The 61,175-nt window shown below is 54.1% G+C and overlaps 2 protein-coding genes and 1 pseudogene across 7 annotated transcripts; 1 reads left to right on the top strand and 2 right to left on the bottom strand.

Annotated features, from left to right (window-relative positions):
• Positions 1-25,563: 25,563 nt before the first annotated feature.
• Positions 25,564-35,233, bottom strand: LOC127028523 (uncharacterized). 6 transcript variants are annotated; one of them, XM_050914284.1, is made up of 9 exons: positions 35,089-35,233; positions 30,587-30,658; positions 30,180-30,239; positions 29,650-29,721; positions 29,119-29,190; positions 28,837-28,917; positions 27,107-27,214; positions 26,151-26,298; positions 25,564-25,965 (listed from the first exon to the last, which is right to left on the bottom strand). In XM_050914284.1, the coding sequence occupies exons 1-9, from the start codon at positions 35,147-35,149 to the stop codon at positions 25,587-25,589; spliced, it is 1,053 nt and encodes a 350-aa protein (XP_050770241.1). In that variant the 5' UTR covers positions 35,150-35,233; the 3' UTR covers positions 25,564-25,586. The 6 variants fall into 6 exon arrangements, with proteins under 6 accessions (XP_050770241.1, XP_050770240.1, XP_050770245.1 ...); XM_050914283.1 differs by lacking the exon at positions 35,089-35,233 and adding an exon at positions 31,391-31,548; XM_050914288.1 differs by lacking the exon at positions 30,587-30,658.
• Positions 35,234-39,090: 3,857 nt separating this feature from the next.
• On the top strand, positions 39,091-43,566 carry LOC127028524 (ADP-ribosylhydrolase ARH1-like; annotated as a pseudogene).
• Positions 43,567-47,396: 3,830 nt separating this feature from the next.
• LOC127028525 (ADP-ribosylhydrolase ARH1-like) lies at positions 47,397-54,771 on the bottom strand. The gene is given in 8 exon segments (XM_050914290.1): positions 47,397-48,228; positions 48,980-49,163; positions 49,234-49,313; positions 50,254-50,359; positions 50,429-50,527; positions 51,565-51,711; positions 51,714-51,787; positions 54,731-54,771. Coding segments are annotated over 7 exon segments (1,032 nt in total). The 5' UTR covers positions 51,757-51,787; positions 54,731-54,771; the 3' UTR covers positions 47,397-47,855.
• Between the last annotated feature and the right edge of the window lie 6,404 nt (positions 54,772-61,175).

Below are 61,175 nucleotides of genomic sequence, written 5' to 3'. Positions count from 1 at the left end.
AATGCGGGGGTCAAAGCAGCCGCCACACAGAGCCATCTGCAGACCTGCATGGGCGAGCAGGAGCCATGCAGGGCCAGGGGACCATTCTGGGGCACCCACTGAGCCGACCCCGACTGCTGACGCCCTCCAACTATGCACCAGGCATGTCGGGAGCTTGTGGCTGGGGTGCTCCCCACGTGGTGAGCTGCTGTGCCGATGAGACAGGGTTTTAAACTGGGGAGAAAACTTGCTCATAGGAGGTGAAAGGGGAGAGACGGCCCCAAGTGATCAGGGAATTCACCCAGGCTTGCTAACCTCCTGTGCCAAAACTGCCGGGAGGATGGGGCTGCTGGGGATGCTGTGGTGCCAGGGTGCAAGGGGGTTTGGGGGTGCTGAAGGTGCCTGGGCGCTGGGTGTACCGGGTGCAGAGGGTGCTAGGAGAATGGGGGGAATGGGGTGCTAGCTTACCAGGTCAGTCAGGGTACCATACCTGCTGCGGGTACTCAGGGTGCCAGTGGTGCCACTGCTGCTGGGGGTGTCCAGGCTGTGGGGAAGAGGGTCTTAAACTCTGGCATCGAACGCAGGAATGTCCCACCTCCTCGCCGAGTCACCTCCTGTCTTTTTGGAGGCTGTTAGATGACATGTGACAAACGAAGTTGCACATCAAGCAAAACATTACTAAAAAAAGCTGTGGAAGAGTAACTTATTCAGTTCAGAAAAAAGGTTGGACAATGCCATGTACAAACCACCACCCTTACACACAGGGAAAGCTCGAGAAGTTAGATGTGGTACAAAATAACAACAAACAATGGCTCTTCACTTCAGTCTTCTATACGTTCAGGTTAGTTCTTTTAGTCAGACACAGAAATCAGAAGTGATTTCTTCCTCTTTTGCTGAAGTAGACTTTTAAGTAGGTATTGCTAAAGATTGCAAAAACAATGAAAAAAATTTTAAGCAGGTACTTTCATCCTCACAAGATATATATCATTGAAGTGTTTCTCATACTAAATTATCTTCTCAACTCTAAAGGGTCCCCTTTTCTCTGCTCCAAGGTAAACGTCCAAACTATTTATGGGTTTTCAGAGTAAGGAACACGTAATTCGGTACTCAGAGCTATGGAGAATGGAGAACATTTAAAAAACACTATAAAGGCAAATAAAATAAAGAGCAAACATTAACGGGAAAACCTGGGAGCAGAATGAGAAACACCACTGTCCTGGTTTCAGCTGGGATAGAGTTAATTTTCTTCTTAGCAGCTGGTACAGTGCTGTGTTTTGGATTTAGTGTGAGAGTAATACTTCTGGGGTGACAGGGGATCTCAACAGCTAACTTTATTGGAGGCTGAAATAAGCCCAACTGGGAATGAGTGGCAGAAACACCCCATTGTGACGGGCCCAGAGGCTCCATGCATCCTTGGCATAGATTATCTCAGGAGAGGGTATTTCAAGGACCCAAAAGGTACCAGTGGGCCTTTGGTATAGCTGCCTTGGAGATGGAGGGAATTGAACAGTTGTCCACCTTGCTTAGTCTCTTGGAGGACACTGTGGTTGTGGGGTTGCTGAGGGTTGAAGAACAACAGGTGCCAATCGCTACCAAACGGTGCACCAGTGGCAATATTGCACCAACCAAGACTCTCTTACTCCCAGCCATACGCTGATTCGTCGACTGGAGAGCTAAGGGGTGATCAGCAGGGCTCGCTCACCCTTTAACAGCCCCATATGGCCAGTGTGAAAGTCTAACGGAGAACAGAGACTAACAGTAGAATATCGTGGCCTGAATGAAGTCACGCCGCCGCTGAGTGCAGCCATACCAAACATGCTAGAACTTCAATACAAACTGGAGTCAAAGGCAGCCAAGTGGTACGCCACAATTGATACTGCTAATGCATTTTTCTCAATCCCTTTGGCAGCAAGAGTGCCAGCCACAGTTTGCTTTCACTTGGAGGGGCGTCCAGTACACCTGGAATCGACTGCCCCGGGGTGGAAACACAGCCCTGTTATAAGTTTGAGGTCCAATAAAATTGAAATGGAACCAGTCCGATTATTTAAAATCAATTTATTTGAGCAAGCAGCAGTAAGCAAAACAGCGCTGGGCAAGCCGGGGAGTTTTCCACTCTACCAACGGCCGCGCGCAAATGGAGAAGGGTTCCCTTACTTATACAGTCTCTAGTCCCTGCTTCCATGCTGGCTGGTAATCGTTTGCGTTGTGTGTGCGCCTGCCGCCGGCAGTTGCTAGGTGGTCGTAATCTGCCTCTCCTGGGGGTTGCTGGGATGAAGGCCAAGTCTTCCTCAGCTGCCTTCTAGGTGACTTAGGTCCCGCTCATGTTCTTGTGAAATCGCCTTTTCTTTTATCCGTTACTCAGTTGTTTCTTTCTACCGAATATTTGGCTGTCCCTACCCCACAATGTCTTTAAGATAACTAAGGAAATGTTTCAATACTTGCAAGCGGACCCCCACATGTCTTTGGATAACTAAGGAATGTTTCAACACTTGCAAGCGATTTTTCCCACAATGTTTGTGGGTATAAACTACATCAGCGAAAAAAAAAAAACCAACAAAACTTTCCACATGTCTTATACAAGCAAGATTTGAATTAACAAACTCAGGGTTTCTACTTATCACAGAGCTGAGGGACAGTGGGCACAGCACTGCTACAGAAACCTTCTGCTGGTGATTTGTGGGTTGAGGCCTGCACGTAAAGGAGGTACTGTCATCTCTGTGAGGAAGAAAATACCCTCCTGATCACTGCAACACTCTCAGTCACAGCCCACACTCCATTTGTTAGAGAGGCACAAAAGAAATCCATTCATTGCCCCTGACACTCAAACGGCTTAAACATGGACCCGACTGGAGTTTTCCCTCTCCTCTTGCAGAAGGGGATAAGGAGCCACCAACAACCACAGCAGATCCAGCGTCTGTGTCTCCAAACCCCACTGGAGAACACACTCTGCACTTGCTTCTTGCAGAGACGCCACTTGCTCAGCAGTGGGTGAACGGGTGTGAGCCAGGCAATACAGAAAACAGTAAAAGCAGGGGCAAGCCAGTGGTATTGGTCAATACCTGGTGCTCCTGCTGTCCCAGAGTCTAGAAAATGGAGCAGCCAGAGCATACAGGTGTATCTGAGTGTAAAGATGAAAAGTAAAAAGAAAAAAAGCTTGGGGAATCTAAAGGTCTAGTTAAAACAACAGCTCCTGTCTTAATCCACAAAGACCCTGACAATGTTTCCTTTGGTCCGACAAGGTGGAATAAAAAAGGGGAAAAAAAAAAAGGGAAAAAAAAAAGAAAAAAGAAGCCAAGAATATTATGCGGAACAGCTTCTATTCCAAGTTTTTGTAACTTGTAGACAAATGCAGATGCCACTGCAGATGCACATACCATTGCAACTACCATTGTAGATGTAGATACCATTTCAGATACCATTTCAGATGCAGGTATCATTACAGATTAAGATACCATGGCAGAGGCAGAGGCCACTGTAGATGAAGACACCGTTGGAGGTAGCGTTGCACACACCATTATGCCAAACTTTTTATATGCCAACATTTTTTGTAACTTGCAGCCAGGTTCTGTCCTCCCCAAAATCTTCTTCTCCGTCTTCTCCACCATCTCCTTCTGCCATCAGCCACAGAAGGAAGTCTGTCTCAATTACTTGAGTAATTTGACCGGAAGAAGGCAAGAAAATGAGTTCTTGTATGAAGGATGAAGGGCAGGAACTTGGGAGTCATTTTCATTTTGTTACAATCATTAGGGATGACCACCCTTGCTAATAGAGATCCCTTTGCAAGAACTAAATAACATCTCTTAGGAGAAGTTAGCTGGTTTAACTCTTGACAATTTTCTGACTTTCCCCAAGTTTATGGAGCTGGGCCAGAGCCCCCTCAACCTCAGGAATCGCTCTGGAGTTAAGCAACAATAACATCAAGTTTCTAATGTTGACCCATTTCTGCCTCGCTCTGGTAATCCTTAATAAAGATGCAGAAAGACTCTCAAATGTGACCTCTTTGTCTGACCAGCCAAAAGACATTTTTTACAATACGGATTCCTCCTCCATGCTCTACTTGTGCTAACCAGCCACTTCATTCACAGGAATGAAAGCAGCTCTTCTCAGGGAAAAAACCCAAAACACAACATAGCCCCTCAAAACCCCCAAACCCAAGAAAACTACAGATTACCAGAAATGTTAGTTTTCAAACTGGCACTGTTTGAAAACAAAAACACTCTGCCCAGCCACAAATGTAAAGGAATAGGTAAATTAAGTTTCCCTTTAGTACATACAACTAAGAAAACAAGACTGTCAATTGTGGTTTGTGGTTATTGTGCATGTGACATTGCTATGTTCACACACGAGAAGAGGACTAAAACCCTATGAAGCTCTCTTAACTGGGTCAGAGGAATAGTCAGTCTCACCAAGATTGTTCCAGACTGTCTCAACAAGATGGGCCGCAAAATGCTGAACAAATGCCCCAGCTGCAGTTTTCTCAGAGGTGCCCTCCTGTTTCTGCAGCACTTGCACCTGCTGGCGTTCGCAAGACAAGACAATGCTGTGTATAAAAACTCAGCCTCTTGCTGGTACATCTTTGTCCTGGATTTGGAAGAATGACCACAACATGCAACTCATCAATCCACATAAAATCAAGGACGTCAGTATTTGCATTATCCAGCCCCTCCAGTCTCTGTGTATGGGGGGAAAAAAAAAATTCCCCCAAACCATGTTCCTACGAGGAAGGGTTTGAAAGCAGTCTCGTATTCAACCTATAGAGTAGCAAAACTCCCACGGACTAGAGGGAAACGTCTTCCTTGGTGCAGCAGTTTTCTTTGTCGTAAGTCTGTAAAGCAAGCGTCTTATGACCGGCCCAACTAACCCTCTCCTGCTGCCTTAGCATGCACTAATCTAATGACACATTGCTGCGTTGGGCTTACAGATAAAGATGACGGTTAGCCTTGGGACAAGCTGACAGTTTTCCCGGATTTTCTGCACTTCTCAGCATTCGTGCTTTATATCCTGTTTGTTATAAGTAAAGATTGAAAAAAGAAATGGATTAGGTTGATGAATGGTGAATAATTATGATTATGAAAGTGGATAATTATTATTATAATGGTGACAATTTTTTAATTATAAATAAGATTATTCTACTCTAAATAAATACCATTATAAAGAAAAAGGCTTGCCTTTTCTCTTGACTGCTGATGGGGTGGATTCACAGTCTTGAGGGCTATGGTTCAGGTGAAGAGTAGAGTCAGGACCCTGAACTTTAGGAGAGAAAACTTTCAGTTGTTTAAGGAATTAGTGGATGGGACCCCCTGGGACACTGCCCTCAGGGACAAAGAAGAAACAGGAAGTAACAGGAGGCAATGGGAGACAACAGGAGGAAGAGGAGGAGGAGGCAATAGGGGGCAACCGGAGGAGGAGGAGGCAGCAGGAGGCAACAGGAGAAGGAAGCAACAAAAGACAACAACAGGAGTAGGAGGAAAAGGAGGAAGAAGCAGAGGAGGAAGAAGCAGAAGAAGAGGACAAGGAGGAAGAGGCAACAGGGGGCAACAAGAGGTGACAGAATTGTGAGGAGGAGGAGACAACAGGAGGCAACTGGAGGTGTAGGTGGAGGGGGCTAAAGAAGGCAACAGGAGGAGGAGGCAACAGCAGGCAAGAGGAAGGGGAGGAAGCATAGAGGGAGGAGACAGAGGAGGGGGAATTGGAATAGGAGGAGGAAGCAGAGGAAGAGTACAAGGCAACAAGAGGAGAGAGGAGGAGGAGGAGGCAACAGGAAGCAAAAAAAGGGGCAACAGAAAGGAACACAAGGCAAGAGGAATAGGAGGAGGAGGCAAAAGGAGGCAACAGGATTCAACAGGAGGCAACAGAAGGAGGAAGAGAAGGCAACAGGAAGCAACAGGAGGAAACACGGGGAGGAAGAAGAGCACAAAACAGGAGGCCACAGGAGGCAACAGGAGGAGGAGGCAAAAGGAGGCAAGAGGGGGCAGCAGGAGGAAGGAGGAGCAGGAGGAAGAAGAGGAAGAGAAGGAGGCAACTGGAAGAAACAGGAGACAACAGAAGGGGGCAAAGGAGGCAACAGAAGGCAATAGGAGGCAACAGGAGGAAGAGAAGGAGAAGGAGGAAAAAGAGGAGGAGGAGGCAACAGGAAGAAACAGGAGTGAACAGGAAGAAGCAATGTTGTGGTTTGAGCTGGCCGGCAACTAAGCACCACGCAGCCGCTCCCCCCTCCCCCCTCCCAGTGGGATGGGCAGGAGGATCGGGGAAAAAAAAGTAAAACTCATGGGTTGAGATAAGAACAGTTTAATAACTAAAGGAAAATAAAATATAATACTACCTAACAGTAATAAAAATATAATAACTGTAATGAAAAGGAATATGACAAAAAAAAAGGCGAAATAAAACCCAAGAAAAGACAAGTGATGCACAATTCAGTTGCTCACCACCCGCTGACCAATGCCCGAGCAGTGATCTGCCCCTCCTGGCCAACTCCCCCCGGTTTAAATACTGAGCATGACATTCTATGGTGTGGAATATCCCTTTGGCTAGTTCAGGTCAGCTGTCCTGGCCATGCTCCCTCCCAGCTTCTTGCACACCTGCTTGCTGGCAGAGCATGGGAAACTGAAAAGTCCTTGACTTAAGATAAGCGCTACTTAGCAACAACTAAAACATCAGTGTGGTATCAACATTATTCTCACACTAAATCCAAGACACAGCACTGTACCAGGTACTAAGAAGAAAATTAACTCTATCCCAGCTGAAACCAGGACAGGCAACAAAAGGCAACAGGAAGAGGAAGAGGAGGAGAAAGCAGAGGAGGTACAGGAAGAGGAGGAGGAGACAACAGGAGGGAACTGGAGGAGGAGGAGACAAGAGGAGGCAACTGAAGGAAACAGGAGTTGTATTATAGGAGGTAAAAGGTGGCAACAGGAGGAAGAGGGAACAGGAGGCAGGAGGAGGAGGAGGCAACAGGAAGAGGAGGAGGCAAAAGGAGGCCACAGGAGCAAAAATCCCTATTTATGACAGTCAACAGAAATGGGGTGACCTGCCCCTGGCCTGCTGACACGAAACGCCGGCCTCAAGCTGTCAGAACTCTTGCTGGTGACCCTTGGGGTAGCAGCAGGAATGCTTTGGCATTTGCACAGCTCACAGCCCAGGACAGCTGCGTCTGTGATCTCCACAAGGTTTTCATCCTGCTTTCGCAGACCAATCCAAGCTGTGATAGAAGAGCTTTGGTTCTCCCTGTCTCCCAAACCAAGCTAGAAATGGCGTTATCACCATCGAGCTCCTGTGGGATATAAAGAAAACCTGTGAGGCAGCAGTTGTGTCCCGCTGCGTAGGCTTTGAACTAGTCCCGGTGAAAAAGCTGACCAGCAGATTGTCACTGGAGGACACTCAGGGTTTCCCAGCATTCACTTACCTGGGGGGAAGTCTGCTTTGACGGCCTGTGCAACCAAACAGTGCCAACTCAGCTGATAAATACGCATTAAGCCTGCTTGTACAGGAGGTTCACATGTACAAATATTCAAAAGTGAATGGTAACAGGTGATATCATGGCCAAAGCCAATAGGTTATGTAGATTGTAAAAATGAAGATGTGAGTAGCCGAGAGGCACCTTTATGGCCAGCAATAAAAAGGGGTTTTTAGCTAGCATGAACTTCTGCTGCCTTTTTTCTAGTACCCACGCACAAACTAGAAGAGAAGAAAAATGCAAGCAAATCCCTTTCAGTAACAATTTGGCGACACAGATGGCACTCTGCGGGTTCCCGACCTGGTGAGCGTGGCTACTGCATATGACACAGCTGGCACTGGGTGAGCTCACCTGATTGTCCTTGCAGGATCTGCATTCACCGGGAAGGCACTAAAAGTGAGGGCAGCAGAAGTCATGGAGGGGCCTCAATAGGTAAGGTAAAACAGAGTTCGCCACCGGCAGAAATTCTGGGAAAGTGGAAGAAAATTGACAGTACTTCAGGACTCAGCAAAGCTCAAGCTATAGTTCTCTGTCAGGATGAGTGACCAGCTGGGACTCAAGAGGAGATGCGCTCTGAGCACTGGCCCCTGCAAGGTTCATTTGATACGAGCAAGCTGACCTTCCTGCGTCAACGCTTGGAAGATCGGAACCTTCAGCAAATGGACTACTGGTTTCTCTGGGATAACTGGGCTTTTAAACGACCAGGAGGATACAGGGATTCGGCTAAGACAAGACAGACGCTACTGCAGCAAATGCTGGCAGACTCGAGTCTAAACTCGACCCCTGCTCTGCTTCACCCTGTGCCTGTGCATGCTGCTCCTCAGACCCTACGCTGTACCCACCACTTCCTCCTGAAAATCACGCTCCTGCATTGCAAGCTCCTAGAATTGGGATGGTGATGGCTAATCCAGCTGCAGGAATGCCTGTGGCAGCAGGACAGTAACCATGCTCTCCAATATTACATCCCTGTATTTATTGGCCATGGGCTCCCAGAGATTTGACTCAATGGGCACACCAGATGCCCCAGGTTTGAGAGGACCCGGAAAAGGCTGCCCAACTATTCTCCACACTCTTAGAGGGACATCACCCCTGTTGGGGGGAATGTTCAAGTGCTGTTGCAGCAAATATTTTGGTCAGGAGATAGAGACCAGATATTGGAAAAAGACAGAGAATTAGCGAATCGTGATGGAAACAGCCAGCCTTGGCCAGGAGCAGACCCGAACTGGGATTAGAAGAATGCAAATGACCGAGCTGCCTGTGAAACAGCTTGCCATAATCTGGTCCTGGCAATAAAGACTGCAGGAAAAACTGGTGGTAACTGGGAAAGAGTTCAGGAAGTGAGGCAAAGATCAGATGAACGCCCAAGCGACTTTTGGAATCACTTGTGGCGAGCATTATTGCGCTATGGAGGAATGACTCACGATGATTTTAATGACAAAATGGCGGTGAGTGTATTCGCTCAACAGGCAGTCCCAGACATTCCTAAATTCTTTGTAGAGCATGCTCCAGGATGGGAGGGGGGAAATCTACAAACGATACTGTCTCTGGCAGCATATGTATATGATGGTAGGTCAGAGACAGAAAAGACAGAAATGAAGGAATGAAGAAAGAGAGAGGAAGTGAATATGTTGGCAGGAAGGAATAAGAGTGACGTCTCCCCTGAATCTCCTTTTCTCCAGGCTAAACAACCCCAATTCCCTCAGCCGCTCCTCATAGGACTTGTTCTCCAGACCCTTCACCAGCTTCATTGCTCTTCTTTGGACACACTCCAGCACCTCAATGTCTTTCTTGTAGTGGGGGCCCAAACTGAACACAGTATTTGAGGTGCGACCTCACCAGTGCTGACTACAGGGGGATGATCAGTTCCCTTGTCCTGCTGGCCACATTATTTCTGATACAAGCCAGGATGCTGTTGGCCGCCTTGGCCACCCGGGCACACTGCCAGCTCATATTCAGCTGGCTGTCAACCAACACCCCCAGGTCCTTTTCTGCTGGGCAGCTTTCCAGCCACTCTTCCCCAAGCCTGTAGCATTGCATGGCATTGTTGTGACCCAAGTGCAGGAACCGGTAGCCTTGACGTCATGCCTGGTGGAGTAGCTGAAAGAGCAGGCGCAGTCACCTGTCTTCTGCAAGTGCTTGTGAGGTCACTGCTGGTTGTGTAGCTCATACGGCAGGTGCGGGAAACCTGACTTGTGTAGGTGTTTAGGTCACTGCTTCCTTAGTTCCCGATAGGGCAGGTATGGGAACCTGGCTTGTGCAAATGCTTGAGATGTCACTGTTGGCTTAGTACCTGATTGGGCAGGAGTGAGAACCTAGCTAGTGCAAGTGCTTGTGACATCACTTGTGACACAATTCCTGATTGGGCAGGTGCAGGAACCTGGCTTCTGCAGGTGCTTGTGATGTCACTTATGACACAGTTCCTGACTGGTCAGGAGCAGGATCCTGGCTTGTGCAGGTGTTTAAGTCATTGCTGGCTTAGTACCTGATAGGGCAGGTGCAGAAAACTGGCTTCTGCAGGTGCTTGTGATGTCATTTATGGCACAGTTCCTGATAGGGCAGGCATGGGAACCTGGCTTGTGGAGGTGTTTATGTCACTGGTGGTGGGAATGTTGATCGGTCATTGAATGGAACCTGGTCGAGCCCTTGCTTCTGATGTCACAAATGGATGAGTATCTGATAAGGCAGGCACAGGAACCTGGCTTGTGTAGGTGCTTGTGATGTCACTTATGGCACAGCTCCTGATTGGGCAGGCATGTGAACCAGACTAAAGCTGGTGTTTTGATGTCACTGGTGGCTGTGTACCTCATATGGCAGGCTCTGGAACCAGGTTTCTGCTGGTGTTTATGTCACTTGTGGCGGGAACGTTGATTGGGCATTGAATGGAACCTGATCAAGAACTTGCTGGTGATGTCAGAAGTGGATGAGTAGCTGATATGGGAGGCACAGGAACCTGGCTTGTGCAGGTTCTTTTGATGTCACTTGTGGCACAGTTCCTCATAGGGCAGGCACAGAAACTTGCTTTGTGCACGTGCTTGTGAGGTCACTGGTGTCTGAGCAGCTGATTGGACAGGCACGGGAACCTGGCTTGTGCACGTTTATGTCACTGGTGGGGGGAACGCTGATAGGGCATTGAATGGAACCTGGTCGTGCAGTGGGTTATGATGTCATGCCTGGCAGAGTAGTTGATAGAGCATGCATTGGAACCAGGCTAATGCTGGTGCTTTGATGTCACTGGTGGCTGTGTAGCGCATATGGCAGGTGTGGGAACCTGGTGTGTGCAGGTTCACGTGATGTCACTTGTAACTTAATAGTTGCCAGCACAGGCGTGGGAACCTGGCTTGTGCAGATGCTTGTGATGTCACTTGTGGCACAGTTCCTTGGTAATAGGAGCCAACAGGGAAACACTGGAGAAGTAGCTCAAAGGAATTAAGGTGTGTTCCTCTAAAAAGGTGACACGGCCGACAGCCCAGCTGAAGTGCCTCTAGACCAATGCATGCAGCATGGGCAACAAACTGGAGGAGCTGGAAGCCACCGTGCTGCTAGAACACTATGACCTAGTTGCCATTACTGAAACTTGGTGGGATGAATCCCATGTCTGGAGTGTGGCTATCAATGGCTACAGGCTGTTCAGAAGGGACAGGCGAGGAAGGAGGGAGGAGGGGTTGTGCTCTATGTCAAGAAATGGATAGATTGTGAAGAGCTGTCTCTGAAGAACAGCCACGAGCAGCTTGAAAGCTTATGGGTAAGAATTAGAGACAGAGCCAACAAAGGGAACCTTTCTGTCCTTACCTGCAGTCTTGCCCCATTCTTACCCACTCAGAAAGCTCCGACAAGGATTGTCTCACTTACTGCCTCAATCACAACTAACAGTCTCCTTAACACGTACAGTTAATATGGCCTTTCATGACTTACCCTCTTTCCTCATGTTATTTCCCACCAAGTACCAAGATGACAGCTCTTAATTATATGTCCTGAGAGCAGCTTCCACTGACTGTCACCTGCTACACACCAACATGAACAGCACTGTCCTCTCCCCTGCCAGTCTCCATGCTCGGGAGGAGCTGTTCACACCCCTGGCAGCCAGCCTTGCTGCCTGCTGGGCTGCTCAAGACCATGAAAACTGTCACGCTACGGCTGTACCCACATCACTGTTCCTCATTCTGAGTGACACTGCCCGTTTCTGCGTATTCCCACCTGTCTGCAGCCCCTGTTGCCTTCTGTCTCATAAGCATTTTGGAAAAGCACCCTTTTTTTTTCTGAATACCTGCTTTGACCTCACTACAGGACAGGCCCAGAGTCCATGACTATGGCTAGTAAAGTCCGTAGCAATACAGCATTGTGCAGGGATGAAAAATACCAGTAGTTCAGCTTGTTTCAATCATTTAAGACAAGGCTTTTGGCTAGAACACAGTCGAGAAAATTTAAAACCAGAACTAACCTACACTCCCACCTTGATTGGCAGCTCTTTCTTCATCAGTTCTTTGAATTTCTTTCTTTCCTCAGGAGTACATAGCAAGACTTTCCTCATTAAAAGAAACAAGAAAGATCAGTCACAAATAGACAGAAAACCTGACATCCACATACTTGCTGCCTACGCAGCAACTTTATCAAGGCCCTGCCTATGCACAAAAGATTAATGTACTGTTTTCCTACACAGGAAGCAACTAAGGATCAACTGAATACAACCATCTGTGGCTACCTGTTTTCAGAAGAGGCACGTGCTGCTTCTGTTACCTATGAGAAAATGGATGCATGTTTTATTGTGAGAGGAAATCATTAATTGGAAAGTCAGTTCGCGGCCTAATTTGCCTCTCTATGCATGTATCTAGTGAATAGCCCAGGAAACGTTAAAGAGGTGATTAGCAAAGCAAACCCAGGACACCTCAATAGATCCTGTAACTACACGAGTCTGTCATCCTTTTCACCCCCAAGTTCCCAACGCACCAAGGCAGGAGCAGGCAGGGCAGTCGTGCGCTCAGGTCACACCATGGAGGAGAGAGCAGGAACAGCGTTCTGGCACCCAGGATTAGTAACAACAATTTCTGGTCTGAATTGGGGCTTGGTCAATGTGCAAGTACAGCACTGATCCAGATATGAAACTGAGGGTGCCACATACACTGTACCTTCTTCCATCGCCTCCTCTCGATGAATTGTTTTCCAGTCTCTTCCATCTCATTGCAGCTTAGATAGCTGCACTCTGGCTCAGGGCTGACTCGGGGAGCTTCTCAGTGCTTTAACTTTGCTTCGGGCTTGGTAGGAGCATGAGGCTTCATCTCTTTGGCTTGGCCGCCAGCAGAAGGTGGACAAGTGGCAGGTTCGCAAGTGGTTTGATGGAACTGAGCTTGTGCACCTCCCAGAGATTAAAATCAAACCAAAGAAAAAGCCCAGAGAAACTGTGTTAGAGAGTAGCAGAAAGAAACGTCAGGGCTGACCAATGTTTAAGACACAGAGTTTGGCATTTTGGAGACTGGAGCCCCCAACAGACTTGGGCTCTTTGAATGGAAACATTTTTTAGCTTTTGATCCTGACCTAAGTATTACAAACTGCCCCCATCTCTACTTTGCAGTTGCCCGAAGCGGTTTTTTTGTCCATGTCCAGTTCTCTTCCATGCTTGCAAAGTATGTTTAATCTGCAAAACAGTTAGTACTATAAACTGGCAACCAATGCCTCTTCTCTCAAAGACATGGAAACTGCAGTTAAAAACAACACAGATACCATGACAAGCTGTCGTGGTTTAACCCCAGCCGGCAACTAAGCACCATGCAGCCGCTCGCTCACTCCCCCCACCCAGTGGGATGGAGGAGAGAATCGAAAAAAAAAAAATAAACTTGTCGGTTGAGATAAAGACAGTTTAATACGACAGAAAGGAAAAAAAATAATAATAATGATAATGATAATAATAATAATAATAAAATGACAATAATAATACTAAAAGAATTAGAATATACAAAACAAGTGGTGCACAATGCAATTGCTCACCACTCGCTGACCGATGCCCAGTTAGTTCCCGAGCAGCGATCCGCCCCTCCCAGCCAACTCCCTCCAGTTTATATACTGGGTATGACATCATATGGTATGAAATATTCCTTTGGCCAGTTTGGGTCAGCTGTCCTGGCTGTGTCCCCTCCCAACTTCTTGTGTCTCTCCAGCCTTCTTGCTGGCTGGGCATGAGAAGCTGAAAAATCCTGGACTTTTAGTATAAAGACTACTTAGCAACAACTGAAAACATCAGTGTGTTATCAACATTATTCTTCTACTACATCCAAAACACAGCACTGTACCAGGTACTAGGAAGAAAATTAACTCTATCCCAGCTGAAACCAGGACAGTATCCACCCCTTATTCTATACCATCTATGCCATGTCCAGGTCCCACACTTTTTGATACATTTTCAATTAATCACCACCACTTTTCCTGTCTTTTGATACATATACACACACAGATATCATTCCCTTAGTCTATAGGCCTTCAAAATGTCCGTTTAAATGTCCCTTTAAAATGTTCGTTGAGTTCATTTAGTCCGTGACTTTGGGCTCCATCTGTCATAACAGTCTGTCTGGGCAGGAGGGATGGTGCAAAGTCTGCTCACTCTACTGGGCTTTCACTGCCTTCTGCAGAGCTTTCTGCTGTTAACATGCCAAACTTCCAAGCCCCTGGGTTTCCAGAAGGCTTATTTTGGCTTGGACTAGAGTATCTGTTTACTCCTTCACCATCAAACCGTCGGAGACCTGAGCGTGCTCCTCACAGCTCCGTAGCACTGTACCCTGTGGGAAGTGAGGCTCAGGGTGAGCAGTGCTGCACAGATATGTGCTGGAAGGCAGCACAAAGGGAATATATATATGAGACTGGTGGGGGAAAGGTTGAGTATCGACACCAGGAAACATGATGCCAGTTCCTGTCTGCAGCAGGATCCAGCCAGCCGCAGTACTGAGCAGTGACTGTCTTTGGAGACCATGAGGCAACAGGTACCCCTCACTCCAAGGACTCACTCTAGATGACATCCCACTTCTCACATCTTTCCCCTCCTTTTCCCCTCCAGCTTTCCACAGGCTCTGGGAGCTGTCTTCTGAGGGTAAGACAAGAAAAAGTACCCCTTGCTGAACCACCACTATTTCTTCCACCAAAACCACCCTGGGTTTGCATGTAAGGACATACAACTCTGTCAGCAGGTTACTCCTGTTCTGCTCCCTACATACCCCTTTGATGACTTGAATGAAGTCTGCTCTCGGGATCTTCCTTGTGCCCATACCAGCCTCCTTGAAGAAGGCCACCATTGGCCACTTCTGTTTGTGCAGGAGATTATGCAGCGTGACAAGAGCCTGGGATGCACGAGGAAGGGGGAGGGAGCTACCCTTCCTCCAGGGCTGGCAGCTCTCTGGTGGTGAGCACTGGAAAAGGTTAGAAAGCACCCTGAGAGCACCCTTACTCAGAGTCACCATGCCAGGAGGTGTGACACCAGTTGGGTAAGGCAGCATAACTCTCCTGATCTGTTCTTCTCTCTCTTGTCTTCCCCTTCTCCAAGCAAGGAGAGAGAAGAAAGGACTTGGCAAATTGCAGAACAGACAGAACTCAATTAAACAAAAAGTCATTTTCTCCTAGGACAGAAAGCAAAACACCCCAGAAGACAACAGCAACAGCAATAATAGGAAAGGGGGGGAGAGGAGCGCTTTCAAGGAAAATACCTTCTGTCTAGGGTCGCTCACTTTGGAGAGCAGCAGTCTATAGTTTCTACAATTCAAGGAGGCCAGACACTCTTCAGTGAGCCAGCAGAGGCTGCCATGCTCATGATCGCTAAGCCAGATCAGAGTCACCTGCAGGCAGTCTACCTTTGTTCCCTCCCACACCAAAGCACTGTCCAGAGCTCCTCCTCACTTCAGCTCACCACTGCATATGGGACACGGATTTTCACTTCTGGCCATAGGAGTATTTCAAGTCAGCAACTTCATAGCTAAGACTGTTGATCACCTCCAGGGCAGACAATAGCAGGAATAAAATTCACGTGTGAGCTAGTGCCTGCACTTCTCAAAGCTTTACAAAGATTCAAATAGAAGGAAAAAAGTGCTTACTTAGAAACAAATGCATTATTTTCCAAGTTCTAGATGATTTGGGTGTATTAGTTGTATAGGGAGAGGGGAAAGCTGTCTCTTGGCTGTGTTTCTAAATTAAGTCAAAAGATAACTGGTGCTCCAAGACATGGAAAAGCTTAACCCAGCATCTACTATGAAGACGTTGTTAGTAATAATCTTACTTGCTGCATTTATAGCCATTTCCGCCATCGGCTCAGGTTTGTGAAAGGCAAGATGCTAACTGCACGATGACTTGCTTAGAAGAATGAACACTACCTGAGACTATGAGCTTTTATCTCAGGGCTGATGTGACCCCAAGACCCAACCTAAGCCAGCTCTTGCCGGATGCCAAACACTGCACTGACACAAAACAACAGAAGACTTACCCTGCAGTGAAACCAGGCGTATAACCACGGCCAGAACCAACACCGACCAGAATCCAGCACAAACTCCCCACCGGCACAGGACATCAGTTTAGACCAATGAAGATGAACAAACCACTGACCCTATGTCTGCACCACCTGCACGGGACAAGCATGTACCGATCCTGCATGGGACAAGTACATACCGATTACGCAAGCAATCGTGACTGATTAGCCCGCTCCTTAAAATGAGTGATTTGATTGATCTACACAACTGTACTGTAACATACATAAACTCTGCTTTTCTCTCTACCAGGGTCCCCCATGCATTAGGCTGGGGCACCACTATGCACGTAGCTGAATTATAAAAGAATAAATCCCCTTGGTATTTCTATGCTAGGCATCCTTGCCTCCCTCCTTGGCCAGCAAAGAACTGACTTTTACAGTTGGCAGCCCAGATGGGACACCACTGACTCACCCAATTCACCATGTTGCTACGCTCCCCTGTGATTCAACATCCCGCTGCCGGCAAGAAGGTGAGTTCACCTGGGAACTTGAATACAGGGGGTAGCGAGTGGAAGAACCGTTTTGGGGCATTAAAAGAGGTGCATTAATGATGGGAGGAGGACTTAGTATAGTGAAGGGATCGTCCTTAGAAGACGTTCCAAAGGTGTGGCCAAAAATAGATGGAACTCACAGCCTCTTGACAAAAAGGGTGTTACAGTTATGCCAATTAAACTGGCCTGAAGTGACCTCCGTTGGAAATACAGACCAAGAGTAGCCCAAAATGGGTAGTCTGGATGAGGATAGACAGCAGGTTTTGCGTCTACAATTAGAGAACTGTTTCCCAGGACAGATGCATTATTTGTATATTTGGAATAATTATGCCTGGCAAAAGAAATCCCTCCCCTCCGCTCAACCGTCCAGGTTGGGCGAACGGGGACTTTTTACAAACTAAACCCCCTCAATTTTCCCCCAACCCTAAGGACCCTGAATCTCCTATTGCACTGGAGATTCAGGCTCCTTTAAATCAAGTCGTAGTAGGACCTGGGCAGGTTCCCAGACATCTGACTTCAGGAACTGTTCAGGTTCCTTTTAGCTCTAATGATTTAATCTTATGGCAACAGCAGATGCCCAGGCTCAGAGATGACCCAGAAAAGGTAGTCCACACTATTCAGGGTATCCTCAGAGCATATGATCACACTTGGGCAGACATCCAACAATTATTTGAATCAGAGTTTACCCCGGATGGATGTATACAAATCCAGGAGCATAATCAAAGATGGGCTGCAGAAGCCGCTGGAAGAAGACCATGGTTGATGGCCGACCCAGGGTGGGATCATACTACAGAAGCAGGGAGGAACACCTTCAGACAATGTAGAGATAGACTTTTAGAATCCCTGGAGCAAGCAGGACGAAAAACAACAAATTGGAGTAAAGCGAGGGAATGTCGGCACAGATCGGCAGAGCACCCATCTGATTGCTATGCTTGATTAGCTACACAAATGAGAATGTACAGAGGGGTGAACCGTGAAAATGCTGAAAATCAATCATTACTTGTTTCTCTTTTTGTCAACCAATCCGCTCCTGATATATGCAAATATTTTTCCAGACATGCTCCAGGATGGCAAGGGAAAGGAAGAGATGAAATTGCTAGTATAGTGACTTTTGTCTTTAATGGCAGGGAAGATAAACAGGAGAAATTGAGGGAAAAAACAATGGGAGGAGAAAGTTCCCTTGCTAGCTGCAGCCCTTAGGGGTCCAGGACCCTTCTTCCCTAGAGGGAGGGACCAAGGGCAAGGACGCGGTAAACCACGAGGACTTTTTTCCCCTGAAATTTCCTGAGCTGATTGCTGCAACTGTTGTAGGTGATTAGGACACTGGGAAGAAGATTGCCCCTATAAGCCCTGTTTTTCTCAGGCAGCACAAGCTATGCCCGGTTTAACCGTGACTTCCGAATTCAATTCCCCTGCCCCTGCACAAGAACATAATGGTACCCAAGACTGACAATTACTGGGAACCTGTTATGCAGCAACCACGAGTAACACCCACATGATTTTAAATACCGTAAACCCACAAGAGCTCCAACTGACCCTTCAGGTGTGTGGGGAGGGGAAGGTTACTTGTGCCCATTAGGTACAGGTGCTACACATTTGACTCTAAACAAACGACCACAAAACATGAACACAGTGGGACAAAATTGTGTTTTGTCATGGGAATTGAAGGAATATCATGGGAATTGAAGGAAGACCCCAAAACATACTCTTGTTAGAAGAGACGCCCCTTCAGGTAGGACCCCTATCAATTACACATCCTTTTATACTCTGCAAATTGCAGGCACATTTAAATTGTTCCCCCAGGACATGTGGCTCCAGATACCTTTCAAGAATTTATCTAAATTAGCTGTCCCATTACAGGAAAGCCCTAGAGACTTCACCCTACCAAAAGAGCTGCAAAAACTCTTGCCCCATATTTGGGGGTGGGATCCCACTGAAGTAGGACTCCTAAAATCCACAAAACCGGTTATCCTACGAACTAAAGAGGGTCCCCCACCTTCACTCAAATAATACTCATGATCTCATGAAGCCATTGAAGCGGTATCACTCCTAATCTAAAGCTTTTTATACCAAGCGATATTAGAAGAATGCCAATCACCCTGTAACACCCCTATTCTACCCATTAACAAAAACCTAAAACAGGCCTAGACCTGTCTACCGATTTGTACAGGATCTAAGAAACATCAATGAGTGGGCAGAAATACCCCACCTAATAGTGCCTGATCCATCAAGTATTAGCACCTTAATCCCCCTAAATTCTATATTTTATACTCTAATTGATTTATGCGCAACATTTTTTAAGCATCCCCATTCACCCAGATTCCCAATGTATTTTTGCCTTTACTTGGATTTCAGGGCAAGTTACTTGGACCCAATCACCTCAAGGATTTGCAGGATCGCCAACTATTTTTCTCAGATATTGCTCAAAGATTTATAAGAGATAACACTTCCAGGGCAATCTGTACTAGTACAATATGTTGATGACTTACTAATAGCTTGTCCCAACTCCCATACATGCAAAATCGATACTCTAGCATTATTGACTGCATTGGCTGATAAAGGTCACAAAATTTCTACTTATAAACTCCAATTTTGTAAATAAAAAATGGCATATTTAGGATATACCTTAGAAGAAGGAACTCAGTTTTTATCCCTAGATCGTGTCCAAGCAATCCAAAATATTTCCCAGCCACAAACTAAAAAGCAGATGCAAGTCTTTTGAGGAGCTGTAGGATTTTGTAGGCCATGGATGGCTGGTTTTGGAGAATTAGCAAAGCCAATCCTCAACAGTACACATCAAGATCAAGCAGAACCTTTGCAATGGAGTGTGGACCAGATGACTACCTCTGAAAAACTGAAACAAGCCTTATTGACAGCCCCTGCACTTGGCCTTCCAAATTATGATAAACCTTTTATCTTACACGTACACGAAAGAGAAGGAACCGTCTCTGGGGTACTGACACAAGAACTGGGGGGCAGCCAAGGCCTGTAGCATATTACTCTATGCAATTAGATCCAGTCATATCAGGATCTATTCCTGGCATGCGAGCCATGGCTGCTGCAGCTGCTTTAATACACGAAGTGAAAATTACAGTCCTAGGACACCCCCTAGAAGGGCAAATACCTCGTGAAATTGAAACAAGCGTGACAAATCACATAAATCAAGCTTTGTCATCTCAACACCCTCATAAATATGAAGCAACCCTCTTAACAGCTGACAACATTACACTGAAACGTTGCAACACTTTAAATTCAGCTTCCTTACTTCCACTACCCCACAAAGGTCTTCCGCATCACGATTGTATAGAAGTCATACAAGAATCTGGAAAAATAGGAGAAGACCTCCAAGATACCCCTCTTGCAAAGCCTAATTTGAATCTATACCTAAGTGGACATGGCATCACGGGCTTTGCAGCTACAACAGAAAGTAAAGTGTTAATAAGCGACTAAGTGTTAATTAGCCCAGACTAAGTGCACAGCAGCCAAATTAATTGCCATAACCGAAGCCTGTAAACTAGACACAGATAAATCAGTTAACATCTACACATACTTGCGATACCTCTTAGGAGTGTGCCATGCCACAGGAAAATTTGGAAACAAAGAGGTTTTATAACCTCAGCAAGAACACACATTTTGAACAAAGAACAAATAAAAGGACTCGTACAAGCCTATTAGCCAGGGATGAACAAGTAACACAATATATCCTAAATATTCAACAAACTATAAACCAAAATCAGAATCAGGCCCAACTGGCACAATCAGTACCACCAGAGGGATCATCACATATCTTTTCCCCAGCAGATAAAGTAGGGATACAGGTACTTAAACGGAGAAATATTTTGTCTCCAAAATGAAAAGAACCCTCTCTTGTATTACCAACCTCTTCTTCTGTAATAAAGGTGGAGGTTAGAGATTCCTGGATTCATCACTCCCACGTAAAAAAAGGACCGGACAGCACAAACTGATCCTATGACAGAAACACCTAATTCGTAAAAATATGCCTTCACAAATAGTTATTCAGAACCGATTGGCCTTAAATTACTTTTTAGCAGCACAAGGTGGAGTCTGTGCCCTAATTAATACTAGCTGCTACTTTTATGTCAATCAAAATCAAAGAATAAAGACAAATATTGAGCAAATTAAAACTCATTTGCAAGTCCTACATAAATTAGGACAAGAACCAACTTTTGATGCTTTAAAATTGGCTAACATCAAGGTTTCGTAAATTGCTCAATGGGCACAAAAACTTAGAATGATCTTAAAAATAATATTATTCACTTTTGTTGTCTTTTATCTGAGTATTAAATGTGATCTTTCTCTTTGTAATACTGTAATTCCCAATTATTATATTAAGTAAAGAGGTCCTGACAGACTACAGAAGAGGAGGGTCTGTGAAAGGCAAGATGCTAACTGCAATACGACCGGCTTAGAAGAATGAACACTACCTGAGACTATGAGCTTTTACCTCGGGGCTGATGTGACCCCAAGACCCAACCTAAGCCAGCTCTTGCCGGATGCGAAACACTGCACTGACACAAAACAACAGAAGACTTACCCTACAGTGAAACCAGGCGTATAACCACGGCCAGAACCAACACCGACCAGAATCCAGCACAAACTCCCCCACCGGCACAGGACATCAGTTTAGACCAATGAAGATGAACAAACCACTGACCCTATGTCTGCACCACCTGCACGGGACAAGCACGTACTGATCCTGCACGAGACGAGTACACACCGATTACGCGAGCAATCGTGACTGATTAGCCCACCCCTTAACACGAGTGATTCGACTGGCCTACACAACTGTATTGTCACCTATATAAACTCTGCTTTCCTCTGTATTGGGGTCCCCCATGCATTAGGCTGGGGCACCACTATGCATGTAGCTGAATTATAAAAGAATAAATCCCCTTGGTAATTCTATGCTAAGCGTCCTTTCCTCTCTCCTCAGATGGCAAAGAACTGACTTTTAGAGGTAAAATGAGGAGGAGAAGACAACAGGCGGCAACAGGAGGTGGAGGGAGGAGAGGAGGAAGACGCAACAGGAGGTAATAGGAAGAAACAGGAAGATGAGGAGGGAACGTTAGGCAAAAGGAGGAGGAGGCAACAGGAGGCAACAGTAGGCAACAAGACGAGGAGGTGGAGGAGGAGGAAGAGGCAATGGGAAGAAAAAGGAGGACGAGAATGAGGCAACAAGACTTAAGAGGAGCAGGAGGATGAGGGAGAAGAGGAGGAGCAGGATGGAGGAGGAGGGGTAAGAGGAGGAGGAAGCAACAGGAGGATCAGAAGGCAAAAGGAGAAAGAGGAAACGGCCGACAAAAAGAGGAAAGAGGGGAGGAGGCAACTGGAGGCAAGAGGAGGCAAAAGGATGCAGGAAGAGGTAAAAGGAAGTCAGAAAAGGTTACAGGAGGCAACAAGAGGCAACTGGAGGCATTAGGAGGGAACAGGAAGAAAGAGGAGGACGAGGAGAAGGCAACAGGAGGCAACAGTAGGAGAAGGAGTAAAAGGAAATGGGGAGCAGGAAGAGGAAGCAACAGGAAGAAATCAGGAGGAGTGGGAAACAGGACACAACAGGAGCAGGAGGAGGAGGCAACAAGAAAAAAATGGAGGAGGAGAAAACAGGAGGCAAAAGGAAGCAACGGGAGGAGGAGGCGGCAACAGGAGGTAAAAGAAGGAGGCGGGAACAAGAGGCAACAGGAGAGGGAGGAGGAAGAGGCAACAGGAGGCAAAAGAAGGAAAGAGGAAGACAAGAAGGAAGAGGAGGCAACAAGAGGCAACAGGAGGCAACAGATAGAGGAGGAACAATTCTGCATGTTAGTGGGTCCTGCGCACTACTGGTAATCTCACAGGAGGTCTGACATTGCCGGGAAATGTTCTTTCTCACTTTGTTAGCATCTCTGAACGAGTGAACATCCTGGGGCTGCAACATTTCCTTGGTTTCAGTAGAAACAAAGGAACCTCCCAAAGCCATTGCAAATCAATGCGCTCTGGGGCCTCTCTTTCTCCTCTCAGCTTTGCTTACGCTCTGGGATGGCCGTAATCCAGTTTTCCCAGTGTCATGGGTTTGCTCCCCCTTCTTGACCACTCTTCACATTTGCGCACAATTTCTTTTGCGCTTGCCCACCTTCACTCTCCGAGGCTTGCTAGTGCTGCTGCATGGAGGCTCTCTCTGACCCTTTGGGGGGCAAGTCGTCCCACTGAACAGAACTCATGGGGCCGGATGGAGAGCACGTGGGGGAGCGCAGCTGTTTGACCAATTGCTCCTTTGAGCAACACGGACAAAAACCATCCCTGCGTCAGGGAGCGCCGCCCCCAGCTCTCCCTCCCCAGCCCAGCACCCACACCCCGAGGGGACAGAGTCAGGCCCTCTCAGGAGACACCTGAACCTCGCTCTCCCCCTTTGCCTTGTCTCCAGCATGGGCACCGCTTGCATGCCTCCCCTTTTCAGGACTTGTCTCCCACTTATGCCCCCCTGCAAGACTGCTCAGTACCTGGACTCTTTTGAAAAAATTCATGTATTCTGGCGTGGTCGGCTTCCCCGGGGCTTGACAGCACTGCCAAGAAGCAGAGAAAGGTAAAGCCTCAGCGCGGCTCAGGCACAGAGGATGCAGAAGGACGGTGCAGGTTCCATCTAAGCCCGTGCCCGATCCGCCAGTGAATCCCTTTGGACCTCTGTCCCCCTCTGTTGTGCCTAGGGCCTCTAGGGACTCACGGTAAGCTCTGGGGTGCAGGTACTGAGGGAGGTACATCCTCCCGATCAAGAGTCACATTTCCCATCATCTACTAAGCGTGGTTCAGATGGCCTCGTTCCCAAAATGGCAGAGTTCTGAAATTCCTGTGGTGGGTGTGAGTGGGAGTGTGTGGTGGGAGGTGAGCGATATCTCACTGCATCCAGAGAGGGTTATGAGCGTCTCTCTGGCACGCTGATGGCAATAACCTCCACACGCTGGAAACGACATTCGTCCTCAGAGAGACGTTCCTGGCGTCTTCTACAACCCTTTCTCTGTACTGACAGTTTCAGGTTTGGCTGCTGACATCACGTGCAATAGCGGGCACCGGGGAAAGAGCCTGCAGGCTCACATACAGCACTGCGTATGGGAGTGCACAAGCACTCAGGTCAGCAGCCAGGCCGACTGGGTGATACGGGGTGCTCTGCACAGGAGGAGGAACGCTGGGACGAGCTGCTCGTAATGCCCAGCAAGGCAGCCTAGAACGATGTATAAAGCCTTTTCTGCCTGGCTCCTGCACCCTTCAGTCACAACTGCAGAGCAGAGTTGCGATAAGACTGGCTTTGTGGTCTGTCCTTTGTGTCATCTGATGTGCTCTGAAAAGACCCTCGCAAGTCAGACTCCACGTCGGCGTATTGCGTTTGCGTGGCAAGGTTTTGGTAGCAGGGGGGCTACAGGGGTGGCTTCTGTGAGAAGCTGCTAGGAGCTTCCCCTATGTCCGATAAACTTAATGCCAGCGGGTTCCAAGACGGACCCGCCGCTGGCCAAGGCTGAGCCAATCAGCAACAGTAGTAGCGCCTCTGGGATAACATATTTAAGAAAGGGAAAAGAAGTTACAGGGGAGTAGCAGTTGCAGCCAGAGAGAGAGGAGTGAGAATATGTGAGAGGAACAACTCCGCAGACACCAAGGTCAGTGAAGAAGGAGGGGAGGAGGTGCTCCTGGCACCGGAGCAGAGATTCCCCTGCAGCTCGTGGTGAAGACCACGGTGAGGCAGGCTGTCCCCCTGCAGCCCGTGGAGGTCCACGGTGGAGCAGATATCCACCTGCAGCCCGTGGAGGACCCCACGCCGGAGCAGGGGGATGCCCGAAGGACGCTGTGACCCCATGGGAAGCCCATGCTGGAGCAGGCTCCTTGGCAGGACCTGCGGACCCGTGGCCCCGTGGAGAGAGGAGCCCATGCTGAAGCAGGTTTGCTGGCAGGACTTGTGACCCCGCGGGGGACCCACGCTGGAGCAGTCTGTTCCTGAAGGACTGCACCCCGTGGATGGGACCCATGCTGGAGCAGTTCGTGAAGAACTGTAGCCCGTGGGAAGGACTCACGTTGGAGAAGTTCGTGGAGGACTGTCTCCCATGGGAGGGACCCCACGCTGGAGCAGGGGAAGAGTGTGAGGAGTCCTCCCCCTGAGGAGGAAGGAGCAGCAGAAACAGCGTGTGAAGAACTGACCCAAACCCCCATTCCCCGTCCCCCTGTGCCGCTCGGGGGGGAGGAGGTAGAGAAAAATCAAGAGTAAAGTTAAGCCTGGGAAGAAGGGAGGGGTGGGGGGAAGGTGTGTTTAAGATTTGGTTTTATTTCTCATTATCCTGCTCTGATTTGACTAGTAATAAATTAAACTAATTTTTCCCCAAGTCGAGTCTGTTTTGCCTGTGACGGTAATTGGTGAGTGATCTCCCTGTCCTTATCTCGACCCACGTTTTATTTCGTTTTATTTTCTCTCCCCTGTCCAGTTGAGGAGGGGAGTGATAGAGCGGCTTTGGTGGGCACCTGGCATCCAGCCAGGATCAACCCACCACAGTCGGCCTTAATGAGATCCACTGTATTTGGCCAGCACGACTTCAGATGTATTCCAAAGGTGTTCCTCCCCTTTGTTGACAGTCTGCAAAGCTTGACCTATTTCTTTTTACAGTATTATATTTCATTATACTCTGTTCCATTTTTAATGCAGGCCTGGTTACTAATATCACATTCCTTCCACTCCCTCTCCCACTCAGCCCCGCTCCAGCTTTCCGCTCATTTATCATCTCCAGGGTCTGCAGTGGGGAGCACTGCTCCAGCCCCACAGCCTCTGCCACCCCGCCGGCCCTCCTTGATGTGCTCAGCCACCGGATGGCCATCCTTCCCAGCACCTCCCTCCCTCCCTCTCTGTCCAGGCCATCCTGATTCAGGGCAGCATCCCAAGCAAGCTCAAGGACAATCCTTCGCACCTCAAGTCTCACCAGCACGTCCTCATTCTGGTGGATGAAAGCCTTGTTGACAGCCCCAGCTGGGAAACCAGGCTGATGCTGGGACAAAGGGGTCCCTCACTGGAGTGCAGGTCTCTGACAGCTTCTCTCACAGATCCAGCGCTGGTCCCAGCTCTGTGCATTATACCTCGACGGAAACGCCCAGAACAGCCAAGGACTCACTGCTTTTGGCCAAATTATATTTATTATTTATTCTAAAAAGACTCATCTTCTGAAGTACAGTATCCCTGTTGGTACTGGTAGCAGGGACACCAGAAGGGGTTAGGCTGAGGCGAGTCCAAAGAAATCCAGGTGTCCAGTGAAGAGACACTGTCGGTGAGAGAGCAGCTGGGACAAGCGGGCAGAGGTGAGGGGTCTGCGCTCACGTTCCTGTACAGCTGGGCGAGCTCTGCTGCAAAAGGCCACGGTGATGGGCTGGAGCCGTTGCTGAAAATCTCATTTGCTTGGGCAACCTCCCCTTTTCTTGTTCCTTCTCCTGACTCTGCTTTGCCTTTGTCTCTAGTTTGATCTTCACTTTTCCAGGCAGAGTCAGTATCAGCTTGTCCCAGTGCTTCTTGGTCTCTCTGGGTCCTTCTGTACAAATGGGTTTCAGAAAAGACTACTCACTGATAGGAATTAAGAGGCCAGTTAAAAAATCTTATAGCAGAAATCTCAGCACAGTACTGCCAGCAGCTGCCTTGGCACTCCAGGATACTCTAACTGCAAATACTTCATTGCCAACTGCAGCAATAAATAACTCTGGGGAAAAGCCAACTCACGGGTCTCTCTTCCTCAGCCGTGCAATGACTACGCAAGATACCACTATCCCAAGCAGCAGCACGCCCAAGGCTGATGCAGTCACTGGGATATAGTACTTGCGCAGCTCTTCACGACCAGCAGCCTCAGCCTTTTTCCCAGCATCTGCCCCTGGAGGAGAAGAGACAATGCCACACGTTATTGTGCTCTGCACCATGGATAATCTCACAGTGTGTTTCACATGCCCAAGAGGTTTTCTTTTTCAGTGGCTGGTGCCTCTGGCTCTGGTGTCTTAGCACCAGAGGACAAGACGGACTGCTTAAACTTCTCGGGGAGAAGAGCCCGCATGCCAGCGAGCAGCTGCACCGGCGCTACCCCTGTCTGTTCCTCCGGGCTGCAGGCCAGGGCTGCGTGCTGGAGACCTGCGGTTCATCCCAGGAGAGCACTGCAGGGATAGAGCAGAAACGCTCCTGTTTTCCCAAGCAGAAATCGCCTGAGCACTCCCCTCCAGGACATCCTCGGGGCTGAGAGATGGGATCCAGCCCATGGGCTACTGCCTGGCTCCTGCGGTGCCACTTGCTTGTCACCCCCGGCTCTGATGCACGCATTGGGGGAAGGCTGGCCCTGGGACAGCGTGGTGCAGGGCTGGGCTGTAGCCCTCAGATGGCCTCATTCCCAAAAGGGCAAAGTTCCTAAATTCCTGGGAACTGGGTGTGGCAGGAGGTGAGCAAGCTCTAACCGCATCCAGAGAGCTCTACGAGCGTCTCCCTGGCACGCTGCTGGCAATAACTGCCACACACCAGAGAGGACGGTTGTCCTCAGAGAGCTGCTCCTGCCTTCTTCGACAACACCTTCCCTGCACTAACACTTCCAGGTTTGGCTGCTGACAGGACGTGCAAGAGTGGGCTCTGGGGGAAGAGCCTGCGGGCACACAGTGATTCTGACTGGTGACACCGGGTGACCACGGGACAGCAATTACCTGGCGTGCCGGTTTCTTGCATTGCCTCTCTTTCTTCATCTGAGACTGGCACTCTGTGACTGCTTCCCTTCTGAAAGGCCTCCTTCTGCACAGTCTCACGGTTAGTCTCTTTAGAAAGCAAGCAGGACAATTAAATTACAAGTAACTGTTCCTTATCAGGAACACGACACCTTCAGGAGGCAATACTCTCCAAATACATTAATAAAGCTTAGAAACAAAGCCTGGGCTTTTGGGGGTGCACCTAGTCCAAACAATGTGTCATTCACAGAGCAAAAATTAAGCACAGGACACTCTTCACTTTACCAGTACAGGCAGCAAAACCTGACATGCTGGGAAACCAGGAAATTGCATGTGATCTTCTTGTTCACATTACATGCAGTGCATTTTTGGCAAACTGCAAGGCAATGCTAAATTGCTTCCTTCAAAGAGGATGGGAAAAAGTCACATCCAGTTCAGCTGGGGAAAGAGCTCCTCTGAGAAGCACGTCCCACCATGCCAGCTCCATCACATGGGAAAGGTAACAGACACACACGGTGGACTGAACCCCAAGCTCTTGCAACCATGTTCTGGGCACTTTCACAAGCGGCAGTGAAGAGCCCACTGTCCCCCAAAACAAGAGGAAAACCACAGCCAAGTTTTCTGAAATGCAACTAGAAATGGAGAGCTAAACCACCCAAGACTGAATTAACTCAATGATCCACTCAAGGCCGCCTTCACGTTAGGTGTCCGGCCTCAAGCTCAGTGTCCAGCTCCAACCCACCCCTGACCCCAAAGTGTCACCGAGAGTCCTCAGACATCAAGGAGAGCAACGGGGCTGGACCAGGCTCTGATCCCGGCCGGGGCATCGATCCTGCCTGCAGCCCAGGCAAAGCCTGCCAGTCCCAGCGACCAAAATCTGCCTGGGCATCGTCTCCGTCAGCCAAGGGCCCTCTCCCCTCCAGTGACTGGCAGGGTGCTGGCCCTCTCATGGCTCATGAGCAATTAGCTCCTCCGCAAGTCCCTCACGCACTCCGGGAGCACCACCAACAGTCACACTCGTCCCACCACAGTTATCAGTCTGCAGGCTGAAAGTCAATCGCAAACACAAATACCTGCAGAATCAGCACCTGCACCTGACTTCCAACATTAGGCAAGGGCAGCCAAGATTTCTTGGGACGTCATTCCTGCCTTGAACTTGCCCAGCTGCAAACTGGGCTGTGCATGAGCTGAACACAAATTCAGCACACGTCAGTTCCTGACATCTGGATACCAGCATCTGTACAAAGCAGCTCTGACGAGTAATGGTACAACTGGGGCAGTAGCTGCCCCTGGGACTCAGCTTGAACCACAACGGGCAGCAAACGCTGTGCTGGAGCATCTCGGTGGCTCATCAGCCTACACAAGGCGTGAAATCGAGTGTCACTGCAGCAAGGCTCTGACTGGTCCCTTCCTGCTGTGTAGGCTACAGCACGTCCATACACGAATCTAAAACCTCAGCTTCCCAAGTCGTATGGTTAACAGAGCGAAACACACTAACCAGGTGCTGCTTTCTCCAAGTCTTTCAGGATTTCCTTTGGAACCTCAGATACCTTTTGGGAATAGTTCCCTATTTTAGCTTTATCCTTTCCTCTTCGAGGACATTAACAGAAAGTATGAAGGTAAATGTCACGTGAATAAAATACTGAAAATGAGTGCTTATTCTGTGAAGTCAATACAGACTGACTACTCACCCTTGGGGACTGACTACTCACCCTTGGGATGCCTGCTGGGATCCAGCCCAGGATCCAGCCGAGGAGCTGGAAAAGCTGGAAAAGCCCTCCCTCTGGCCACATCTGCAACCAAACACCCATGAGAAGTTACCATCATGGGTTCTGATCTACCTCGTCATAACTGAAGAGCAGAACATGTAAGGGGGTCACGTAATGACATGGCACACACGTGCAGGTCTGTATTCTCACACCTGCAGAGGCACCTGGCTGACATTTGGACTTTGAGCTGGCAGCTCTCAAAGGAAGGAAAAAGCCATGACGTACCAATGCGACCTCCCTGCGGGTCAGCCCTGGAACCCAGCCAGGAAGCTGGATAACCATCGCCTGCAGCCACATCTGTAAATGAACACAGGACAGAGCAGCTCCCGTGAAATATTTCAATAGACTTCTTCAGATCTGAATGACAGCGAATGCAGTTCAAACACGGGATTACTCCAGAGCACTCCTCTCTCCCTCCCACTCAGGAGCGTCTTGCAAACATTTACCGGGTGCCTGCAGTGGCCACGAACCAGGCATGGAACTGTCGGAAAAAAGGACTCCCTGGAGCTCACACCAGCTCTAAGCTCAACCCCAACGTGCCTGCTGCCTTTGCAGCCCGCACTGGAAGCAGCACAGGCTCAGCAAGGCTGGCAAAGACAGCTTTGCAAGGCAGAGTGCCCCAGGGCACATCACTGAGCCACACCCATTCCCTCTCTGCTCTTCTGCATGCCCAAGCATCAGCCAAGAAAGGAGTAAGCTAAATTTCACATGAACAGAAAATTAAAATGGAAGTGCTCATTCGCTGAAGGGACTTACCTGTGGGATCGCCCTGAGGCTCACGGACACGCTCAAGTCGAGAACTCAAGCAGCCGCTGCCTACAGGGACGGCTGTAATCAAGCAGAGATGAAAAATGTTTCCATTGCATGTTGTGATCTACCTCTTCCTTCGTGACCTGCAGTGACTGGAAGCGGGGCAGGCAACAACACGGGACCCAGACACAGGCTGAGATGTTCAAAGCTGCGGAGGGGCCTGGTGACCTCTTGGCTGGGACCTGGCAGCTTTCAAACTACTGTCGCCAGGCCATGTGCAACACCCCTCAAGGACCAGATGGACAACCATCGGGCCTCTCAGGGCCTTCTTACCAGACCTCACACACACAAAAGGAAGCCCACACTAAAGTGGGAGCATGTAGCACCAGAGGAAAAAAACGATCATTCACGATTCTTGTAGAGAAGAGCCTGCTGGCCACTGGAAGGCTGAACTACCACAACAAAATATTAACAAATAACAAACCAAATATTAACAAATACAAAAGGCCAATAACAAATGAAGACTGCATACTTACCTCTGGGATGCCCCCCAGGCTCAGGAACAGGAATCCACCGAGCGTCTTGATCAACATGGACTGCAAGAACCAAACAGGTAACCAAACACAGGTGAGGAGAGTTTCCATTGCATGTTGTGATCTACTTCTTCCTTAGTCACCTGCAGTGACCGGAAGGGGGTGAGGTAATGACACAGGACACAACAAAGCTGTAGGTTCCCACAGCTAAAAAGGAATACGGGTGACCTGTTTGCCAAGACTTCGCAGCTCTTCAGGTAAAGAAACATTCATGACTTACCCGTGCAACATGCCCAAGGCACAAAAAGCTCTTGGAAGGCCTTAAGAGGATCTTAGGTAAAACTGCACATGAATAACCTATTCATCCATAAGTATTTATTCCCTCAAGCAGACAGACATTGACAACTGACCTCTGGGATGCCCCCAAGGCTTATAACCAGGATCCAGCCGAGAAGCTCGATAAGCACCGCCAATGCCATCGTCTGGAATCAAGCACAGATCAGAGAAGTCTCCACGCACACGGGGGAAGCCCACACCAAAGAACTGGGGGAAAAGGCGACTGTCCACGCTTCTCGTGGACAAGAGCCTGTGAAAGGCTGCACCAGCGCTACCCCTGCATGTTCCTGTGGGCTGGGGACCTGCGGTTCATCCAAGGGGAGCAGGGCTGCAGGACTAGAGCAGAAACGCTCCTCTTTTACCGAGCAGACGTTTCCTGAGCACGCCCCTCCGGGACATCCCCGAGGCTGAAAGCCAGGATCCAGCCAGGGAGCAGCAGAGTCGCAGCCCTGGGCACGGCTGCAACCAGCCTGGGGAGAAGCGCTCCCGTGGGCTGTCGCCTGGCTCCTGTGGCACCACTCACTCTCCACCCCTGGCCCAACGCGCATACTAGGGGCAGGCTGCCCCGGGGCAGGGCAGTGTGGCACGGGGCCGGGCGGCAGGGAGGGCCCCACGGGGACTCAGTGCTGGGTTTCTTACCCTGCGCTGCTGCTCCCAGCCCCGCTGCTTGCCCAGAAAATGCCCCTGAAGCAGCCGCAGCCCCTCTATGCCTCCCCGTGGGGTGTCTGCCACTTCTGCCCACACCGTGATGCCTGCCTGGCTTGCCCAGCCCAGCCCAGCCACTCTCCCAGACCCAGCCCTAGCCCTGGCCCCACTGAGCTGCGGTGAATGCCATGACACACTGCTTGGGGCTGGGTGCTGGCCCCCTGCCTGCCTACCTGCTCCCCGCGCTCGTCTTGGAGCAGCCTGCGTGTCCCAGGCTTGCAGGGCCACCAGGAGGAGGAGGCGGCGGGTGAGGACCACAGCGCCCCGTGCTCGCACCATGCTGCTGCTGCTGCTGCTGCTGCTGCTGCTGCTGCTGCCAGAGCGTGGCCCGCAGCTGGCGAGGCACAGCACATCAAAGCGGGGCTCTGTGACCTCACAGCCCTGTCGGGCCACACCCTCCACCAGGCCTCCCCACCGTACACCCGGTGCCAGTGAATTACTGAATCTGCACGCTATTGCATTTCCTTGTTCTACCCAGGTGTGGAAGAAGCAGAAGCGGAGAAGGGTGGACTTATTTTGGGAGGCAGCACTGCGTATGGAAGCGCACAGGCACTCGTGCCTTGCTTCCCAGAAATCAATCAATACCAAAAGCTCTGTATGAAGACTGCATGGAAAAGCCAATTGCAAGTGCCTTTACTTCCTACCAACACCACTCCTGTGCAGCGTCCCGAGGAGCAATAAGCACAGAACAAGAAACCTTCCTTCAAAATAAGGCCCACAGCCTGCTGTTGCAGCAAGAGGCATAGAGCACTGGCTGAGAATAACCTCTGCTTTAACTACACCTAGCTCCGCTGTCTACATAAGGAGACCAGCTCCTAAATGATCCCTAGCCCTAAAACCACCAGATCTTCCCTAGGGCAATGCTAAAGGAAACACCAGAGCACAGGGACACCTGGTCATTCAGTATAGACTGAGGGGGAGAAGGACAGAGGATTAGAAAGAGAACAAAGACGAGGGAGAAGACTGAGGAGCCGAGAAAGAGAGTGTCGGGGTTTAACCCCAGTCAGCAACTAAGCACCACGCAGCCGCTTCCCTCTCCCCCCTCCCAGTGGGGTGAGGAGAAGGAAAGGAAAAAAAAGTAAAACTCGTGGGTTGAGATAAGAACAGTTTAATAACGAAAGTAAAATATAATACTAACAATAGTAATAATAATAATAATAAATAATAATAATAGTAATGAAAAGGAATATAACAAAAAAAGGAAGGGGGGGGGGGGAGGAGAAAAAAAACCAGTGATGCACAATGCAATTGCTCACCACCTGCTGACCGATGCCCAGTTAGTTCCCGAGCCGCGACCGCCCCTCCCGGTCAACTCCCCCCTGTTTATATACTGGGCATGACGTTCCATGGTATGGAATAGCCCTTTGGCTAGTTGGGGTCAGCTGCCCTGGCCATGCTCCCTCCCAGCTTCTTGCACACCTGCTTGCTGGCAGAGCATGAGAAACTGAAAAAGTCCTTGGCTTAAGATAAGCGCTACATAGCAAGAACTAAAACATCAGAGTGTTATCAACATCATTCTCACACTAAATCCAAAACACAGCACTGTACCAGCTACTAAGAAGAGAGTTAACTCTGTCCCAGCCGAAACCAGGACAGAAAGGTACAGGGAAAAGGCTTGAGAGATGGAGAACTCAAGATAAATAGGGACAAGGAGCCCTGCAGAGAGAAGGAGGAAGAAAAAGCAGGCATGAGGAGCAGGACAGAGAGATGGGGACGGAAGGAGAGGAAGAAGGAAGGGGGGATAGAGAAAGACAGGGACAGGAATGGGATGTACAGGTGGAGAGAGAAAAAGGAGGACAGGGAGAAGGACAAAGGGACTGAGAAATAAAGAGAGGGTCAGATTTGGACAAAGAGACCAAGAAGGGGGAAAAAAACAGCAATGGGCTGGAGGACAGAGACAGAGGGCTGAGAAGCACGAAAGAAGAAGAGAAGACAAATAAAAGGGAGAGCCAGCTGGACAGGGGGGTATAGGAAGAAATGATGGGACAGGCAGCAGGACAGAGCAATAAAGACAGAAAAGATGGGGACAGGGAGCAGGACAGAGGGACAGCGAGAGGAAAAAAGGGACAGGGAGCAGGACAGTGGTGGAGAAAGAAGCAGCAGGGACAGAGAGAGGAAAAAGAAAGACAGGAGGAAGGACGGGGGACAGGGAGCAGGACATGAACTGTCAGAGAAAGACAGGGACAAGGAGCAGGACAAGGCGATACAGAGAGAGAAAACACGGACACGGAGGCAGGACAAAGTGAAAGACAGGCAAAAATAAGAGACAGGGAACGGGACACAGATGGAGGGAAAAAAGCCTGGGCTGGACAGCAGGACAGAGGGATGGAGAAGGGAAAAACAGCACTGGGCTGCAGGACAGAGATGGAGTGAGAAATAACAGCGACAGGGAGCAGGACAGAGTGACCGAGAGGGGGGGAAACCTGAAGAGGGAGCAGGACACAAACATAGTGCGGGGGGAAGACTCAGGGAGAAGGACAGAGAAACAGAGAGAGAATGAGAGGGGTAGAGAGCAGGACAGAGAGGTGGAGCAGAAGGGGGAAAAAGCTGGGCAGCAGAACAAAAGGAAAGGGAGACAAGGACAGGGGCAGGGAGGACAAAGGGACGGAAGACGAAAAAAATAGTGATGTGCTGCAGGACTGAGACAGAGGAGTTAAAAAATAGACAAAGGGAGCAGGCCAGAGTGACAGAGAGAGAGAAAAAAGGAACAGGGAGCAGTACAGCATTGGAGGAAAAAGCAACTGTGATGGGCAGCAGGACAGAGAGATGGAGAAAGGAAAAATACTGAGCAAGAGAGGGAGGAAAGAAGGGACAGCCAGCCGGACAGGGGGATATAGTGAGAAAGGATGGGACAGGGAACGGGACAGAAAGACAGAAAAGATGGGGACAAGAAAAAGGACAGAGGGACAGCAAGAGAAAAAAAAGGACAGGGATCTGGACAGAGATGGAGAAAGAAGCAGCAGGGAAAGAGGAAGAGAGGCAGAGAGAGGGAGAGGGGGCAGGAGAGAGAAAGAAAAATAAGGGCTGGGGGCAGGACAGAGATTGCAAAAAAAGCCTGGGGTGGGCAGCAGGACGGAGAGGGAGTGAAAAGGAATAGGGGCAGGGAGCAGGACAGAAGGATAGAGTGAGAAACAATGGGGCAGGGAGTAGGACAGAGTGACGGACAGAGGGAGAGAGGGGGGCAGATAAGGACAGGGAGCGGGACATGCAAGCAGAGAGAGACAAGGAACAGGCCAGAGAGACTGTGAAAACCAGGGAGTGATGTAGATCAGGACAAAGAGACAGAGAAGAAAACAACAGCAATGGGCTGCAGGGCAGAGACAGAGGAGGGGGGAAAAAAGAGGGACAGGGAGCAAGAGAAAGGGACAGCAAAGAACCAAAAGGGATAGGTAGAGAAAAAGAGAAAGAGGGACCTGGAGAAAAGAGAGGGACAGGGAGCAGGACACAATAATAGAGAGAGGAGAAGAGGTACAAGGAAGCGAGAAAAAATTACACAGAGGGAAAGGGGTGGGGGCAGGGAGGTACTGAGATGCAGAAGAGGGGTGACAATGGCCCCAAGGGCCCAGGACTCACCACAGCACCCGCTCTCTGCGCTACCAGGCAAGTTTTACAGTTCCAGCACTTCTCTGTCTGTCTGTGTCTCCTTTCCTCCCTTCCTCTTCTGTAGCTCCAGTCACTTGACTGTCCTCCATCTAAGAGAATGCACTGGTGTCTTACAGCTCTTAGAACATGAGGTGTCCTAGATACACAGCCATGCACACACACGCACACACTACATGGCCGTACTGTATTTGTTGTTACATATAGAGACCCCCCGGTGCATGTTGGAGATCTGGTCTGCTGAGGACTACTCAGAGGGACCCTTCCTCACCCAGAGAGGCTGGCTGTCTCTCGTCTGCAGCTGGAGGCAGCAGCTGGCAGGATCCCTTCATGTCATTCTCCAGCTGCTTTACCTTCTCCTGGTCTCTTCAGCTTCAGCCGCAGCAGCTCCTCTCCAAAGCCAGTAAATGTCCACCTGCCCCTTTTCGCCCATGCCACCAGGAGAACAAGGCCAGAGACAGCCCACGCACACCTGAGCCAGATGCAGCCAACAACATCCTCAGGGAGGAACAGACAACAAGCCCTCAGCACGGCCTCTGGCAGAGGAAAAATAAGCAACTGTGATTACCACTGCCTGCCCCAGGCTGGAGCCCCTCCTGCTGCAGCAGCTCCTGCAGACACCGCTCCCTCCCCGCGCTGGCGCTGACAGCACCTGCGTTAACGGAGGATCGAGCGTGCCCGAGGCCCAGCTCGCTGCTGCCAGGACAGGCCGTGGGGCGGCCTGGGGCTGCGGGACCCGCCTCAGGGGAGGTGCCGGGGCAGCTGCAGGGGGCGAGCGGGGCTGGGGCGGCTCAGGGAGTCGGGGTGCCCGGTACCTGTGCCCGGGGGTGGGGTGTGGGTGTGTGTCTATCTCCGTCTCCTTCCCCTCCCCAGCTCTCGGGTCACTCCCGGGGCTGCCCCGGCCGGGCCCGGCTGGGCTCCAGCTCACCGGGAGTCCGTCGCACCGGGCGGTTTGGAGCTCCCCCCCGCCACCCCCAGGCAGCCAGCGGGCAGGAGACAGCCCCGCGCCCGCCCAAGGGCCTCGCTCCTCACGGGCAAGCCCGGGCCTCACCTCAGCCGAGCCACAGCTGGAGCAGAGACTGCGCCTCCCGACACCAACATGGCCGCGCAGCAGCCCCGTGCCCCAGGCCTACAGCTCCCGGCATGCCCTGGGAATGAAGCCGGCTGCCTGGCAGCCCCGCGCCCCAGGACTACAGCTCCCGGCATGCCGCGCGGCGCCCCTTCCTGCCGCCTGACCCTGCGGGGACACCGTCCTCCCGCCCGGCCCAGCCCCGCCCTGCCGCAGGCCCCATGGCCGCCGTCCCGGCGCTGCGCCTGCCCGGGCCGGGGTCCCGGTGGAGCAGGGAGGAGGAGAGAGGAGACCTGGCCCAGACCTGTGGGGTAGGGAGTGCCCTGCCCCTTTAATTTCCCCGACTCATGGCGTTTGGGGGGGCCCTTCCCCTGTCTTGGCCCTGACCTGCAAGCTTTCGGAGTGCTGTGCCCCTTTCCTGGCCCTGCCCACAGGGTTTGGGGGTACTCTGCCCCTGTCTTGGCCCTGACCCATGGGGTTTGTGGTGCCATGCCTCTGTCCTGGCCCTGACACGTGGGGTTTTGGGTACCCTGCCCCTGTCCTGGTTCTGACACGTGGGGTTTGGGAAGGCCCTGCCCCTGTCCTGACCATGACCCCGGGGATTTGAGGGTGCCCTGTCCCTGCCCTTGCCTTGACCAGCAATGTTTGGGGGTGCCCATCCTGTGGCCTGGCCAAAACGCTCAGGGCTTGGGGGTGACCTTTGCCTCTCCTGCCCTCATGCACTGGATTTTGGGTACCCCGCCGGTGTCCTGGCCCTGACACATGGGGTTTGGGGGTACCCTGCTCCTGTCCTGACCGTCACCCACAGGATTATAGGTGCTTGGCCCCTGCAGAGGCCCTGACTCACTGGGGCTTGCGGGTGCCCAGCCCCTGTCCTGTACCTGACTTGTGGTCTTTGGGGGTGCCCTGCCCTTTCATTGTCCTGACCCACAGGGTTTGGGGGTGCCCTATTCCTGTCCTGGACCTGTCCCGTGAGGTTTTGGGGTTGACCCATGGATTTTTGGGTTTCCCTGTCTCTGTCCTGGCCCTGATCCGCAGGTTTAGGGGTGCTTTGCCTCTGTCCTGGCCCTGATCCTCAGTCTTTTGGGGGTGCCCGGCCCCTGTATTGGCTGTGATGCATGGAGTTTGGGGTTCCTTGGCCCTGATGTGGCCGTGACCCACGGGGATTTCAAGCTGCCTTGTCCCTGTCATGGCCCTGACCTGCGAGGTCTGGGGTTTTCTGCCCCTGTGTTGGCCACTACAAGTGCAGTTTGGGGGTACCCTGTCCCTGTACTGGCCCTGATCTGAGGTGTTTGGGGGATCCTTGCCCCTGTCCTGGCCCTGAACCTTGAGGTTTGGGGTTTCCTGGCCCCCTCTCTTTCCAGGACCAACTTGGCTTGGGGGTGCCCTGCTGCTGTTCTGGACCTGATCCACTGGGTTTGGTGTGCCCTGCGCCTGTCTGGGCCATTACCCGTGGGGTCTGGGGGTTCTTGGCCCTTGTTCTGACCCTCTCCATTGGGGTTTGTTGGTGCCTTGCCCTGTCATGGCCATCACCCGTAGGTTTGTGGTGCCCTGCCTCTGTTGTAGCCGAGACTCATGGGGTTTGGAGGTGCCCTGCCCCTGTCCTGGCCCCTGACCTGTGTGGTTTGGGGGTGTCCTGCCCTAGTCCTGGCCCTTACCTGCAGAGTTTGGATGTTTCTTGCCCCTGTCCTGGCACTGACGCCACGGGGTTTGGGGTTCTCTACCCCTGTCATGGCTGTGACCCACAGGGTTTTGGGCTTTCCCTGCACCAGTCCTGGCCCTGACCCATGGGGTTTGAGGTGCCCTGTCCCTGTCTGGTCCATGACCTGCAGGGTTTGTGGATGTCCTGGCCCTGACCCATGGGGTTTAGGGGGACCCTGCCCCTTTCCTGCCCCTGAACCAGAGGGTCCATAGCTTCCTATTTAGGGCCTGAACACACTCTTCGAAGTGTGGCAGGATGAAACCTCAATTTCTGTATGTCCAAACAAAAATACGTCCAAACAATTGTTATTTTTTGTACACCAATTGGGGTTTTTTTTTTATATTTTTGCAAATTGACAATGAATTTTAAACCTCATTATTCACCTGTTTTACTACCAACCACCTGTTGCCCCCCCCACCCCTACCCCCACCCCCAACAGGCTTTTTACTAACAGATCAAAGATTTGTGCCTTGTTTGGCATAATTTGGGCCAAAACAACAGATGAAAACCTGGTGCTGGGGAGCCAGGAGGTGCACTTTTCTGGGACTGGCAAGGGGCCTGTGCCGAGGCTTTGCTGCTTGACTCCATAATTAAGGCTCTGAAATTTAAGGACGACCTTTTAACCGCTCGCTGCCCACCACCAAACGTTAATTTTACTATATTTGAATAGCAAAACCCAGCGGTTTTAGGTCGGAGGCGACTCCAGTTGTCAGAGCAGGGCTGCATATTGCTGCCCTGTCGTGGCGGGACACAGGCGATAGCAGTTTTGGGGGACCTCGCCCCAAAATATGGCTCAGGGCCATGTTTTTGCCCCGTCCCAGTGAAATAAATATGGGAAAATATTTGGCAGAAACATTTTTCCTTGGAGATGCTCCTTTTCTCCCTGTCACTGCCTTCCCCCTGGGGCTTGCTAAAACGCATCCCTCTGTGCCCTAAATCCTTTTGAGGCCTCCGTCCCCTCTGGGTGTCCCCTTTGGGTGCCCCCCCGGCTCTTTTGGGTGCCCCCCATGTGCCTGTGTGCCCCTTTGGATGCCCCCCCAGGCCCCTCTGGGTGCCTCCCATGTGCCTCCATGCTCCTTTGGGGTACCCCTGACGTACCTTTGGGTGTCCCCTGTCTCCCTTTTGGGTGTCTCCCAGTCCCCTTAGGGTGCCCCCCCAGGCTCCTCCATCCCCCTTTGGGTACGCCCCTTTGGGTACGCCCCTTTGGGTACCCCCAGCCCTCTTTGGCTACACCCCCCCCCTCCATGTCCCTCCATGCCCCTCTGGTTGCCCCCTGGAGCCCCCTAGTCCCCCTCTCAGTGCCTTTTGGGGCGCCCTGGAGCCTTTCCCCTCCCTGCTACCCCCCAGGGACAGAGGCTCCTCACTCATCCCCATCGCCATGGGGACAGCACCCCCCACCCCCACCCCCGCAATCCCCGGGGTGTCCTCATCCTCCTTAAGGGCCCCTGGCCAGCGCTGGCCCCGTGCCCCAAACCTGATGGGCGTCGCCAGCTGCTACAGCAATGGAGGAGACGTGAGTGCCCCCGGGGGTTCCTGGCGTACCCCCCACCGCTGGCACCCCCCTGAAGCCCCACTGTTTCCCCCAGGGTGCCCTCGGTGGAAGCCTACGAAGCAGCCATGGTGCTGAGCGGGGTGGGGGATGCGCTTGGGTACCGGGGGGCCGCTGGGAGTACTGCACCTCGGGACCCCAGATCCACGCCGAGCTGGCCGAGCTGGGGGGGCTGGAGGCCATCACCCTCGAGCCCCCCGAGTGGCCCGTCAGTGACGACACCGTCCTCCACCTCGCGACCGCCGAGGGCCTGGCCACAGGTGAGGGGGGGTGGGCAGCAGGGGCCTCCATTGCACCCCACAGACACAGGGGAGGGTCCCCAGGGGATGGCGTCCCCATTGTACCCCAGGCCCACAGTGGAGTGTTCCGGGGGGGTGGGGTGTCCCTGTTATACCCCTGGGCTGCATGCGGGTTCCCTGGGGGGGTTTGGAGGTCCCTGTTATGTGCCTTGGGCTGCATGGTGGGGGGCCAGGAGTGGTGTTGGGGGTCCCCGTTATACCCCTGGGCTGTATGGGGGGGGTCCCCGTTATACCTCTGAGCTGCTTAGGGGGGTTTCTGAGGGGGTCCGGGCATCCCCGTTATACCCCTGACCCAAACTGGAGGGTTCCTGGGAGGGGTTTTGGGGGTCCCTGGCCAGCCCTGGAGGGGGTTTGGGGGCATCCTAATTCCACCCCCCTTTTAGGGGCTCCAGTGAGGCTCCCTATTTCCCCTCCAAAAAAAATGGAGGGGTCCCCATTTCCCCTCGGGGAGCGTCCTATTTTTCCCCACAGTTTGTGGGAATTGGTGTTCCCTTTCCTCCCATATTGGGTGCTGGGGCGGGCCCATTTCCCCCTCCCACTTTGGGGGGGCACGGGTGGGGGTTACGCCTTTCCCACCCAATTTGGGGTGCTCAGGAGGATTCCCCATTTCTCCTGAGTTTTGGGGTGTTCATGGATGTTGTCCCACTTCCCCTCCCGTTGGCGGGGGTGCATGGGGGATGTCACCCTTCTCCTCCAGTTTTGGAGCCCATGGGTGGTGTCCCCTTTTCCGTTCAGTTTTGAGACATCCATGGGGGGGTGTCACCCATGCCCTGTAGTTTTGGGGGGCTCCATGGGAGGTGTCCCCTCTTCTCTCCACTTTTGGGGTCCATAGGGGGTGTCCTCCTTCCCCTTCAATTTTGGGCTGTCTATGGGGCGGTGTTCCCTTTCCCCACCGTTTGGGGGTGGTGCAGTGGGGGTCTTCCCCTTCAGTTTTGGGGGGTGCATGGGGCCTCTCCCTCCCCTCCAATTTGGGTGGCCCAGGGGGGTCCTCACTAACCCCCCCAGGCCTGGAGGGGGAACCCCTCCTGCAGGAGCTGGCTCGCCGCTACGTGGCCGCCATGGGTGACATGGAGGGCCGCAAGCCAGGGCCCACCAGCATCCTGGGTGAGTGGGGTCCGAGGGTCTGGGGGGAGTCAGGGGTGTCGGGGGGTCTCACGGTCCCGACCTCCCCAGGCACCTCGCAGCTGCGGCCTGGGGAGCCTGAGGGCTATCGCATCCCCTTCAACCCCACCGGCACTGGCTGTGGGGCCGCCATGCGTAGCCTGGCCATCGGCCTCAGGTAGGGAGAGGGACACAGGAAAGGAGAGCAGTGGGGGGGATGGGGACACATGGGGGCGGGGGGATGGAGGTGTCAGAGCTGAGGGGACGGGGACAGGATGGGGATGGGGACATGGGGGTGTCAGAGCTGGGGGGATGGGGACATGGAGGGGAGGGGGACACAAGGGGACAGGGATACTGGAATGTCAAAGCTGGAGGGACGGGGACATAGTGGGGATGGGGACATGGGCTGTCAGGTAATGGGGTGTCAGGGCCATAGGGGAGTCAGGGACGGGGACATGGGGGTGTCAGAGCTGGGGGAATGGGGACATGAGGGTGTCAGAGCTGAACGGGACAGGGACACGGAGGGGACAGGGATGGGGACACAAGGCTGTCAGACCTGGGGGGGATGGGGACATGGGGAGACAGGGACAAGGCAGGATGGGGGGACATGGGGATGGGGACACGGGGGTGTCAGAGCTGAGGGGATAGGGACATGAGGGTGTCAGAGCCGGAGGGAAGGGGACATGAGGAGATGGGGATGGGGTAACAGGGACATGGGGGTGTAAGAGGTGGGGGAATGGGGGGACAGAGGGGGATGGGGACATGGGGGTGTTGGAGCTGGAGAGGACAAGGACCGAGGATTGGGGATGTGGTGGTGCTGGAGCTGGGAGGCCAGGGACAGTGAGTATGGGGGGCCATGGATGTCTGAGCTGGGGGAGGGGGGACAGGGAGCCCTAGGGGACAGAGAACATGGGGACAGCGATAGGGAGGAGTGGACATAGGGGTCACAGAGCAGATGAGAGGGGGACACGGAGGTGGCCGGGCCAGGGGTGATGGGGACAGCAGGGTCAAGGACAGCGGGGACAAGGGTGGTGGGATGGAGATAGGGACAAGGCTGGGGATACAGAGACAGGGAGGGGACAGGGGAGGCCGGGGACAGGGCTGATGCCAGTGCAGGTACCCGCACGCCTGGGAGCTGCCAACGCTGATCCGAGTGAGCATCGAGAGTGGGCGCATGACCCACCACCACCCCACCGGTGGGTGCCGGGCAGGGGGGGACGGGGAGGAGGGGACACTGGAGCCCCCCTGAAACCCCTGTCCCCACAGGGTACCTCGGGGCGCTGGCAGTGGCCCTCTTTGGGGCGCTGGGGGCTCGGGGGAGCCCCCAGAGCGCTGGGGGCCGAGTTGCTGCGGGTCCTGCCCCTCGCATGGGACTACGTGGAAGGTGCCGGGGTTGCCGTGGGGGACAATGCTGCCGCCTGGCCCTTCTTCGGGGATGCCTGGCACCGGTGAGGGGGTACTGGGAGGGTTCTGTAGGGTCACTGGGAGCACTGCGAGGGGTTGGTGAGGATACTGGGAGGGGCTCAGGGGGTCACTGGTGTCACTGGTGCCTGCAAGGCTCTCTCCCAGTCCTGGTGGCGCACCGCACTGGTGTTACTGGTGTCACTGCTCTGCTCCAGTGCCTGGATTGTCCCCAGTGTCCCCTGCCCCACTGTCACTGGTGTCACTGCTGACCCTGGTGCCCAGACTGTCCACAGGGCCACCAGTGCCCATCCTGTCCCTGCTGCCCCAGTGTCCCCGTGTCCCCAGTGTCCCCGCCAGTGCTGCCATCCTCAGCCGTGGGAGTGTGGCCCAGGGCCACCCCACAGCCCCACTGACCTCAGTGTCCCTGCTGTCCCTGGTGCTCTTGGTTTCCCTGGTGTTACGGGTGTCCCCACTGCATCCACTGCCATGGTGACCCCAGGTGTCCCAGTTGTCCCCGATGTCCCCACAGGTACCTGGTGTCACAGGGGCTGCTGGAGAGCCACAGCGCGATGACCCCCAGTGTCACTGGTTACCCCATTGTCACTGGTGACACCAATGACCCCAGTGTCTCTAGTGACACCAGTGTCCCTGGTGACTCCAGTGTCCCCACGTCTCCAGTGTCCCTGCTGACCCCAAAATCTCCCTGTCCCTGCTGGCCCCAGTATCCCCAGTGCCCCCATGGCCTCAATGACTCCAGTGTTCCTAGTGACCTCAATGTCCCCATGTCCCTGCAGGTACCTGGAATCCCGGGGGCTTCTGGAGGGTCATGGCCCACCGCAGGTGCCATCCCTTCCGTCACCGGCCGAGCGGGATGCAGCGTATATGGGCTGGGCACTGGAGGGGTGGCCAGGGCGCAGCGGCCATGATGCGCCCATGGTGGCCCTGGAGGCCCTGCTGGCAGCCGGCGGATGCTGGGCGGACCTGTGTGCCAGGGGGGTGCTGCATGGGGGGACAACGATTCGACGGGGACCATCGCCGCTGGGTGCTGGGGGCTGCGGGGGGGGCTGGCGCCCATCCCCCCTGGGCTGCACTGCCGCCTTGAGCACCGTGGGCGGCTGCGCGATGCTGCCCACCGCCTCCACGCACTGGCCTGGGGGAGACGCTGAGCCCCCGCTGTGTCACCTGCTGTCCCCCTCCCAGGAAAGCCCCTGTGGGTCCCCAGGGTGCAGCAGAGGGTCCTGGAGGGGTTTGGGAGGGTCTCTGGGGGTCAGCAGGGACCTTCATGGGGTGCTGGAGGGCTCAGGAGGGTCCCTGGGGATCAGCTGGGACCTGCACGGGGTCCTGGGTGGGGCTTGGGAGAGTCCCTGAGGGTCAGCTGTGACCTTCACGGAGTCCTGGGGCAGCTCAGGAGGGTCCCTGGGGGGGCTGCAGGGAACTTCACTGGGTCCTGGGGTGCTCGGGAGGGCCCCTGGGGTGAAGCAGGGCCCCTCAAGGGGTGCTGGGGGGCTCAGGCAAGCCCTGGGGACACCACCGTAGCTACATCCAGGTGGCCTTTTGTCCCTCCACAGTTAGAGACCCCAGAACCTCCCCGAGGAGCCTCAGTCACCCCCACAGTAAAAAAGCGTCCTCCCAAGTCACTCTGTGTCTAGGTTTGTGCCCTGCGCCTCTTGTCCAGTCACTGCCACAGCTGAGATCCCACCTGGGTGGGACCCCCTACAGCCAAATCTTCTCCAGGCTGAACAGTTCCAGCACACACAGCACCTCCAAGAGGCTCCCAGCCATGGAGCATCTCAGGGGCCCTTTACTGGACTCTCTCACAGTCACTCTTTCTCCCTAGTACTGGTAGCCCAGGACTTGGACCCAGTGTTCAAAGGGTGGGCTCATCAGTGCTGAGTGGAGAGGAAGGAGCACACAACGCTACTGCCACACCCCTCCGAGGGCAACCCAGGACAGTGATGGCCGCCTTTGCGTGTTGCTACTTCTGGTCACCTTAGTGGGCACCACAGCCCCAAGGTCCTTCAAAGCAAGAAGTGATGGGCACCCAGGGTGATGGGCCCCCAGGGTTAACAACCCCAAGGGTGATGGGCCCTAGATGTGATGGGCCCAAAGGGTAAACCACCACAGGTCTGATGGGCCCAGGGTTAATCACCCCAAGGATGATGAGACCAAGCACTAATGGGCCCCAAGGGTAAAGAACACCAAGGGTGATGGGCCCCAGGGTTAACAACCCCAAGGGTGATGGGTCCACAAGCTGATGGGCCTCTGGGGTTAACCAGTCCAAGGTTGATGTGCCCAAAGGGTGTTGGGCCCTGGCTTTAACTGCCCCAGGGGTGGTGGGCCCCCAGGGTTAACCACCGTAAGGGTGATGGGTCCCAAGGTTAATCACACCAAGGGTGATGAGCCCCCTCACTGATGGTACTTAAACCTGAGGGCCCATCAACCATGGATTGGTAAGCCCCAGCGTCCAATCTCCACAGGGGCCCATCGCCATTAGGGTGTGTAACAATGTTGGGCCATCATGCCCTTGGCCTATCACCCTCAAGGTGGTTAATCCTGGGACCCATAACCCCTTGGACCCACCAGCTTTTGGGTGTTAAACCGTGGGGGTCCATCACCCCTTGGGTCCAGTCACCCTTTGGGTGTTTAAACCCAGTGGCCCATCAGCTTTGGAGCCCCTCAGCTTTGAGGTGTTTAAACTCAGGTGCCCATCACTCCTTGGGCCCATCAACCTCGAGGTACTTAACCCTGGATTCCCATCACACTTGGGGTGGATAACCCTGCAAGTCCATCACCCCAGGGGCCCACCACCTTTGGGGTGGTTAAAGCCCATCAACCATTAGGCCCAACACTATTGGGGTGGTTAACCCTAGGGGCCCATCACATTTGGAGTGGTTAATGCTGGGGGCCCATCAGCCCTTGGGGCCATCACCCTTGGGATGGTTAACCCTGGGGCCCTTCACCCCTTAGGACCATAACCTTCGGGGTGGTTAACCTTGTGGGCCCATCACCCCTTTGGCCAATCACTCTTCCAGCTATCAACTGGGGGGGGGGGCTATCACATGGGGCCCATATCCCTTGGAGTGCTTAACCCTGACAGCCCAATCACACTTGGGGGATAAGTACTGGGGCACATCTCCTCTTGGACCAATCTATTTTGGGGTGGTTAATGCTGGGGACCCATCACCCCAGGGGCCCATCACCCTTGGGTTGGTTAACACTAGTGGCCGGTCACCTCTTGGGCCCGTTATCCTTGGTTGCTTAACCAGCCCATCAGCCTGGGGGCTCATCGCACTTGGGGTGGTGAAACCTGGTTTCCCATCACCTCTTGGGCCCATTACCCTTGCGGTAGTTAAGCATGGAGGCCCACCAAACCTTGGGCCAATCACGTTTTAGGTTGTTAACCCTGGGGTCCCACTGCCCTGGGGTCCATCACCCTTGGTGTGGTTCACCTCAGGGGATATCACCCTTGGGGTTGTTAAACCTGGGGACCCAACACCATTTTGGCCTATCACTTTTGGGGTGGTTAACCCTGTGAGCCCGTCACCTCAGCGGCCCATCACCTATGGGTTGATTAATGCTGAGGGCTTATCACCCCTAGGGCCCATTATCTTCCGGGTGGTTAACCCTTGTGACCATCACCCTTGGGGTGGTTAACCCTGGGAGTCTGTCATCCTTGTTGTCATTAACCTTGTGGGCCCATCAATGCATGGACCCATCACCGTTGGGCTAGTTAACCCTCGGGTTCCCAGTCACCTCTTTGGCCCCATAACCCGTAAGGTGGTAAAGCCCAGGTGGCCATCACCCCGAGGGCCCATACCCCTTGGAGCGGTTAACCCTGGGGACCCATCATCCCTTGGGCCTATCACCCTTGGGGTGGTTAACTCTTGGGGCCCATCAGCCAGGGCATTCATCACCCTTGGTGTGGTTTACGATGGGGCACAGCACACACAGGGTTTTTAACCCTGGAGGCCCATCACCATGGGGGCCTATCACCCAAGGGGTGGTGAAACTTGCCTTCCAATCACCTCTTGGGGTTACCACCCTTCGGGTTGTCAACCCCCACCAACCCCGGGGGCCCATGACCCTTGGAGTTGTTAACTCTGTGGGCCCATCACATCTTCGGCCCATCAGCCTCGGGGTGGTTAACCTTGGGGACCCATCACCCCTTGGGCCCATCACCCTCAGGGTGGTTAACCTTGGGGACCCATCACCCCTTGGGCCCATCACCCTCAGGGTGGTTAACCCCCCGGGCCAACATCCCAGGGGACAACCACCCTTTGAAGTGGTTAACACTGGGGCCCATCACCCTTGAGGTGTTTAACTCTGGGTTCCCATCACTCCTTGGGCCCTTCACCCATGGAGTAGTTAACCCTGGGGGCCCATAAGTGAGGGGGCCCATCACGCTTGGAGTGGTTAACCCTGGGAGCCCATCACCCTTGGCGTGGTTAATCTTGGGGCCCATCACCCTTGGAGTAGTTAACCCTGGGGGCCCATCACCCTTGGCGTGGTTAATCTTGGGACCCATCACCCTTGGAGTGGTTAACCGTGGGGGCCCATCACCCTTGGAGTGGTTAACCCTGGGGGCCCATCAGTGAGGGGACTCATCACCCTTGGTGTGATTAACCTTGGGACCCATCACCCTTACGGTGGTTAACCCTGGGGGCCCACCACCCTTGGGGCAGTTAAAGCCAGGGCCCAACACCCTTTGGGCACATCAACCTTGGACTGGTTAACCCCAGAGGCCCATCAGCTTGTGGACCCATCACCCTTGGGGTTGTTAACCCTGGGGCCCATCACCCTTGGTGTTCTTTACCCTTGGGGCCCATTAGCTTGTGGACCCATCTCCCTTGGGGTTGTTAACCCTGGGGCCCATCACCCTTGGTGTTCTTTACCCTTGGGGCCCATTAGTGCTTGGTCTCATCATCCTTGGGGTGATTAACCCTGGGCCCATCAGACCTGTGGTGGTTTACCCTTTGGGCCCATCACATCTAGGGCCCATCACCCTTGGGGTTGTTAACCCTGGGGGCCCATCACCCTGGGTGCCCATCACTTCTTGCTTTGAAGGACCTTGGGGCTGTGGTGCCCACTAAGGTGACCAGAAGTAGCAACACGCAAAGGCGGCCATCACTGTCCTGGGTTGCCCTCGGAGGGGTGTGGCAGTAGCGTTGTGTGCTCCTTCCTCTCCACTCAGCACTGATGAGCCCACCCTTTGAACACTGGGTCCAAGTCCTGGGCTACCAGTACTAGGGAGAAAGAGTGACTGTGAGAGAGTCCAGTAAAGGGCCCCTGAGATGCTCCATGGCTGGGAGCCTCTTGGAGGTGCTGTGTGTGCTGGAACTGTTCAGCCTGGAGAAGATTTGGCTGTAGGGGGTCCCACCCAGGTGGGATCTCAGCTGTGGCAGTGACTGGACAAGAGGCGCAGGGCACAAACCTAGACACAGAGTGACTTGGGAGGACGCTTTTTTACTGTGGGGGTGACTGAGGCTCCTCGGGGAGGTTCTGGGGTCTCTAACTGTGGAGGGACAAAAGGCCACCTGGATGTAGCTACGGTGGTGTCCCCAGGGCTTGCCTGAGCCCCCCAGCACCCCTTGAGGGGCCCTGCTTCACCCCAGGGGCCCTCCCGAGCACCCCAGGACCCAGTGAAGTTCCCTGCAGCCCCCCCAGGGACCCTCCTGAGCTGCCCCAGGACTCCGTGAAGGTCACAGCTGACCCTCAGGGACTCTCCCAAGCCCCACCCAGGACCCCGTGCAGGTCCCAGCTGATCCCCAGGGACCCTCCTGAGCCCTCCAGCACCCCATGAAGGTCCCTGCTGACCCCCAGAGACCCTCCCAAACCCCTCCAGGACCCTCTGCTGCACCCTGGGGACCCACAGGGGCTTTCCTGGGAGGGGGACAGCAGGTGACACAGCGGGGGCTCAGCGTCTCCCCCAGGCCAGTGCGTGGAGGCGGTGGGCAGCATCGCGCAGCCGCCCACGGTGCTCAAGGCGGCAGTGCAGCCCAGGGGGGATGGGCGCCAGCCCCCCCCGCAGCCCCCAGCACCCAGCGGCGATGGTCCCCGTCGAATCGTTGTCCCCCCCATGCAGCACCCCCCTGGCACACAGGTCCGCCCAGCATCCGCCGGCTGCCAGCAGGGCCTCCAGGGCCACCATGGGCGCATCATGGCCGCTGCGCCCTGGCCACCCCTCCAGTGCCCAGCCCATATACGCTGCATCCCGCTCGGCCGGTGACGGAAGGGATGGCACCTGCGGTGGGCCATGACCCTCCAGAAGCCCCCGGGATTCCAGGTACCTGCAGGGACATGGGGACATTGAGGTCACTAGGAACACTGGAGTCATTGAGGCCATGGGGGCACTGGGGATACTGGGGCCAGCAGGGACAGGGAGATTTTGGGGTCAGCAGGGACACTGGAGACGTGGGGACACTGGAGTCACCAGGGACACTGGTGTCACTAGAGACACTGGGGTCATTGGTGTCACCAGTGACAATGGGGTAACCAGTGACACTGGGGGTCATCGCGCTGTGGCTCTCCAGCAGCCCCTGTGACACCAGGTACCTGTGGGGACATCGGGGACAACTGGGACACCTGGGGTCACCATGGCAGTGGATGCAGTGGGGACACCCGTAACACCAGGGAAACCAAGAGCACCAGGGACAGCAGGGACACTGAGGTCAGTGGGGCTGTGGGGTGGCCCTGGGCCACACTCCCACGGCTGAGGATGGCAGCACTGGCGGGGACACTGGGGACACGGGGACACTGGGGGCAGCAGGGACAGGATGGGCACTGGTGGCCCTGTGGACAGTCTGGGCACCAGGGTCAGCAGTGACACCAGTGACAGTGGGGCAGGGGACACTGGGGACAATCCAGGCACTGGAGCAGAGCAGTGACACCAGTAACACCAGTGCGGTGCGCCACCAGGACTGGGAGAGAGCCTTGCAGGCACCAGTGACACCAGTGACCCCCTGAGCCCCTCCCAGTATCCTCACCAACCCCTCGCAGTGCTCCCAGTGACCCTACAGAACCCTCCCAGTACCCCCTCACCGGTGCCAGGCATCCCCGAAGAAGGGCCAGGCGGCAGCATTGTCCCCCACGGCAACCCCGGCACCTTCCACGTAGTCCCATGCGAGGGGCAGGACCCGCAGCAACTCGGCCCCCCAGCGCTCTGGGGGCTCCCCCCGAGCCCCCAGCGCCCCAAAGAGGGCCACTGCCAGCGCCCCGAGGTACCCTGTGGGGACAGGGGTTTCAGGGGGGCTCCAGTGTCCCCTCCTCCCCGTCCCCCCCTGCCCGGCACCCACCGGTGGGGTGGTGGTGGGTCATGCGCCCACTCTCGATGCTCACTCGGATCAGCGTTGGCAGCTCCCAGGCGTGCGGGTACCTGCACTGGCATCAGCCCTGTCCCCGGCCTCCCCTGTCCCCTCCCTGTCTCTGTATCCCCAGCCTTGTCCCTATCTCCATCCCACCACCCTTGTCCCCGCTGTCCTTGACCCTGCTGTCCCCATCACCCCTGGCCCGGCCACCTCCGTGTCCCCCTCTCATCTGCTCTGTGACCCCTATGTCCACTCCTCCCTATCGCTGTCCCCATGTTCTCTGTCCCCTAGGGCTCCCTGTCCCCCCTCCCCCAGCTCAGACATCCATGGCCCCCCCATACTCACTGTCCCTGGCCTCCCAGCTCCAGCACCACCACATCCCCAATCCTCGGTCCTTGTCCTCTCCAGCTCCAACACCCCCATGTCCCCATCCCCCTCTGTCCCCCCATTCCCCCACCTCTTACACCCCCATGTCCCTGTTACCCCATCCCCATCTCCTCATGTCCCCTTCCCTCCGGCTCTGACACCCTCATGTCCCTATCCCCTCAGCTCTGACACCCCCGTGTCCCCATCCCCATGTCCCCCCATCCTGCCTTGTCCCTGTCTCCCCATGTCCCCATCCCCCCCAGGTCTGACAGCCTTGTGTCCCCATCCCTGTCCCCTCCGTGTCCCTGTCCCGTTCAGCTCTGACACCCTCATGTCCCCATTCCCCCAGCTCTGACACCCCCATGTCCCCGTCCCTGACTCCCCTATGGCCCTGACACCCCATTACCTGACAGCCCCATGTCCCCATCCCCACTATGTCCCCGTCCCTCCAGCTTTGACATTCCAGTATCCCTGTCCCCTTGTGTCCCCCTCCCCTCCATGTCCCCATCCCCCCCAGCTCTGACACCCCCATGTCCCATCCCCATCCTGTCCCCGTCCCCTCAGCTCTGACACCTCCATCCCCCCGCCCCCATGTGTCCCCATCCCCCCCACTGCTCTCCTTTCCTGTGTCCCTCTCCCTACCTGAGGCCGATGGCCAGGCTACGCATGGCGGCCCCACAGCCAGTGCCGGTGGGGTTGAAGGGGATGCGATAGCCCTCAGGCTCCCCAGGCCGCAGCTGCGAGGTGCCTGGGGAGGTCGGGACCGTGAGACCCCCCGACACCCCCTGACTCCCCCAGACCCTCGGACCCCACTCACCCAGGATGCTGGTGGGCCCTGGCTTGCGGCCCTCCATGTCACCCATGGCGGCCACGTAGCGGCGAGCCAGCTCCTGCAGGAGGGGTTCCCCCTCCAGGCCTGGGGGGGTTAGTGAGGACCCCCCTGGGCCACCCAAATTGGAGGGGAGGGAGAGGCCCCATGCACCCCCCAAAACTGAAGGGGAAGACCCCCACTGCACCACCCCCAAACGGTGGGGAAAGGGAACACCGCCCCATAGACAGCCCAAAATTGAAGGGGAAGGAGGACACCCCCTATGGACCCCCAAAAGTGGAGAGAAGAGGGGACACCTCCCATGGAGCCCCCAAAACTACAGGGCATGGGTGACACCCCCCCATGGATGTCTCAAAACTGAACGGAAAAGGGGACACCACCCATGGGCTCCAAAACTGGAGGAGAAGGGTGACATCCCCCATGCACCCCCGCCAACGGGAGGGGAAGTGGGACAACATCCATGAACACCCCAAAACTCAGGAGAAATGGGGAATCCTCCTGAGCACCCCAAATTGGGTGGGAAAGGCGTAACCCCCACCCGTGCCCCCCCAAAGTGGGAGGGGGAAATGGGCCCGCCCCAGCACCCAATATGGGAGGAAAGGGAACACCAATTCCCACAAACTGTGGGGAAAAATAGGACGCTCCCGAGGGGAAATGGGGACCCCTCCATTTTTTTTGGAGGGGAAATAGGGAGCCTCACTGGAGCCCCTAAAAGGGGGGTGGAATTAGGATGCCCCCAAACCCCCTCCAGGGCTGGCCAGGGACCCCCAAAACCCCTCCCAGGAACCCTCCAGTTTGGGTCAGGGGTATAACGGGGATGCCCGGACCCCCTCAGAAACCCCCTAAGCAGCTCAGAGGTATAACGGGGACCCCCCCATACAGCCCAGGGGTATAACGGGGACCCCCAACACCACTCCTGGCCCCCACCATGCAGCCCAAGGCACATAACAGGGACCTCCAAACCCCCCCAGGGAACCCGCATGCAGCCCAGGGGTATAACAGGGACACCCCACCCCCCGGAACACTCCACTGTGGGCCTGGGGTACAATGGGGACGCCATCCCCTGGGGACCTCCCCTGTGTCTGTGGGGTGCAATGGAGGCCCCTGCTGCCCACCCCCCTCACCTGTGGCCAGGCCCTCGGCGGTCGCGAGGTGGAGGACGGTGTCGTCACTGACGGGCCACTCGGGGGGCTCGAGGGTGATGGCCTCCAGCCCCCCCAGCTCGGCCAGCTCGGCGTGGATCTGGGGTCCCGAGGTGCAGTACTCCCAGCGGCCCCCCGGTACCCAAGCGCATCCCCCACCCCGCTCAGCACCATGGCTGCTTCGTAGGCTTCCACCGAGGGCACCCTGGGGAAACAGTGGGGCTTCAGGGGGGTGCCAGCGGTGGGGGGTACGCCAGGAACCCCCGGGGGCACTCACGTCTCCTCCATTGCTGTAGCAGCTGGCGACGCCCATCAGGTTTGGGGCACGGGGCCAGCGCTGGCCAGGGGCCCTTAAGGAGGATGAGGACACCCCGGGGATTGCGGGGGTGGGGGTGGGGGGTGCTGTCCCATGGCGATGGGGATGAGTGAGGAGCCTCTGTCCCTGGGGGGTAGCAGGGAGGGGAAAGGCTCCAGGGCGCCCCAAAAGGCACTGAGAGGGGGACTAGGGGGCTCCAGGGGGCAACCAGAGGGGCATGGAGGGACATGGAGGGGGGGGTGTAGCCAAAGAGGGCTGGGGGTACCCAAAGGGGCGTACCCAAAGGGGGATGGAGGAGCCTGGGGGGCACCCTAAGGGGACTGGGAGACACCCAAAAGGGAGACAGGGGACACCCAAAGGTACGTCAGGGGTACCCCAAAGGAGCATGGAGGCACATGGGAGGCACCAGAGGGGCCTGGGGGGGCATCCAAAGGGGCACACAGGCACATGGGGGGCACCCAAAAGAGCCGGGGGGGCACCCAAAGGGGACACCCAGAGGGGACGGAGGCCTCAAAAGGATTTAGGGCACAGAGGGATGCGTTTTAGCAAGCCCCAGGGGGAAGGCAGTGACAGGGAGAAAAGGAGCATCTCCAAGGAAAAATGTTTCTGCCAAATATTTTCCCATATTTATTTCACTGGGACGGGGCAAAAACATGGCCCTGAGCCATATTTTGGGGCGAGGTCCCCCAAAACTGCTATCGCCTGTGTCCCGCCACGACAGGGCAGCAATATGCAGCCCTGCTCTGACAACTGGAGTCGCCTCCGACCTAAAACCGCTGGGTTTTGCTATTCAAATATAGTAAAATTAACGTTTGGTGGTGGGCAGCGAGCGGTTAAAAGGTCGTCCTTAAATTTCAGAGCCTTAATTATGGAGTCAAGCAGCAAAGCCTCGGCACAGGCCCCTTGCCAGTCCCAGAAAAGTGCACCTCCTGGCTCCCCAGCACCAGGTTTTCATCTGTTGTTTTGGCCCAAATTATGCCAAACAAGGCACAAATCTTTGATCTGTTAGTAAAAAGCCTGTTGGGGGTGGGGGTAGGGGTGGGGGGGGCAACAGGTGGTTGGTAGTAAAACAGGTGAATAATGAGGTTTAAAATTCATTGTCAATTTGCAAAATATAAAAAAAAACCCCAATTGGTGTACAAAAAATAACAATTGTTTGGACGTATTTTTGTTTGGACATACAGAAATTGAGGTTTCATCCTGCCACACTTCGAAGAGTGTGTTCAGGCCCTAAATAGGAAGCTATGGACCCTCTGGTTCAGGGGCAGGAAAGGGGCAGGGTCCCCTAAACCCCATGGGTCAGGGCCAGGACATCCACAAACCCTGCAGGTCATGGACCAGACAGGGACAGGGCACCTCAAACCCCATGGGTCAGGGCCAGGACTGGTGCAGGGAAAGCCCAAAACCCTGTGGGTCACAGCCATGACAGGGGTAGAGAACCCCAAACCCCGTGGCGTCAGTGCCAGGACAGGGGCAAGAAACATCCAAACTCTGCAGGTAAGGGCCAGGACTAGGCAGGACACCCCCAAACCACACAGGTCAGGGGCCAGGACAGGGGCAGGGCACCTCCAAACCCCATGAGTCTCGGCTACAACAGAGGCAGGGCACCACAAACCTACGGGTGATGGCCATGACAGGGCAAGGCACCAACAAACCCAATGGAGAGGGTCAGAACAAGGGCCAAGAACCCCAGACCCCACGGGTAATGGCCCAGACAGGCGCAGGGCACACCAAACCCAGTGGATCAGGTCCAGAACAGCAGCAGGGCACCCCCAAGCCAAGTTGGTCCTGGAAAGAGAGGGGCCAGGAAACCCCAAACCTCAAGGTTCAGGGCCAGGACAGGGGCAAGGATCCCCCAAACACCTCAGATCAGGGCCAGTACAGGGACAGGGTACCCCAAACTGCACTTGTAGTGGCCAACACAGGGGCAGAAAACCCCAGACCTCGCAGGTCAGGGCCATGACAGGGACAAGGCAGCTTGAAATCCCCGTGGGTCACGGCCACATCAGGGCCAAGGAACCCCAAACTCCATGCATCACAGCCAATACAGGGGCCGGGGCACCCCAAAAGACTGAGGATCAGGGCCAGGACAGAGGCAAAGCACCCCTAAACCTGCGGATCAGGGCCAGGACAGAGACAGGGAAACCCAAAAATCCATGGGTCAACCCAAAACCTCACGGACAGGTCCAGGACAGGAATAGGGCACCCCCAAACCCTGTGGGTCAGGACAATGAAAGGGCAGGGCACCCCCAAAGACCACAAGTCAGGTACAGGACAGGGGCTGGGCACCCGCAAGCCCAGTGAGTCAGGGCCTCTGCAGGGGCCAAGCACCTATAATCCTGTGGGTGACGGTCAGGACAGGAGCAGGGTACCCCCAAACCCCATGTGTCAGGGCCAGGACACCGGCGGGTACCCAAAATCCAGTGCATGAGGGCAGGAGAGGCAAAGGTCACCCCCAAGCCCTGAGCGTTTTGGCCAGGCCACAGGATGGGCACCCCAAACATTGCTGGTCAAGGCAAGGGCAGGGACAGGGCACCCTCAAATCCCCGGGGTCATGGTCAGGACAGGGGCAGGGCCTTCCCAAACCCCACGTGTCAGAACCAGGACAGGGGCAGGGTACCCAAAACCCCACGTGTCAGGGCCAGGACAGAGGCATGGCACCACAAACCCCATGGGTCAGGGCCAAGACAGGGGCAGAGTACCCCAAACCCTGTGGGCAGGGCCAGGAAAGGGGCACAGCACTCCGAAAGCTTGCAGGTCAGGGCCAAGACAGGGGAAGGGCCCCCCAAACGCCATGAGTCGGGGAAATTAAAGGGGCAGGGCACTCCCTACCCCACAGGTCTGGGCCAGGTCTCCTCTCTCCTCCTCCCTGCTCCACCGGGACCCCGGCCCGGGCAGGCGCAGCGCCGGGACGGCGGCCATGGGGCCTGCGGCAGGGCGGGGCTGGGCCGGGCGGGAGGACGGTTGTCCCCGCAGGGTCAGGCGGCAGGAAGGGGCGCCGCGCGGCATGCCGGGAGCTGTAGTCCTGGGGCGCGGGGCTGCCAGGCAGCCGGCTTCATTCCCAGGGCATGCCGGGAGCTGTAGGCCTGGGGCACGGGGCTGCTGCGCGGCCATGTTGGTGTCGGGAGGCGCAGTCTCTGCTCCAGCTGTGGCTCGGCTGAGGTGAGGCCGGGCTTGCCCGTGAGGAGCGAGGCCCTTGGGCGGGCGCGGGGCTGTCTCCTGCCCTCTGGCTGCCTGGGGGTGGCGGGGGGGAGCTCCAAACCGCCCGGTGCGACGGACTCCCGGTGAGCTGGAGCCAGCCGGGCCCGGCCGGGGCAGCCCGGGAGTGACCCGAGAGCTGGGGAGGGGAAGGAGACGGAGATAGACACACACCCACACCCCACCCCCGGGCACAGGTACCGGGCACCCCGACTCCCTGAGCCGCCCCAGCCCCGCTCGCCCCTGCAGCTGCCCCGGCACCTCCCCTGAGGCGGGTCCCGCAGCCCCAGGCCGCCCCACGGCCTGTCCTGGCAGCAGCGAGCTGGGCCTCGGGCACGCTCGATCCTCCGTTAACGCAGGTGCTGTCAGCGCCAGCGCGGGGAGGGAGCGGTGTCTGCAGGAGCTGCTGCAGCAGGAGGGGCTCCAGCCTGGGGCAGGCAGTGGTAATCACAGTTGCTTATTTTTCCTCTGCCAGAGGCCGTGCTGAGGGCTTGTTGTCTGTTCCTCCCTGAGGATGTTGTTGGCTGCATCTGGCTCAGGTGTGCGTGGGCTGTCTCTGGCCTTGTTCTCCTGGTGGCATGGGCGAAAAGGGGCAGGTGGACATTTACTGGCTTTGGAGAGGAGCTGCTGCGGCTGAAGCTGAAGAGACCAGGAGAAGGTAAAGCAGCTGGAGAATGACATGAAGGGATCCTGCCAGCTGCTGCCTCCAGCTGCAGACGAGAGACAGCCAGCCTCTCTGGGTGAGGAAGGGTCCCTCTGAGTAGTCCTCAGCAGACCAGATCTCCAACATGCACCGGGGGGTCTCTATATGTAACAACAAATACAGTACGGCCATGTAGTGTGTGCGTGTGTGTGCATGGCTGTGTATCTAGGACACCTCATGTTCTAAGAGCTGTAAGACACCAGTGCATTCTCTTAGATGGAGGACAGTCAAGTGACTGGAGCTACAGAAGAGGAAGGGAGGAAAGGAGACACAGACAGACAGAGAAGTGCTGGAACTGTAAAAACTTGCCTGGTAGCGCAGAGAGCGGGTGCTGTGGTGAGTCCTGGGCCCTTGGGGCCATTGTCACCCCTCTTCTGCATCTCAGTACCTCCCTGCCCCCACCCTTTCCCTCTGTGTAATTTTTTCTCGCTTCCTTGTACCTCTTCTCCTCTCTCTATTATTGTGTCCTGCTCCCTGTCCCTCTCTTTTCTCCAGGTCCCTCTTTCTCTTTTTCTCTACCTATCCCTTTTGGTTCTTTGCTGTCCTTTCTCTTGCTCCCTGTCCCTCTTTTTTCCCCCCTCCTCTGTCTCTGCCCTGCAGCCCATTGCTGTTGTTTTCTTCTCTGTCTCTTTGTCCTGATCTACATCACTCCTGGTTTTCACAGTCTCTCTGGCCTGTTCCTTGTCTCTCTCTGCTTGCATGTCCCGCTCCCTGTCCTTATCTGCCCCCCTCTCTCCTCTGTCCGTCACTCTGTCCTACTCCCTGCCCCATTGTTTCTCACTCTATCCTTCTGTCCTGCTCCCTGCCCCTATTCCTTTTCACTCCCTCTCCGTCCTGCTGCCCACCCAGGCTTTTTTTGCAATCTCTGTCCTGCCCCCAGCCCTTATTTTTCTTTCTCTCTCCTGCCCCTCTCCCTCTCTCTGCCTCTCTTCCTCTTTCCCTGCTGCTTCTTTCTCCATCTCTGTCCAGATCCCTGTCCTTTTTTTTTCTCTTGCTGTCCCTCTGTCCTTTTTCTTGTCCCCATCTTTTCTGTCTTTCTGTCCCGTTCCCTGTCCCATCCTTTCTCACTATATCCCCTGTCCGGCTGGCTGTCCCTTCTTTCCTCCCTCTCTTGCTCAGTATTTTTCCTTTCTCCATCTCTCTGTCCTGCTGCCCATCACAGTTGCTTTTTCCTCCAATGCTGTACTGCTCCCTGTTCCTTTTTTCTCTCTCTCTGTCACTCTGGCCTGCTCCCTTTGTCTATTTTTTAACTCCTCTGTCTCAGTCCTGCAGCACATCACTATTTTTTTCGTCTTCCGTCCCTTTGTCCTCCCTGCCCCTGTCCTTGTCTCCCTTTCCTTTTGTTCTGCTGCCCAGCTTTTTTCCCCTTCTGCTCCACCTCTCTGTCCTGCTCTCTACCCTCTCATTCTCTCTCTGTTTCTCTGTCCTTCTCCCTGAGTCTTCCCCCCGCACTATGTTTGTGTCCTGCTCCCTCTTCAGGTTTCCCCCCTCTCGGTCACTCTGTCCTGCTCCTGTCGCTGTTATTTCTCACTCCATCTCTGTCCTGCAGCCCAGTGCTGTTTTTCCCTTCTCCATCCCTCTGTCCTGCTGTCCAGCCCAGGCTTTTTTCCCTCCATCTGTGTCCCGTTCCCTGTCTCTTATTTTTGCCTGTCTTTCACTTTGTCCTGCCTCCGTGTCCGTGTTTTCTCTCTCTGTATCGCCTTGTCCTCCTTGTCCCTGTCTTTCTCTGACAGTTCATGTCCTGTCCCGCCCCGTCCTTCCTCCTGTCTTCTTCTCTCCCACTGTCCCCCCTGTCCTCTCCGCTGTCCCTCTGTCCTGCCCCTGTCCCCATCTTTTCTGTCTTTATTGCTCTGTCCTGCTGCCTGTCCCATCATTTCTTCCTATACCCCCCTGTGCTGGCTCTCCCTTTTATTTGTCTTCTCTTCTTTCGTGCTTCTCAGCCCTCTGTCTCTGTCCAGCCCATTGCTGTTTTTTTCCCCCTTCTTGGTCTCTTTGTCCAAATCTGACCCTCTCTTTATTTCTCAGTCCCTTTGTCCTTCTCCCTGTCCTCCTTTTTCTCTCTCCACCTGTACATCCCATTCCTGTCCCTGTCTTTCTCTATCCCCCTTCCTTCTTCTCTCCTTCCGTCCCCATCTCTCTGTCCTGCTCCTCATGCCTGCTTTTTCTTCCTCCTTCTCTCTGCAGGGCTCCTTGTCCCTATTTATCTTGAGTTCTCCATCTCTCAAGCCTTTTCCCTGTACCTTTCTGTCCTGGTTTCGGCTGGGACAGAGTTAACTCTCTTCTTAGTAGCTGGTACAGTGCTGTGTTTTGGATTTAGTGTGAGAATGATGTTGATAACACTCTGATGTTTTAGTTCTTGCTATGTAGCGCTTATCTTAAGCCAAGGACTTTTTCAGTTTCTCATGCTCTGCCAGCAAGCAGGTGTGCAAGAAGCTGGGAGGGAGCATGGCCAGGGCAGCTGACCCCAACTAGCCAAAGGGCTATTCCATACCATGGAACGTCATGCCCAGTATAAACAGGGGGAGTTGACCGGGAGGGGCGGTCGCGGCTCGGGAACTAACTGGGCATCGGTCAGCAGGTGGTGAGCAATTGCATTGTGCATCACTGGTTTTTTTCTCTCCTCCCCCCCCCTTCCTTTTTTGTTATATTCCTTTTCATTACTATTATTATTATATATTATTATTATTACTATTGTTAGTATTATATTTACTTTCGTTATTAAACTGTTCTTATCTCAACCCACGAGTTTTACTTTTTTTTCCTTTCCTTCTCCTCACCCCACTGGGAGGGGGGAGAGGGAAGCGGCTGCGTGGTGCTTAGTTGCTGACTGGGGTTAAACCCCGACACTCTCTTTCTCGGCTCCTCAGTCTTCTCCCTCGTCTTTGTTCTCTTTCTAATCCTCTGTCCTTTCCCCCTCAGTCTATACTGAATGACCAGGTGTCCCTGTGCTCTGGTGTTTCCTTTAGCATTGCCCTAGGGAAGATCTGGTGGTTTTAGGGCTAGGGATCATTTAGGAGCTGGTCTCCTTATGTAGACAGCGGAGCTAGGTGTAGTTAAAGCAGAGGTTATTCTCAGCCAGTGCTCTATGCCTCTTGCTGCAACAGCAGGCTGTGGGCCTTATTTTGAAGGAAGGTTTCTTGTTCTGTGCTTATTGCTCCTCGGGACGCTGCACAGGAGTGGTGTTGGTAGGAAGTAAAGGCACTTGCAATTGGCTTTTCCATGCAGTCTTCATACAGAGCTTTTGGTATTGATTGATTTCTGGGAAGCAAGGCACGAGTGCCTGTGCGCTTCCATACGCAGTGCTGCCTCCCAAAATAAGTCCACCCTTCTCCGCTTCTGCTTCTTCCACACCTGGGTAGAACAAGGAAATGCAATAGCGTGCAGATTCAGTAATTCACTGGCACCGGGTGTACGGTGGGGAGGCCTGGTGGAGGGTGTGGCCCGACAGGGCTGTGAGGTCACAGAGCCCCGCTTTGATGTGCTGTGCCTCGCCAGCTGCGGGCCACGCTCTGGCAGCAGCAGCAGCAGCAGCAGCAGCAGCAGCAGCAGCATGGTGCGAGCACGGGGCGCTGTGGTCCTCACCCGCCGCCTCCTCCTCCTGGTGGCCCTGCAAGCCTGGGACACGCAGGCTGCTCCAAGACGAGCGCGGGGAGCAGGTAGGCAGGCAGGGGGCCAGCACCCAGCCCCAAGCAGTGTGTCATGGCATTCACCGCAGCTCAGTGGGGCCAGGGCTAGGGCTGGGTCTGGGAGAGTGGCTGGGCTGGGCTGGGCAAGCCAGGCAGGCATCACGGTGTGGGCAGAAGTGGCAGACACCCCACGGGGAGGCATAGAGGGGCTGCGGCTGCTTCAGGGGCATTTTCTGGGCAAGCAGCGGGGCTGGGAGCAGCAGCGCAGGGTAAGAAACCCAGCACTGAGTCCCCGTGGGGCCCTCCCTGCCGCCCGGCCCCGTGCCACACTGCCCTGCCCCGGGGCAGCCTGCCCCTAGTATGCGCGTTGGGCCAGGGGTGGAGAGTGAGTGGTGCCACAGGAGCCAGGCGACAGCCCACGGGAGCGCTTCTCCCCAGGCTGGTTGCAGCCGTGCCCAGGGCTGCGACTCTGCTGCTCCCTGGCTGGATCCTGGCTTTCAGCCTCGGGGATGTCCCGGAGGGGCGTGCTCAGGAAACGTCTGCTCGGTAAAAGAGGAGCGTTTCTGCTCTAGTCCTGCAGCCCTGCTCCCTTGGATGAACCGCAGGTCCCCAGCCCACAGGAACATGCAGGGGTAGCGCTGGTGCAGCCTTTCACAGGCTCTTGTCCACGAGAAGCGTGGACAGTCGCCTTTTCCCCCAGTTCTTTGGTGTGGGCTTCCCCGTGTGCGTGGAGACTTCTCTGATCTGTGCTTGATTCCAGACGATGGCATTGGCGGTGCTTATCGAGCTTCTCGGCTGGATCCTGGTTATAAGCCTTGGGGCATCCCAGAGGTCAGTTGTCAATGTCTGTCTGCTTGAGGGAATAAATACTTATGGATGAATAGGTTATTCATGTGCAGTTTTACCTAAGATCCTCTTAAGGCCTTCCAAGAGCTTTTTGTGCCTTGGGCATGTTGCACGGGTAAGTCATGAATGTTTCTTTACCTGAAGAGCTGCGAAGTCTTGGCAAACAGGTCACCCGTATTCCTTTTTAGCTGTGGGAACCTACAGCTTTGTTGTGTCCTGTGTCATTACCTCACCCCCTTCCGGTCACTGCAGGTGACTAAGGAAGAAGTAGATCACAACATGCAATGGAAACTCTCCTCACCTGTGTTTGGTTACCTGTTTGGTTCTTGCAGTCCATGTTGATCAAGACGCTCGGTGGATTCCTGTTCCTGAGCCTGGGGGGCATCCCAGAGGTAAGTATGCAGTCTTCATTTGTTATTGGCCTTTTGTATTTGTTAATATTTGGTTTGTTATTTGTTAATATTTTGTTGTGGTAGTTCAGCCTTCCAGTGGCCAGCAGGCTCTTCTCTACAAGAATCGTGAATGATCGTTTTTTTCCTCTGGTGCTACATGCTCCCACTTTAGTGTGGGCTTCCTTTTGTGTGTGTGAGGTCTGGTAAGAAGGCCCTGAGAGGCCCGATGGTTGTCCATCTGGTCCTTGAGGGGTGTTGCACATGGCCTGGCGACAGTAGTTTGAAAGCTGCCAGGTCCCAGCCAAGAGGTCACCAGGCCCCTCCGCAGCTTTGAACATCTCAGCCTGTGTCTGGGTCCCGTGTTGTTGCCTGCCCCGCTTCCAGTCACTGCAGGTCACGAAGGAAGAGGTAGATCACAACATGCAATGGAAACATTTTTCATCTCTGCTTGATTACAGCCGTCCCTGTAGGCAGCGGCTGCTTGAGTTCTCGACTTGAGCGTGTCCGTGAGC

This window comes from Gymnogyps californianus, unplaced genomic scaffold (genome assembly GCF_018139145.2).
Source record: "Gymnogyps californianus isolate 813 unplaced genomic scaffold, ASM1813914v2 HiC_scaffold_34, whole genome shotgun sequence".
Taxonomy (NCBI): Eukaryota; Metazoa; Chordata; class Aves; order Accipitriformes; family Cathartidae; genus Gymnogyps; species Gymnogyps californianus.
This window is presented reverse-complemented; position numbering and strand designations above follow the sequence as displayed.

What these genes read in the sequence shown, in the direction of transcription:
- LOC127028523 (XM_050914283.1), bottom strand. Translation starts at nt 31,496, where the DNA reads ATGGTGCGAGCACGGGGCGCTGTGGTCCTCACCCGCCGCCTCCTCCTC. An exon ending in GCCTGGGGGGCATCCCAGAG is followed by an intron (nt 29,722 to 30,179) that starts GTAAGTATGCAG and finishes GCTTGATTACAG; the next exon opens with CCGTCCCTGTAGGCAGCGGC. An exon ending in GCAAGAAACCGGCACGCCAG is followed by an intron (nt 26,299 to 27,106) that starts GTAATTGCTGTC and finishes CTTCTCCTCCAG; the next exon opens with GGGCAGATGCTGGGAAAAAG.